This window comes from Bactrocera dorsalis, chromosome 3, assembly GCF_023373825.1.
Source record: "Bactrocera dorsalis isolate Fly_Bdor chromosome 3, ASM2337382v1, whole genome shotgun sequence".
NCBI lineage: Eukaryota > Metazoa > Arthropoda > Insecta > Diptera > Tephritidae > Bactrocera > Bactrocera dorsalis.
Genome location: NC_064305.1, coordinates 4531948 through 4597198, shown reverse-complemented (window position 1 = coordinate 4597198; position 65251 = coordinate 4531948). Strand labels below are relative to the sequence as shown.

Sequence of the window (65251 nt, the reverse complement as noted above, 5' to 3'; positions counted from 1 at the left end):
CCAACGAGGCAATTTAGAAAATGATATACATAGCTAAATGCTGAAAACATGAAAACCTCAAGATTAACTCTAATGAACACTATTTGTCCTTATTTCAGCCAGAAAAAATGAACAGAGTTGCCAACTACTTAAATTAAAAAAAAAAAATTTAATAAATCTGCGACATATGTATCTATTTTATGCAAATGATTTCAAGAAAATTTTACACTCCCGCCTCTCTGCTTACAGAAAGCTCCGCGTCAATTACAGTTAATGCTACAACACTACCAAAAACAAACAACAAATATTGTAAAGTCGAGTTAAAGGCTTGTAATTAAACGTTGCTGCTGTTAAAACTGCAACTGCAATGCGTGTTGTTAATATTGCTGCTGCACACTACATGGGCGCTTGCGTCCACATGGCGTATACATAACTTATGGTTAAGCATTAATTAGCAGTGCGGTTTGCTGCTGTACGCCCTCAAAGTTGTAAATTTCGTAGGCAAAGTTTGTCGGCGCAAACCGCCGCATATGCGCATATTTACTTAAAATATGTGAAAACATGCGTATTAATACAGTTATGCATGCAGCTGCGCCGGCATATTAAAGCGCTGCCTGTGGAAAGCGAGCATCAAGGGCGCATTTCATGCAGTAAGAACATCTTTATTTTGTCATTAAAAACCGCATGCAACATTTGCTGGTTGCGTGCGTACAACAAAAACAGCAAATGCCTCATAGCTATAGCTCTTGAAAATTTTCAACCAAGGGAGTTTGTGCGCCCATTTCAGTGGCAACCACAAAATATTGCAATTTAACGGTGTAGATGGTACTTAATGGATTGTGCATTTAGCCGCATACCCACTCATAGCCGCCACACATGTCTATACACACATGTATCTATCTGTGTGCATAGAGTTATGCGCGCAAATGTAATCTACTCGCCATTGCTGGTGGCATCTTTTGCGGTTTTGTTGCCACTTAACTTTGCTATGCCTCATGTGGCTGCGCAGCTATGTAGCGGCTGCTCGTTTCGCTGCCACAACTGACAGGTACTTGTAGCATGTATTAAATTATGCCGAGTGCAATGGTCAAACCATCCACCCTGAGTTGTGGCCAATTAAAGTTATTAAGATATTTGTGCACTTAGCCGCTGCTGAAGTGCTGCTAAGCACTTTGCAATTAGCGTTTGGTTTTGGGGAGGTGATTCTTAGGTTTGTTAAAAATATTTCGATCTATTTGTGAAAAAAATTCTGGAATACAAACATTATTATATGGTTTGTTAATCCGACAACACTCTATTGGAAACCACTTGCGTGCATGAAGAGCAGAAAGATGCTGATTAGTTGGTTGAAATAGACGGACCTTAGACGACCGCATTTACACCATCATTAGGCCCATTGAGCTCCCGTGTGGTAAATAATTTAATCCTTTCCTCATAACTTTAATGATTTTCTGAAATGCCTGGTATTCTTCCATCCAAACTGCCAAATTTCTGTTAAATTGAAGTATTGGAAGCCCAAAAATATGTCCCTTCTTATCCGGCTTAAGGCTGGGCATCGGCAAAGATAATATTCCAGCGACTTGTCATCCTCAGCTTTACTTTCCGCTTTACATTATGTCAAATCCACTTTTTTCACTTTCTGAGAGTGGGATCTTAAGAGTAGATGTTCTGTGATGACCACTCCAATGTTAGTAAGGATTTTCCATCAATGTTCCATCGTCCCAACATTTTCCGTGCATGTTCTGCATTTCGACGAATCCACTTTTCGTATTCTTTGAAGGTGAAATCTTTAATATGTCTTATGATGACCCCTACAATGTTACTAAATTCCCTTTTTTCTTACAGGTGGGAGTTTTTTGGTCTGTCCAACTTCAATACTATTCCAAAGCAACTTTGTGGTATGCCCTGTATTGCTTGTGTTCTAAGAGTGTCTTGAGTGGTTTCTTTGTCATTGCTTCAAAAATCCTATAAGGAACTGAGTGGCCTGAAGCAGCTTAGAATAATTGAGTCCCCAGCTGCCTAAGCAATTCAGCCCGCCTGTCTTTTCATTTTTTTCTGTTCTTATAAAACCGGGTACCCAGATGATGAACTCGGGTAGTTACCTACTAAAAACTCGCCTGATTGCATTATTTAATACAAGGAGCGTTATTATTGGCGCAACGGAAGGCTTTAATTGCCACATGGCTATCCAGTAGTATATTTATGGAGTTGCTGGTTAGAGCAGAAGCCATTTGGCACCACCTGTTATTTTTACATCGACCTGAAAGTCAGAATGGAATTGAATGACCATCGGCCATACCTATTTCGGACTGAAAGACTGAATTGTCATCATTTACTATCATTTACTATAAATCTGTCTAGGGATTACTACATATTTTGCACACATTGATCAAAATTTCCTACGACAAAGAGATTGCATCCAATAAACTTTTTTCTTACATCATTCTAATTACTCTTATTATAACAGCAAATTACTTTCATTGTCTGTTACACTTATTAATTCTTAATTAGTTTCATCTCAAATGCTCATTTGATGAAATATTATTTGACCTTTCACCTTACCGCAGTTACTTAATACTTCCCACATTTTTAGTATTCATAGCCAATAATTACATTTTCCATAGCCATTCAGTTTTTACATTGCCTCTTTTTCTGCATTCACTCTTTTGCTTCCGCTTTCGATTATTACTCGCCCACATCTCTCCAACTCGCTTAATGAGCAAATTCTAATTAATTTCGCAGGTATTGCTGGGGATAAGCTCAATTGAATTTCAAATGACTTTTTGGCCCAAAGGGTCTTATCGGCGGCGGATATTGCTAAAGGATATTTGCCAATAATACTTCTCTTTTGTTAATTTTTCTTGGTTTTCTCCCAATTTTACTACCAAATATTATTTTTTTTTGTAATAGTGGTGTTTTAGATATTAGAAGTGATTACTTATGGCCTACAAATAGAACCTTAATTAAACATAAAATTGTCATAATTATTTTAAGATAATCGGTAGGATTATTATGATGCATTTCTAATCAATTTTGTTGACCTCAATAGAGTAATGATAATCGGGAACTTTTTGCATTAAAGTTTAAGCACTAAAGGCAATTATTAATAATAAATACTATTTAGTAAGGGTCATTCAATCACGTCACATAAAGTATATATTTTATGGTTTGTGTCTTAGCCAAGTTCGGGTATTTATAATTTGGTTTTGATCTTCGCTTAAGGAGGAATCTGAGATGCTAAGAATTCTAAGGACAATATATATATATAGTGATTTAGCTCCAAAGTTTGAGATAGTGTAAGATAGACCTTAGGTCGCAGTGTAAATCTCATTTATTTATCTAAAGATAGCTGATTAACCCTTTCAGCCCCAAAGGACTTTTTAAACGATGTCAAACATATATAGAAGTTGCTTATAAGCAACTTCGGGGCTGAAAGGGTTAAATTGATTTCCTGGTTTCCATTGAGTTTTTAGTAAAGAAGTTGAAAAATTCTAAAAGTCTTATGCTAATATCAGACATGGTGAAAAACTTTAACATCAAGCATTGGCGAAAACAGTCCGATGGTTGCTTTTATTTCGCTACAAAAATATACTTAAAATTAAATATAAACTAGACTTTTTAGTTTCGAAATCAATTGAGTCACAGAACAAAAAACAACAACGTTCAACAACGCCTTCCTCGACAACAAAATGGGGTCACGTGTTAAGTGCTGCACTTTAATAAATGATATGTGTCTAGACCAATATACCATTATCGTGCTCAAAAATCTCGTTTTACATAAATTTCAACACATACACATAAATGCCTGTATAGCTATTGTATTATATAGCACAACATAGCGTTATAACTCAGCGTATAAATACATTTTTCCACAGCATTAGGTTTATTGAAAATATAACGCATATACTATGTCATCACACACATACAGACACATTCTAGATGCACATACACATATACGTACGTGCGAAATGCGTGCAGTGAAAATCAATCGCTTATGAGACAAACGCTTGCTGAACAATATATGAAACAATAAAATAACAAATAATAATAATCATAACATAAAATAAAACTTTCTGCACGCGAAACGCAGAGAAATCACATAAGCAATGCGAAAAGCGAAATAAAACTTCAGTAGCAGAGTCCGTAGGATAGTATAAACGAAGATAGTGGAGGCATTTTAGGCGCAGTATGGGTGGAAGACAGTGTATTTATGGCATAAAATGTAAACTGCTGAGTCAGCAAATCTGAAGTTGCTACTCTGGACTGAGTTGAGAAAAAGCAACAACATTCCACTGAGGGGGCAAAAAACAATAATTTGTTTTTCTGTGTTTTTAAAGAGGGAGAGGCTATTATGAAATGTCCAAAAAAGTGTGGTCATCTGTACGGAACTATTTTAGAGGCAAGAAAAAATAATGAAAATATGCTGAGTAATGTAAAGGCCAGAAAGCGAAAAAAATGGGGATCAAAGAAATATCTTACGGATTATTCTGAACAACTTTGATTAGACTGCCCAAGAGACTATGGGTCTAAAACCGGGTTTGAGTCGATTTTTTTAGAGATCATAAAAATTTGCTCGTCAGTTTTTGAGATTTTCAAATGGCATTTAATACATAGCTGCATATTGATATTCTATTGTTAATTTTTCGGAATCGTTCATATCGTTCATCGACTATATCACATATCTCCTATATAAGCGATTATTCAGATTTTTAAACTTATCCTTAAAAATCGCGGGCTGAACAGGCAAAGTGGCTTAGAATAATCCCTAGACAATTTTCAGCTCACGCGATTATATATAAAATAATCGACCCGCTCTAATGTAAAAAAATACATATAACTAGTTTAATCACTGACAGAAAGATATTATTCTGGATAAGACATATACCTCAAATAGGCACAAAATTTGTTTATCCAAGGTCCGGTTGAGGTTTTAAGACAACTCAAGGATAGTTTATAGAAAGTAATTTGGAACGAGAGGATGGAGTCTGGTTTAGAAGTTCACATACGAGTAAGTGAGGAAAATTCACTGAGTATCATTCACTTGAGAGAGTCCAGAAGCGATTATTTTACACATGACTCAAGTAGCTCACGATTTCCGGTCTTAGACCAAGCATCCTCTGGGCAGCCAAAAAACATCCATTTGAAGGCGAGTTAAAAGGAGAAAGCAAACCATATCTCCCACGGGTTGTGCGGTGAGTTTGGAAGCCGCCACTTAAAAACGCCCACAATGAAAAGCAAACTAACAGCCTCGGACTAGAGAAGAAGAAAAGGAATCTAAAAGGATCTAAATTAATGTTTCTTTTGGAATGCCCAAGAAACTTATCTCTATTAGAAATACACTTATGACTTTACTACCTATTAGCTTACGGTATAAACTTAGTTTTTCAATATTTTTTTTGTCGTTCCTAAAACTTCTCCAAAGCATTTTCGTGCGGTCACATGTCTGACATCATTATTATTATTATTTGTTTGCAATAATTTCTGTTCGTTATTATTTCTTCCTTCACTTGCGCGTGTGCATAATTTTATCTTTCAACACTTTTTGCTTTTTTTGTGACTGTATTATTTAATAATTTATTTTTTGTTTTTTTTTGGTTACGAAATATATTTTGACTCCATTTGCTCTTGTTGATATCGTGTTATGATTAGAGTAATCACACGTCAACGAATTGTCGTCGAAAATACTTTCTCGCGTGACATAATCATATGCATTTCCATATTACGTTTTACCGAAATACCATTATATAGGCGAGTATATGGCGGCACGAACAAAGTCCTGGCTGCAGTTCGGTCTTTGTACCATGCTTTCGCTTTCTCAGCGCTGTCTGTGCTGTGACATTAAGTAGCTTTCAACACCTGGCTTGCGAAAAAATCTGACATAAAAGTATTATTTATTACTCGATAAGCAGCAATATTATTATGTATCTTGCTAAATTAATATTATTGCTTCTTGTGCTCCTTTGTTGTGTGTTTAAAGCATGGGGAAATGGTAGTAGATTGAGCGTTCTTTCATGTTTTTATCTAAGAAAAGGAGTCGGTGGTACTCAAAAATATTAAGTTTCTTACAAAAATATTTTTTCCAATGAAATAGTTGTTGAGGCAACCTCATACCCGCTTTATTAAACTTTGACTCGCCTGCAACTTAGCGAAATTGCGCAAAATCTCAGAAAATATAAGGAAGTCGAAAAAGACTTTTCGTATTTCTAATCAAATTTTAACTTATTTTTTTATAGTTATTAAATAAATAAATAAACAAAAATGAACGTATTTTGGTGATTTTTGAAAAAAATATAATTATTTAGCTATGTTTATGTCAGAAGGACCCTTCCATTGCACACACACACACACATGCATTCCTTGTTGGCTATAATATTAAACAGTCGTAAAAAGCGCAGAAATCAACAGTAATAAACAAGTGAAATATGTGCAGGCACATACCGAAACACATTAGCAAATATACATACACACAGCAGTCCATATACATATCTGTTTGATAAATGTACATACATATACGCAAACGCTAACAAAAAACATGCGGCATTATGAAAAACAATGAAATAATTTTATGACTTGTAATAAACTCATCGAAACTTGAGTTAATTTCCAACTTTTTTATTTGGTTTTTCTGCTTTTCAGCTACTTTTATGCCATTTATCCTTATGGTCCTTAGGCGCTTATTCCCTTTCTTCGCTTTTTATTAGTCGTTTTTACTGCTTATTAACCTTGTAAATGTCGTGCCTATACAGTGAGCCACTTTGTGTTGTTGTTGTTATTATTATTGTTGCTACTATTTATTTACTATGTTCGCATGCATTGCTCCATTTGTCGGGCTCCTGTGCGATTTCGTTGTAGTTTAACTGTTGAGTCATAAATTTTGCACAAACTGTCATGTATGAGTGTGTGTGTGTTTGTGGTGTTTCCTGTTGACAGTTGACATTATGAATTTATTGCCTTTAATTTTATATTTATATGATGTCTTAATAGCAATAAAACAATACGTATTATCTATGCACGGTGATGTACCATGCAATAAGTGAGTCCTTTTATGGGTAAGGGAGTGGGCTTAGCATTGTTTTGGCGTGGAATTTAGTGCTCATTAGAATTTTTCTTTATCAAAAATACTTCTTGAAATAAAAGAGTTCCTGGGAGTCGTGGATAACATTTCTTTGAGTACTAGTTCCGGAAAGATCGTTCAAAATGGTTATTAATTATAGCACTTAGACTCAAAATACGGAATATAGGCTCCTCGCACCAAAAGTGATGCTGGAACCCACATAGGTAGCTTTGAAGTCTGCTCCAGCGTGATTTCCAAAACTCCTAGATATGGCTCACCACTCATTTATGAATAAAAGAAGCGTTGAGTCTACTAATGCGGCTAATATCAACCCCAGCAACTTCGCCAGGTTTGCTGAAAGCTGTCTACCGAGATGCAGATGATTCCTTTTTGTCTTCTTCTTTACTGTTTTGACAATTTTCGACCGAAAAATGTGTCACCTCACATCACGTGGGCCTATTGGACAGAAGGCCTATCATCCATTCACACGACAGTCTAAGTAATCGGAACGAACACGGATTATTACCCGTCAAAAGTTTGCCAACTCGGCATCATTCCTCGAAATTACTTTAGGAATGTTTTCTGACGCTACAACAACAACAATAACTCTTGTTCGTAATGACAAGGCTTTTCATGGCGTCGAAATGAACCTTCATAAGAGCAAATAGTTCTGAGAACCCCATGTATTCCACTTTGAAACTCTTAGCAACACAAGTTTTAGCTGTTAACAGCGCTTGCTTAGCTCGCCCATAGATCCAAAGCTAGAGCACAAAGGAGTGATGCTAATGATAAAATTGTCAAACGCTGGTCGACAAGTTTTCAGTGTACGTACTGTTTGCGAGCTCAAGGCCAGTATTGCAGTTCCGACATTAGCTGGAATGCGCACTACTCTCATGCTATGCGAATCGCCTACAAAAAAATTATGACTCATTTCAGTCGGTGACCCAAAAGTAAATAGATTTCTGCTGATCGAAAGCTTCCTGCTCTAATATAAGATAATGCTTATCAACGATTGCTGTTCTCACTTATCTTTCCTTCTTTCTTGTTCTCCCCTTGAATATTAGTTTTGATCGGAACCCATGCAGGCAGTTGGAAGGTATTTGTTTATTTCCTTATCTGAGTAAAAAGATGAATAATCTTCAGAATAAATATTGACCACGATTTTCAACAGAATCCTTTCCTCTAAGCAACCATAACAAGCAATCATAACAACCCATTAATTAGAACTCACAAGCATACTAAGAAAACGACTAATTATTGTATAAATTACCTTCACATACGGGTCTATTTTCCATTTATATACATAATTATAGTTTTTCTTTCAGCTTTGATGGTGACTGCGGTTTCATACACATTTATCATTGAAAAGGTTTACTTGTTAACCAATCTATCCTTTTAAAATCAATTAAATTAATTATATTTGATTAAAATCTTTGCAATTTTTCAACCACAACCAAGTTCAATTTCATTAATAGCGGAAAAATGCTGAAAATTCGGCTCGCTGCCTGACCAAACGTGCAACACCTCAAAGGGTATTTCTTTTAGCTATTCCCTTTCTATGCGCCTTTGTAACGCTGTGACAGAAAGTGTGAGTATATGTGCTTCGCAAATATTTGTTTGAAAGCTGTTATCTGTAGCATGAATTTTAAAGTAACGCGTAAACCAATCAAACAAACATTTTAATTATAAAAGTGAAGGCAAACACACTGAAAGTGAAGCGAAATGATTTCGAGAGAAAACTAACTAACTCCTCACTGATGTGTAGACGTTTTTATAAGACTAAAGAGTGTAACTCGCTTAAGTGTGCGTGTGTGTTGTTCCCTTGTTTATGATTTGATGGGATGAACACGTCGCATCTAAATAAACATTGTCGCAATTAACTCTTTCTACGTCTTCTGGCTACTGTTACTGCTATTTGTAAAAGAGTGTTGCCGTTTTTGGGGGCATTCCGTAAAGAGTGGAAACGTGAGTAACGAAAAATACAATTTCTGTTCCAAGCAGGATAATAACCAATATTGTAAAGAATTATCTTGAAAATTAAATTCTAATTTATTAGTACCAAATTCGATGATTTCTACGTAACTAAACGAAAACTTTCCGGTAGCGCTCTTTGTTTTAAAAGCTTAGGGGGGTACTCCAGTTTAGAGATATGAATTTCACTAAGTTTTTGAAGTTTTGATTAAATCAAAAAAGATCTGAAAATTAAAAAGACTCCTGACCATGTCGTGACCATGAAAAGTTTGAAAAACATTTGTTACGAAATGGCGCCTAATTGAAAAAAAAACTATTTTTGTACTTCTTTAATTGATTTTTTCGAACTTTTTAAAAATACAATAATATTGAAAATTGAGTTTTTTAATCTTTTCGAATTTTTTAAAATTGCAAAAAATATTGAATTTTGAATTTTTCTGACTGTTTCGAATTTTTTTCAAATATAAAAATATCAAAAATAGAATTTTTTTGACTTTTTCGAATTTTTTAAAAATTCAAAAGTATTAAAATTTGAGTTTTTCCGACTATTTCGATCTTTTTAAAAATACAAAAATATTGAAAATAGAATTTTTTTGACTTTTTCGAATTTTTTTTTTAATTTAAAAATATTAGAATTTGAGTTTTTCTGACTATTTCGATTTTTTAAAAATACAAAAATATTGAAATTAAATTTTTTAAAAATTCAAAAATATTGAAATTAGAGTTTTGCTGACTATTTAGAATTTTTTAAAAATACAAAAATATTGAAGATTGATATTTTTTGACTTTTTCGAATTTCTTAAAAATATAAAGATATTGAAATTTGAGTTTTTCTGACTATTTCGAATTTTTTAAATATATAAAAATACTAAAATTTCAGTTTTCTGACTGTTTCGAATTTTTTTTAAATATAAAAATATTGAAAATTGAGTTTTTTGACTTTTTCGAATTTTTTAAAAATACAAAAATTTTGAAACTTAAGTTTTTTTTAACTGTTTCGAATTTTATAAAAATACAAAAATTTTCAATATTTCGTATATATTTTCGAATTTTTTAAAAAGACAAAAATTTTTAAATTTAAGTTTTTCTAACTGATAACGAATTTTTCGAAATTCTGTTTAGTAAATATATCTGCAGCATATTTTACCTAAACTTACCCTGTATATTGGCTGCCTATTGAGACAAGTTTTCGCAACGGTTTTTTTCCAAGTACACGCATAGCTTTTCCAATTTGTTTTTGCAGGCGACGTTCTTCGGGTTTGTAGACACACGACTATGCATATACTGACAAATTAAAAACAAATAAAACGCATTGTTGACGGGGAACAGAAAGAATTGTAATCATAAGATTCATTAAGAGTGGAGTTTTTGTGGACGATGGACGCACGGTCTAAATATTGCATTTGAATGCCTTAAACTTTGATAGTAAAGTAATTAGAAAATAAAATATTTGCTTGTTGGTTAAAATAAAAAATTTTGGCTATTCTATTAGATTATAACACATATTCTCAAAGCTTAAAATATATATCAGTTATTGTCTTTAGAAGCTTCCCCTAAGTCTTCCAATATATTAATCTCTCAGATACTTTGAAGTACAAACCGCTTGGGAACTCGAGTTTGTGCTTCAATACAATAAAAAAGCTAACAAAGAAGTTCGACACAAAAACGAGGGAGCATATGCTGGTCAAGAAGGAAAGGTGGTGCTTAAATTGACATAAATTTTTCATAAACTTTTGCATGCTCATTAAAAATTCGATTAATCGCTTGTTTCCACTCAATAAACTCGAAAATAAACTCCAACAAACAATAAGCGTTACATGGCAAACCGCCCGCAAATCTTTCGTAAGCACTTGCACGACGGCAATGCAAAGGTATTGGCGGGAGGAGTAAAAAAAACAAAGAAATTGTAAACTTCCACTTTTGAAAAAGCGAGCAGAGAAGCAAAAGCATTGGCAGTGAAAGCAATGGCAAAAACTTGTTTGTGGTAAATACACACAGAGTCGCATTGCTGCAGAATGCGCGTGGTCGTTGAGACGGTGGTGGTGATGGTGGCAACGGTATGCTGATGGCGTGCCACGTAATGTCGTCGAAAATGAAAAGCAAACAATTAATGAAACGAAATGTCAACAAAACTCAATCAAAACGCACTTAAAAATGCACAAGGCTTTGCTTTATGCGCTTGCACGAGTGTTGGTGTATCTGTGCGTGTGTATGAAAGTGTATGTATGAAGGTGCATGAGTGTGTATGAGCATGGCTAAAGCCAAAGTATTAGCTTGGCACAACGATCGAGCTAACTGCTGGCGTATTGGCAGAGCCTGTTGCAGTTGCTGTTGTTGTTAGCAATTTAACTGCAAAAGTAAACAAATCCGCGTAAGTCAAAGCTAACAACAACAAATCAAGATTGGTTGCAAAAATGAAAACAAGTATTGACAAACAAATAAAATTAAAACTAAACAAAGTGCGCGTTGGTTTGGCCGTGAATTTCTATATAGTGTGACGAAAGCTTTCACAATTTCTTATAAGCTTATTGGGAATCTCTTAAGAAATTGTTGTGAAGTGTTTAAAGCATAACTCAGTTTTTTTATTATATTCGTTTCGACTTCCAAACGTTAAAGCTTGAGTACGTGGCTATAAAGCTTTTTCATGAAAGCTTACATAGTTTCTGTGAAAACTTATATACCTGAAAAGCTTTTACATGAAAGCTTACTCATTTTTTGGAGAAAGCTTTTATATACATAAAGCTTTTAAATGAAAGCTCACCTCTTTTTTGTGAAAGTATGTGTACTTATATAGTTTTTGCATAAAAGCTTACCGATTTTTGTGAAGCTTATACACCTTCGAAGCTTTTACATGAAATCTTACCTCTTTTTTGTGAAATCTTAAATACCTGTAAAGCTTTTTCATGAATATTAGTTTAAAACTATTTACATAAAATACCTAAATATTTCTGCGAACAAAAATATTCACATCTTGCATTCAGAAAGCTTACGAAGTTTTTGTGGAAGCTTATATACCTGTAAAGGATTTACATGAAAGTTTATATACCTATAAAGCTTTTATATGAAAGCTCACCTATATTTTGTGAAAGCTTATTTATTTAACGCAAAAGACCTAACTGCTGCGCCAACCAAAAATAGCCATAATTTATACAAAACATGAAAGCTTTTAAAGCTTTGAAAACTTTTCGCTAAAAATATATAATGTCTTGAGTTCGGAGAAAACCATATTTCTACAGTTAACTAGCAGTGTAGAGCATTTTCTTTTTGGTCCAAACTTGCGGCCACTATCATTAAGCTCAATGGGGATAAGCTTTTACTAATTTTCTTATATAAAACTTGGTTAGTATCAAAATTTTGTGCGGTAAATACGAGTGGGGATTTCAAATACCTACTGGATTCTTTCTGAAATTCACAATTTACACGTGGGTTAAAGTGTGATATTAAACGAATGTTAACAATAGGACTATAATGACAAAATAATAGACTTAAACCGTTCCATTGAAGCGTAAAGTTATCCAAATACATAACCATAAACCAAAGTATTTAGCTATAATTATAATTACTGTAATTATAAAGAAATCAATACGATTTTGATCGCTAAATTTTATACGTAATTCGGTGCGCCTATAAAAGCTACCGACAGCTCGCCATGGTGTATATTTTTATATAAATTTTTTATAAAAACTTCAAAAGGCATAAATGCGTTTGGGGAGACTTTCCGTGAGAAATAAAGCACCGAATTTTCTATGTATTATACACTAAGCCTACTCGCTGTCTTGCTCTGCGCCACAGTGCAAACTGCAAAGGTAAGGATTGTGAGATAACTTAACACTCTCTACACAGCCGAGTAACAATATTGAGTTCATCAACAGTCACGCACCATTACGATCTCCATGAACATGTCACTAGCAATGAACGTGGAACGACGTAAAGAGCTTTTGGAGACAAACCAACGACAACTGCAGCAAGAACAAGCGCGACCCGCACTCACCGCTGCTGTACTGCGCTCGTGTATGAAAGAAACCGAACTCTCCATGGCGGAGTTGCATCGTTTTCGACTGAGTTTGCTCACTCGCGATCCTGAACTAAACACCACCGATTATACGAGTACAGAACTACCAAATTTATATGACATGGAGGAGGACGATTTAGTCTCTGAAGAAACCGAATTAGATGGTATTATTTATGAACCTCAAGCGGATATAAATGAAGTCAATAATAATGCGTTAGATTACGAAGATCCGCTGACTATCAGAAGTGATGGAAAAACTGACGAATCATTGCAATGCTTCGCCTACTGTCTCTACGAACAATTAGGTTTAATCTCGAAAGGTGTTTATATGGATGAGGAACTTTTCGGGAAGCTGTATGCTATTGTCGGGCGTGAACGCCATTTGGTGAAGGAATGCATGAATCTAAATACAAATAATAAATGTGAATCTTTATACAAAATGCATTTATGCTACGTACGTTTGAAGACACTTGAAGAGGAGGCTCGTATACGCAAAGTGCTGGAGAGTGCATATCCTGGCGAAAGGGAAGAAGCGGGAGGGGAAGAAATACCGGAAGCAGAGACTACGCAGGAAACGTACGCTGTGGAGGAAACAGAGACAACGCAGTCAACATATACTGTTGAGGAGAACGCCAAAACTGACGACTTTGCAGTCAAAAAGTTGATGAAACAGCTGAAAAAGAAGTTGAAGCTGGTGGATGCAGATGTGCAGCTCAGAGAAATGTTGCAAAATTGGATTGCGGCTTAGTTGAGAATAGTTTGAAAGCAGTAATATGGATGTAAAAAACAGCACAATGATTAGTCAGAAGGCTGTTATATATATTTATATATATTATTATATATATTTGCAATAAAATTCAGCTAATGTGTATTAGAATAAAAGCTTCGTTGATTGCACGATTTCGATTTCAATGTTCAGAAACTCAAACAAATTGTTCTTCGTTTTTCGTGTGGCTTTAAGTCTTATAGCCGTTCAGCTACTAAGTAGTTGATTCCAAAATATGAACTCTTTCAAAATTGAAATATTTTTACTAAAGTAGATCTTAGTTAACTTGGTTTTCAATGAATCGATTGTGACATTCGCCATGTGGCTTGTGGCGCCGTCCTGTTGAAAACACATATTGTCTAAGTCTATACCGTCCAATTCAGACCAAAAATAATCGGTTATCATTGAGAGGTAGCGATTCCCGTTTACAGTAACGAGCCGGTCTTGATCTTCACCGCCCCAAACCGTAATTTTTTCGGGATGCAATGATGACTTATGGAGCACAAGTGGATTTTTGTCTGACCAATAACACATTTTTTTCTTATTGAAAAACCATTCAGCCACAATGACGTCACGGGGATGACCAAGGCTTGAGAACGACATATGAGAGACTGATTTTAGTCTTCCTCATGCGGTTACAATATTCTCGACACTAAGGGTACTTTTTTGTCTCATCAGCACGGGAATACGGGAACCTGTGGATTCAAATTTATCTACTAGACGCTCAATTGTTGATCTGAAAGTACGATTATGGCAACCAAAAATTGATCGCAGCCCTCTTAAATTTGAGGCCACTGACTCCGAATTTCGGTAGTAAATTTTAATAACTTCGACTCTTTGGTGCATCATATCTATATTTCTATGATATATGGCAATAGACTGTCCCTATCGGTCTACTTTTCATAATAAGTTGCTTTCCAATTTTTCTTGATCGTTATCAATCGAAAAGGAAAGATGAATTGAGGCGATATTTACTTTTTTGTATAGAAAAGTTTACCAGATGTTTGCTTTCACCTAAAAATCTAAATTTTTATAAACGGCGGATCTTTCATCGGGTAAAGTATTGTTGAGACGTGGTTCAAGGAAGTCGTTCAGTTCGAAACTACAATAATTTTAAGACTGAAACTTCCGCGTACAACCTTCGTTAATTGAATATTCCAATATATCAGCCAACTTTTAGAATTTTAGTACACTTTAGAAGTGAGCCTCAGATTGTGCCCGCTTTAACTCGCGAAATGCTTTGCACCATTGCCCCAAATTGTTGTGTGATTCAACTCACAGCGTGTTTTTGGGAGCTACAGCTTATAATTACTCAATCAAATTCAGTTAACTGTTTAACATAAAAAATTTACATGGTTTTCTCGGAATTTTCAGGCAATTAATTTTTTCGGCTTTAAATGATAATGCTTGGTTTTAATTAAATTACCATAATAATAATTGAATAAATTAATAGCAACATTTTTCCTATAAAAACAAGGAAGGTTAAATAATTGAAATAAAGTTTTTTGGCGCTAAATTTTCCACTATTTAAAGCGCATATTTCAGCGAGAAATTTATCACTTGTATTTGAAAAGCAACACAATGAAATCCTATGGTCTATATCAACTGCTCTTTGCTGTATTCATTTGCAGTGCTATAACACAGGTAAGTCTGAAAATTTGCAGGAAAATTTGTATTAAAATTATATTAAAATTCATATTACTTCTCAAATCTCAAATCATAGCTCCACGCAGCCGATGATAAAGCTGCTCGTGAAGCATGTATCGCGGAGGCCAAGCTAACGGCCACCGATGCCAATCAAGTTAGAGTCGCTGCTGTCATTAGTAAACTTATTCAAAACGATTCCGAGGCGCTGAAATGTTTCCAGCTTTGCTACTACAAACAACTTGGTCTCATCGACGCTGCTGGCAAAACGAATGCGGCTAAAACACTCGAATACATGTCGCAGGTTAGCGGCATTACGGATACATCTAAGTTAGCTGCTGCACTGGGTACATGCGAGTCGGTCAAAGGCAGTAGCGGATGTGACAGGCTATATCAATTTGAAAAGTGCGCTTTGGCCAAATTGGGTGTTTGAAGTTATTATTGATAAAGCAGCAAGCATTGTTTCAAAAATGTATTATGAAGTGAAATGATTTCGTGAAAACTGTTTCAGTAGCTAAATAAATCCTAGAATTATGACCAACAATTGAGAGTTTGAAATTTGTGTTGTATTGAATGCATTTATTTTAAATATTCTTAAGCTTCGTTTACAATATTGTATTGAGAATAAAGATTCAAATCAAGCCAACGTGCTCTTGCCGATAGCACTTATATATCTGAAAGGCGGTATCACACTCGTTGGCACCCTTCAAGCCATTACATTTGGCTAGCGTATTTTTTGGTGGACTATTACCAACCGCCGGCGTCATTACCTTATGGATAGCTGCTTCATTTGGCACGCCATTTTCTAGAATTCCTTTCTTGTTCTGTAGACATTTTAGAAAACATTTCGCTTTATCATCGACCGCGTTGAAATCACCCTTCTTCAAAGCATCCAACTGCGCGGCGCTTGCTCCAGACTCTTTCAAGCAATCCTCGTAGAACTGGTGGGCTTGGGTTGACTTATTGGACTTTAACTGAGAAATTAGTAATGAAAGGAAAGGAGTTTTGTTTACATAATAATATTTTGTTCTGTTGATGTATACGTCTGTGCTTCCTCTTACCTGATGAGCCGCGACAGCGCTGAGTGAAATTAAAGCGACTAGCAAAATATACGATTTCATTTCCTCTAGGTTCTAGTGGACTATGGTGATTATTTTAGGGTTTTCAGCAGACAAGAAAAGCTTGCTCTAGTTTTCAGCTTACAACTGTTGCACTTTATATAGACTGTTTGGAAATGTTTCTATAGTGCACCGGCATTATGTATAGAATTTACGTGAATAAAGTTGTATTTTCTCAAGAAAATTTTCGTTTTATTTTGATTGCTGACAAGTGTCATTTGAGCACTTAAATTAAGCTAATTGTCCCATATAAATTAAAATAATGAGTTCGAGAATATTTGCCTATATACTTATTTGTATTACGTTCTGTACTCACCGGGACTATTGTGAATGCAATTGATTAATCTGATTTAATGACAAAGTTAACGTTTTTGTTAAAAATACATTAAATTCAATTCCAAATATATTAACGTTTAATGATAGGAAAATAATCAGTATTCGTATGTCTACGAAAAGGTGAATATAACATTGTTTACTAACTAATTATACTGTCGAGACTTAAAATTACCTTAGCAAGGTTGAAAAACCTTTCGAACTTGGATAAAATGATACCGATACATACATATATATTCTGTAAAAACAGATCAATTGAAAAGTCCTCGGCCTCACACACAGCTCGCGCTATCAAAATTAAATCAGTATGATATTTAGTTAGCACTAACCTTTAAAAATCATAAAATTTCACAGCTGTCGGATTATTAGTTTGTGAATTTTATCATTTTGAGTAAAGCTACTTTCGTTATTGTGAAATAATGGGTAAAAGAGATTTTCGTGTTGAAAAATATTGGGTTTTGAAGGGAAAAAATAGGTTGAAGTAAAAACTTAACTTCATGGCGAGTTTCCACATACAAGTCTACCAAATATTTTGGCTGACCGTTAAGTGAAGTTGTTACAGATAGCAGGCACTCTAGAGACATCAACTGAACGTTTGTCATTCACGAATATTTGTCGCGCGAGCTCACTTTTGACCAAAACAACGACGGGTTGATGATTCGGAGCCGTGTTTAGAGATGTTTAAATGTCCATTATTTCACTCCGAAGACCATCGACAGCCAGCCGAGTGGACTGCACACGATAAACCCGCTCCAAACCGGGGAAAAACGCAATAATCTAACGCCAACAACACACGGTGTGTCGTCTTATGTTTCACGTCTATATATGTCTATATTTAGCGACTCGTTAAATTCGAGAAATGGAACAGTCAAATGGCCGCCAGATCATCAGATCATGCGATTTAACTTCTCTGGATTATTTTCTCAGAGAGGATTGTTATATCAAAGATTTGATCCAATGAACCAGCAACGCTCGAGGAGATCGAAGACAAGCGCACTATACACAAAATTTCAGCGCTTAATTTTAAAAATTTTAGTGGTCTGATGGGTAATATATTAGCTATTATGTGTCTAATGTCCTATGCATACCTTATCGATAATATTACTGCCAAGTCAACCTGATTAACTGACATTTGTTAAGCGCTAACAAGCTGAGGTTTAGGGAATGATTTGGAACGATATCACTCAATACTGGGACATATCGTTTCATAAATGATATATAAAGATATAGTAGATGGCGTGATTGTATCCAAGTTTGCCGCATTATTCTTGAAAAAATATGGTTATGTGGAACAAAGTCATCTGAAGACACGAAAATCGTAAAATTTTGTATATCATGCACACTAAGCCCAATCCCATATTATATTCAGCATTATATGACAATATTTATATACAAGTAGCTATTTCGCGCATTTTGGACCAGCAAACTTCAGACACATCGGGAGTACTATTTGTGCTAAGTTTTATATTAACAATCTGTTCATGGCTGAGCTATCTTTTGTAAAGGCGCATTATTTTTTTAATTGAAAACCTCATTTAACCCTTAGTCATCTATTGAATATTTCCACAGTTCCATTAGAATACTTTTTCAATAACTAACTGTTTACGAATTCAAATATGAATATGCATGATATGTACATATGTATATATTGTACTATTTATACAGCTGCTTGTTATTAAAATGGTACAAAATTCAATGAAATGACACAAATCAGACATATTTGGGTGAACGAGTATATTCTGGTTGTGAGCTATATGCAAATGTTTAGCACTGACGCAGACTTAATTTCGAATTAATCTTACTTCATATTGTATCAATCATTTAGTTAGCCAAGCAAAATGAGGCATGTTTGTTGCTTTTCAGTCACCACTCATCTACATACTTAATTAGCAATCGATATGCAAATTGAATAGGTTTTTATGGGCATTTATTTCTGCTGTCCACTTCAAATTGATAAACATACATACACATATGCATATGTATGTAGCTGTAGAGTAGAGGGATAGTGAATTTATTTTTACGATCATTTCTCTAAGTAGCTGCGATGCCATCAATTTTTATGCGTTCGTCGTTGTTTAATAATGATTTAATTGCGCGATTAATGTGCGATAAGCAAGAACAATGTATAAATGACAATAAATAAAACTGCTTAGTCATAGCGTATAATATAGGGAAGCAGAACAGATTAGTACTGCATATATGTACATATCTTGCTTCAGTGAATAGAATATTGGTCAATTGAAAAACTAGTTTATAAACATATAACCAGATCTTGCGCAATCAACAACAGAACGTCTACAGATGTTCAACCGCACTTAGTATCTTACAAACGTCACGTCTCCGTAAAACTTGAATAATGCGCTTCGTAAAAAATATGGAAATCCCGCATTGTCTTGGACTCAATTAATTGGTTAATTAAATAATTATTAGAACTTTACTAATTACTTTATTCATATTACAATAAAGTGCAACAATGATGTGCAGATTTTAGTCTCGTCAACTTACAGAAAAAAAAAACTGTTAGTACTTTAAGCTGTTATTGTCTCATCAAAATAGTTGTGAAGCGTTATTAGCTGAATATTACATTCAAATCACTTCTAAAAACTTCCACACTCCGTTCCGAATATTATCTCTCTTCAAACTGTAAACAAATTGAATTTAAATTTTAGAGAAAGTCTGTCTTATTCTTGGGAGCTTGACAAAACTCTCTTAAAACTAGATTTTAACATGATGATCGCAGCTATGACGAAGGTAACACAAGGTTAGGTTAGCTGATCAAAGATCTCACTCGGAGTACTACATGTAGTCCTTCGTGAAGCCGTAGAAAGGAAGAACTTCTGTATTCGAACTTATAAATTAGCGAAACGCTTAGCAGCCGATAAAAATGTGCACAAGCGTTTAATTTTCACTCCCGCCAGTGAGCTGTCTGAAGTTATACGCTCACAAGTCCTGACCTCCCAAACGCGTGATAGTCAAAAAGGAAAAACCGAGTTGTTTCCACCTCATCTTCTTCCATACAGCTGCTGCAGATGGTGCCTGGTGGGATTCTCTACCCTACAGCATGGGCAATGGCCCATGCCCCACAACTAGAAAAAGGTTAGCCTTACTGAGGGCAAAGAGATCACTAGATCTTTTACAATCTATCTTGGGCCAAAAGGTTTTAGCGACGGCGCATGTACCGATGGTGGCTCAGCGTTGGCCAAGCTTCCGCGAAACCCAGTAATCTAGTAGTAGAACACAAGAGGATACGGGGGCGCCGACCCTCTCCTATGCTATCGACAGCGGTTCTAGGGTGCCTTTCCTAGCTAGCTCATTAGCCTTCTAATTTCCTGCGTTTCCGTTGTGGCCCGAAACCCATACCAGTTTTATCCTAAAAACACTCGATCCTATTGATAGCGTGGTTAAGTACTCTTCGACCAACACTGAACGCACTGTTAATGGGTTCAAGGTTAGTATCGCCGCTCAGTTGTCTGAGTGAATGGTTACTTCTCTGAAGAAGGCTGCTCTCAGGAGTAATTTGTCTACCGCTACCTTAATGGCTGCAATCCTCTGCTGGGAAGACACTGCAATAGTCAGAAAGTCTGAAGCTAGATTTGATGATAGAGAGCTCCTGACAGTAAAATCATCCGCCATCCTTCGCCCCTGACCATACTGCTATAATGGATTAAAGGATCTGTGTTATTAAAGTTCATGATCTAATGGTCCGCAGCTTGGTACATATGTAGATGGCGCTGCTAGAATTAAAGCCATATGATTTTTAGTCAACCCCAATTTTAAAAAGACGCGTATAGAAGTTCGACAGCTTTCGAATTATTAGTTTGTGAATTATATCATCTAGAGTGAAGTAACATTCGTTACTGTGAAAAAAAATAATAAAAAGGAATTTCGCCCGTTAAAATATTGCTTTTTGGGGGAAAAATACTTTTAAGGCCAAGATTTAATTAATCAATATTAACTGGATCTTTTTTCTGAGAAATCAACAGTTGAAAAGGTATTTGTTAAATTTGTACGAGGACCGAAGGCGATAATCGTACCAAAAGAGGTTGTTACCGGCCAAAACATCAAAAAAATTCCACAAAATAATTTTAGCTGACCGTAAAGGGAAGTTGTTCGACGTAGGTGGCAGTCTAAAGATATCAAATGAACCTGTAAATCATAGCATTTACTAATATTTGGGTATGAGAAAGCTCTGTGCTAAGTTTGTGTCTCGCGACCTCACTTTTGACCAAAACCAATGATGAGTTAATGATTTGAAGTAGTGTTTGGAGGTGTTCAAGCAGAACGAACTTCAATTTTTACGTCGATATATGACAATTGATGAAACATAACTCTATCATTTCAGTCCGAAGTCTAATCGATGGTCAGCCGAGTGAACTGAATACAAGGAACCCGCTCCAATGCGGCGAAAAATGCAACAGTCGGCTGGCCAGGTTATGGTGTCTGTATTTTGGGAATCGCATGGCCTAGTTCTTATTGGCTACCTTGCAGAAGAAAAGACTATCAGCAGTGACCATTATATATTTCTTGGACTTTTTGAAGGACAAAATCGCCGAGAAAGAAAGTAGTGTTTCACAAAGGCAATGTACAGTGTCACAAATCAGTGACCACGATGGCAAAAATCCATGAATTCGGTTTCGAATTGCTCTAGATGATCTTATGCCTTTACTTTTTTGTAGATAAACATAAGCTAGTTTGAATACTAACCTAAACTACGAATATATATGAATAAGCGTATATACAATGTCATATGTGATGACAACGCTTTTATGGGGTACCCTTCGATTTCCCCTGCAAGCAAAAGCGGAAGCTGACTCAGAGACGTTGTTGCAATTTCATGCAAAACTTAACGAGTATTTAATGATACCGCAGGGAATTAAGTAGAGTAAAATGCATAAAATGCATACAAAATCAGAAAAAGAGAAATAGAGCTGCAGCAAAAACTCATACTCGCATGCATTTTAAGACAATTAACTTTTTGTGAGGTTTTTTCTTATATGCATAATATATTTCTTAAACCGCTTTAAAGTGAATAAATTTGTTGCTTTTTATTTAAAAATGTTAATTTTTCAGCGGAATCGTCAAAAAAACAAGCAAAGCGAATTAATAATCGTTATTTTGATTTTTATTTCAAATAGACTTTGAACCTTTTCTCACCTCTGTTTTCTAGCGCGTTTCGGCTTCAATGCTTGGCACACGGTTTAAGTCGTTTTATTGCCAATTACGTTGACCGCTTTAGAGCAGCGGGCACAGGTAGACACGGGTAAACAATGGCAATAGATAAAAGTTTGCTTAAAGAAAAAAGGGGGATTGTCATGTTCTGCTATAAGCTGATATGTTTTTTTCTTTTCACCAACTCAAAGACATATATCATACACAGACACATATTCGACAATTGTACTGGCTAGAAAAACTTCTTAGAAAAAAAGCGCGGAAGGCAACAAATAAAACATTTGAATTAAGTGAAGTCGAGAAGATTGATTTCAATTGTGCTCAGGCCTGCTATAAAAAATGATAAAAGGCAATAATTAATAAAAAAATTGACAGTGATGCTTTACGCCGAGTTGGCACTTTTTCTTGGACGATTATTTGCCGGTTTTAGCGCAATGCCTAGATGGTGATAGAAATGTGCGGAATAGATAAAGTAAAAACTCAAGTTATACAAATGTAAAACAAAATAAAATGTATATAGAAAGCATAAACACGTGTCAAAACTATCTCGTACAATTATCTGCCTTCAACTGCATGTATGTATGTAGATTACGTATGTAAATGAAAAGAAAACAACGATTTAATGGATCACTTAACCTTAATGGAAAAGTACTGATACTTTTGAATCTGAAATATTGTATATTGATTTTGCAGACTAAAACGAAATATAAAATTAAAATAAAATGTCACTATTATTTTCTCTCGGGCCTAAGTTTATTGAAAATAATTAAAATTTTGAAAATAGGAAAAATTAAATATTATTCGAACTATTTTTGTTGAATCATTCAGTTGCGAGAAAAAATGTATCCAACTGTTTTTAAAGAAGGCCTTTTTAGCCTGTATGTATATATTTTCTACTAAAACCTAATACATTTCTTTGTAATAAATCAGTATGGGTATTCACAATGTGAACCAAAAGTACTTAAGTATTCTAGTTTGAGTGAGTTAAGGGTGCCCGTCAATAGATTTTAATAACGAAACTCATATAACGGGTGATTTTTTTGAGGTTAGGATTTTCATGCATTAGTATTTGACAGATCACGTGGGATTTCAGACATGGTGTCAAAGAGAAAGATGCTCAGTATGCTTTGACATTTCATCATGAATAGACTTACTAACGAGCAACGCTTGCAAATCATTGAATTTTATTACCAAAATCAGTGTTCGGTTCGAAATGTGTTTCGCGCGCGTGTTTTGTTCAGCGATGAGGCTCATTTCTGGTTGAATGGCTACGTAAATAAGCAAAATTGCCGCATTTGGGGTGAAGAGCAACCAGAAGCCGTTCAAGAACTGCCCATGCATCCCGAAAAATGCACTGTTTGGTGTGGTTTGTACGCTGGTGGAATCATTGGACCGTATTTTTTCAAAGATGCTGTTGGACGCAACGTTACGGTGAATGGCGATCGCTATCGTTCGATGCTAACAAACTTTTTGTTGCCAAAAATGGAAGAACTGAACTTGGTTGACATGTGGTTTCAACAAGATGGCGCTACATGCCACACAGCTCGCGATTCTATGGCCATTTTGAGGGAAAACTTCGGACAACAATTCATCTCAAGAAATGGACCCGTAAGTTGGCCACCAAGATCATGCGATTTAACGCCTTTAGACTATTTTTTGTGGGGCTACGTCAAGTCTAAAGTCTACAGAAATAAGCCAGCAACTATTCCAGCTTTGGAAGACAACATTTCCGAAGAAATTCGGGCTATTCCGGCCGAAATGCTCGAAAAAGTTGCCCAAAATTGGACTTTCCGAATGGACCACCTAAGACGCAGCCGCGGTCAACATTTAAATGAAATTATCTTCAAAAAGTAAATGTCATGAACCAATCTAACGTTTCAAATAAAGAACCGATGAGATTTTGCAAATTTTATGCGTTTTTTTTTAAAAAAAAGTTATCAAGCTCTTAAAAAATCACCCTATAGATATGGGTATTATGGCAGTTAGAAGTTTAGCTTTCACTGGGATATCTTACCAACACGTGCCGGACATAAAAATTCCTAACTTGAATTTCATAGATTGTCTACATAAGTTCAAAGTATATACATAGTTTCGGTTTGAGAAAAACTAGTTCAATCTTAAACCACACACATGCATATATATAGTTACACTCTCTACGCTAAATAAATAAGGTTAGACATATAGTATTTATGTTTTTTTTTTTTAGAATTTGCCGGCTGTTTAATTGCGAAAACCTTGCAATTTCGCACAAAAACTTTTAAACAATATATTTAAAAAAGTACTTAGAATTCAACGTCTCGTTAAATACTCGCTTAATGTGTTTATAACAAATGAAAATAATATAAAAGAAATTTTAGAAAATAGTAAAGAAAATCACACATCCTCAGACGATATTGGTGAGCTCCCGACTAGGGAGTGAATATAAAAAGACAATAGGCCCAGCAATCGACAATCAGTTCACAGCTAAAACTCAAATTGAGAACTAGAACACGTTTCTCACGCCAACAACCACAAACTATACAAAACCAACAAACATGAACTTCCTTGCTGTTGCTGTTTTAATTGTCTTCGTCACCGTCGCTGTTGCGCAAGAGGTAAGCGATTAGTGATACAGTTTTAAATATAATATTTTGCATCCTTTCTAACGCCGTATCACACATACTCCACTCTTTTAGGGCATGTTGACCCCGGAGCAGATACAAAAGGTACATACATTGAGCAATGAGTGCTTAAAGGAAACCGGTGCTTCCGAAGATGCGATTCGTGCTCTCATCAAAGGCGATGACAGTCAAGTCGATGGCAAAGTAAAATGCTATGCCCAGTGCATGCTAGTTAAATTGGGCTATGTAGAGAATGGTAAGGTCAATGAAGAAAAGGTACAGAACATTTTGGGCAAATTGATCGGCGAGGAGAAAGCTAAGGCTACTCAAGCTAAGTGCAATGGCTTGAAGGGCACCGACGAATGTGACACCGCCTACCAAATTCGCCAATGTTATTCAGCTGGATACAACGGCTTCGCTTTTTAATGTATTATTATTAAAAAAATAAACTAATATTAATACGCTTAAGACACTTTTAAAGGTTGCAAATAAAGTTCACGTACTTTTCTTGTTTGTTTAAAGTTACATAAATTTGATTTTTTTGTACGAAATCAAAATATGGTTTATAAGTATGCTCTTTAAAGTATCTGAGGAATACACTAAAAATGGAAATTCGATAATTTTTCTATTAGGAATATGGGGCTGAAAAAATTATTGATTTGATTGAACGAATTTTTGGTGTACACCAACTTTATTAATAGAAAAGGCTGAAATACCAATTTAGATAATATATTTCGCGGATTGAACGATATTTTCGATGAAAAGTTTGCATTACAACTTTGATTCCCATATTCGTATCTCGGGACTTGAATAGTTTTGGTTCAGTTTGGACCACTGTGGATAATAATGTGGTCTATTTTTAAACGACCTATTCGAACAAAGCCTTTTTCGACTACCCAATATATAGTATATACTCTCTTCACCACATACCACTTGGCATATTTATAGGTATACTCCAACCAAGGTACTATATAACCCTTTCAGCCCCAAAGGACTTTTTAAACGATGTCAATCATATATAGAAGTTGCTTATAAGCAACTTTGGGGCTAAAAGGGTTAATCATGATCATGAAGTTGATCTATAGGATGTGTATTTTAAAGAAGTTTTTGTGTATTTAACTTTTTAAACGATGTCAAACATACATAGAAGTTGCTTATAAGCAACTTCGGGGCTGAAAGGGATAAAGTTAGCCCCGAAGTTTGTAACACCCTTCGGACCTCTATGAAATAGTTACATATCTATATGACATACGTGACGCGCTGATTCGATTTAGCCATGCACCTCTGTGTGACTGCTGCCGTCTGTATTAAGTCGAACGAGACCTTCAACGGTAGTATCGGACCACTAGAGCATATAGCTATGAACAAACTAAACGATCGGAATCAAGTGTTTGTATGAAAATATTTTCATTTGATAAGATACCTTCCTGAAATTTGACAAGACTTATTGTTAAAGCAATAATGAAACCAAAATCTTCAAAGAAATTGTTCAAATTTTTCGATCGAACCACTAAAGAGTACAACTGACATACAAACTATACGATCGCTATCAAGTTCTTGTAAGTAGTTTTATATATAAAACTTCAAACAATAACAAATAAATCAAAACGAAGTGAATAAAGTAAAAACAAAAAATACATCCAATTAAAGCCATGCTTAATGTGTTTATAACAAAACGAAGATAACTAACAAACCATAAAAAATATAGAAAATAGTAAACAAAATCACTCATCCCCGGGCGATATTGGCGAGTTGCCGGCTTAGAAGCACATATAAAAAGACAATTGGCCCAGCAACCAGGAAGCAGTTCACAGCCAACGCTCTAAGTGAGAACTAGAACCCGTTTTTTACACCAACTACCTAAAACAATACAAAATCAACAAACATGAAATTCTTCGCTGTTGCTGTTTTGCTAGCCTTTGTCGCCGTCGCTGCTGCGCAAGAAGTAAGCTATTACTGACAAATTTATAAATATTGTTTAGCATCCTTTCTAACGCCGAATCATAAATACTCCACTCCTTCAGGGCGTCGGCAAGTTGACCGAAGAACAGAAACAAAAGGCTCGCGCTTTGGGCACTGAATGCTTGAAAGAAACCGGTGCTTCCGAAGAGGCGATTCGTGCTCTCATCAAAGGTGATGACAGTCAAGTTGATGGCAAAGTCAAATGCTTCTCCAAGTGCATGCAAGAGAAATTGGGTTTTGTAGAGAATGGTAAGGTCAATGAGGAAAAGGTACAGAACTTTTTGGGCAAATTGATCGGCGAGGAGAATGCTAAAGCTACTCAAGCTAAGTGCAATGATTTGAAGGGTACCGACGAATGTGACACCGCCTTCCAAATTCGCCAATGTTATGCAGCTGGGCACGAGGGCTTGGATTTTTAAACACCATCAAGTATTAGTAGTCATGTGAAGAATGTATTAAAATTAATACTCTTAAGGCACCTCTTTGCTAATAAAATTCACTTGCCTCTCATGTGTTTTAAAAGTTAAATTTGTGTTTGTTTTCGAAATCAAAATATGCTTATGAGTTTTCTTAATTAGGTATGCGCTTTTTGAATCGGCTTGAAACTTTAAAGCTCTTTAATGAAATCGTTTATATCTGATATCTGAGGAAAAGACTTAAAATTTCGGCTTAACAGTAAAATTTGAAGAAAAAAGAATTGATAAATTACTTTACCCATTTGCTTCCTCTATTGCGTATACGCAACGCTGCTTTTCAAAAAAATAATATGTGCCGTGTATGCGGGTGTCGCAATACATTTTTTTGTGTTCGCTAATATCTGAACCAACTACAGAACGATTTTATAAATCACTTATTCTTATTGGCAAAAACCTGATACTTTAAGTTCGAAACATATCGAAATTGCAAACTAAAAAGAAATATAATAAATAGCGAAACGCCAAGTTCAGGTGTAACCGAATATTTCATACTCTTGCAACTTAACAGCTACATGATATGTAGTTGGAAATGGAAAATCTTTCCTTAGGGAATAATATCTCACAGATTGACCGATATTTTTTTTTAAAGTTCACAGTTCCAACTTAAATCCATATATTCCGTATCGGGGGACTTGATTAATTTTGGTCCGATTTGGGCAATTTTGGGTAATAAAGATGCTTATTTTAAGGGCGCTATTCGGGCAAATAAAGGTGGTTTGCGCTGAGCGAATTTAGGTATTGTAACTTAAGTTGTTTAAGAGACGGTCACGGATGGACTAAGTCCTTTGTTTACTTTTTAGCTTATAAGTGACCATTATCTAACCAATATATCTATCACCATTAGTTTAAGGTGACATATACAATCGTTAGTTGAATAAAGCTATAATACTCTGTAGCAAACGTTTGCAAGAGTATAAAGAAATATTTCTTTTGAAAGGTTTCTTTGGTTTCTTTTAGTTTAATTGGGATAATCAAAATAAGCCATCTTAGGTTACATTAAATGGTCGAACCTAGCAGCGATTTCCTTGAACAGCTTAGGACACCAATCCGTTGTAAAACCCAAAACTCTTATTAAATTGATCAAATTTATTGAGGCAGCTAATGTGAGATTCAGGAATGTCTGCTAGTGCTGGATGCTTTAATCTCAGTCTTGCAAAAGTAGAGCAATGGAGAAAAACCAACCTCGATATATCCACTGATCCTTCTTTCACACAATTTTCGTCCAGGAGGTTAGGTTTATTTATGCCTATTGAACAATGTCCAGTAAGAACTCGTACGAATGCTAAGGGAAAATACTTCATCAGATCACCTGCAAAAATGTTCATTTGATAAGATATCTTCTTAAAATTTGGCAAGACTTATTGCTAAAGCAATAATGCAATGTTCAAAGAAATTTTTCAGATCGGATTACTAAAGCATATATCCGCCATACAAACTATACGATCGGAATCAAGTTCTTGTCTGGAGTTTGTTTTTATATTTGTAACGGGTATGTTAAAACTTCGATGCAACCGAAGTTAAGGCTTTTTCTTGTTTTGTTTTGCAGTCGCCGGCTGTTTAATTGCGAAAAGTTTCAAACAAAAACAAATAAATCAAAACCAAGTGAATAAAGTAAAAATAAAAAATACTTACAATTAAAACCTCGCTTAATACTTGCTTAATGTGTTTATAACAAAACGAGATAACAACAAAACAAAAAAATTTACAAAATAGTAAATAAAATCACACAGTCTTAGGCGATATTGGTGAGCTGCCGGCTTAGAAGCGGATATAAACAGACAGTTCGCCCAGCAACCGGCATTCAGTTCACAGCTAACGCTCAAAGTGAGAACTAGAACCCGTTTTTCACACCAACTACCTAAAACAATACAAAATCAACAAACATGAAATTTTTCGCTGTTGCTGTTTTGCTAGCCTTCGTCGCCGTCGCTGTTGCGCAAGAGGTAAGCGATTACTGTTAAATTTATAAATATTTTTAGCACCCTTTCTAACGCCGTTTCCCACACCCCCACTCCACTCTTTCAGGGCGTCGGCAAGTTGACCGAGGAGCAGAAACAAAAGGTACACGCTGCAGCTGCTGAATGCTTTAAGGAAACCGGTGCTTCCGAAGACGCGGTTCGTGCTCTCCTCAAAGGCGATGACAGCCAAGTCGATGGCAAAGTCAAATGCTTCGCCAAGTGCACACTAGGTAAATTGGATTTACTGCAGAATGGTAAGGTCAATGAGGAAAAGGTACAGAACATTTTGGGCAAATTGATCGGCGACGAGAAAGCTAAGGCTGCTCAAGCTAAGTGCAATGGTTTGAAGGGTACCGACGAATGTGACACCGCCTACCAAATTCGCCAATGTTATGCAGCTGGGCATGAGAGCTTTGTTTTTTAAACACGATCACTTAGTAGTCATGTGAAGAAAATATTAAAATTATTACTCTTAAGGCACTTCTTTATGTTGCAAATAAAATTTACGTTCCGTTAATTTGTTTTAAAAGTTAAATTTGATTTTTTTTTTCGAAATAAAAATAGGTTTATGAGTGTGCTTATTCAAGTTTGCGCATTAGGAGTCGGCCAAAATCTTTAAATATGTTGAGTGTTCTAAATAAGTTTCGAATCTTCAAATGATTTCGACTTTCCGTTTTTTTAGTGAATTTTTATATATCTTTTGTTTTTGTTTCGTGTTTAGGGATAAGTTTTTGTTTTTTGGATAATTCTACATATTTTTCAATCTTTATTCGTATCACAATACCTAGTTTTGCTTTATTGGCGTCCATGCAGTAAGGCTGGGAATCCTACCATACGCCATCTACAGAAGCTGTATGGAAGACGATGAGGTGAAAACAACTCCGCTCTTGACTGTCCCGCGTTTGCACTTAAACACGTGGGAGCGCATACCTTCAACCGTCCTTCTTTGATCAGCCATTTGGCATAGCCTAGCCTAGGTACCATTTCATAGCCATTCAGCTTTTTTAACCTCAATTGAGTCAAAACCGTGTCCTCAGAGTAGTCATGTGAATATGCTGAATGGCCAAAAGTTACACGAAGGTAAATCAGTCGAATGCGGTGGTTGCGGCGCGATATTAGTTGAAAATGTGGCGAAATGAGCACGAATAACCAATGCAGTAGGAGATGGTGCATTATCGCACTTCTTTGTTCAATAAATTCAGACATACTTAGTAAAAATCGATGAATTCACTTTTAGAGCCTCACAAAACGACGCGTATCACAAATATTAATGAATATTTTGACGTGAACTTGAGTATAGATGTCACTAACTGTACTATCAACTTACGGAAAAAAATTTACCGATTCGAAAAACTAGCGTAGTATAAATAAAAAATTCACCATTCAATTTGATTACAGTAGTAAGTATATATATACTATATGTATCAGAATTTTCGAAGATTCGACTGACTTTACTCCACATACAAGATTGTAGATTGGTGATGGTATGTGAGGTACCTTAGTAAAACACAAAGAGCATTTTATATCTGTATGCGGCTTGTTAATTGTATATAAAATTGATAATATCGGGTTGACACTATCCTCAAATTCCATGTTTTAATATTTTATAGCCAGCAACTGAAGAAATTTCACGAACTTTGATTCTAGCAAGTTGCAATAGTATAAAATGTTTGAAATATAAAAAAATATCGAAATTTTCCAACCAATCAGTGAATTTTATATATAGAACATTTCTTTGTAAATATATGAATACCCACATTACCGCACATCTGTCACTTTTCAAGTCAAAGAACATTACTTTTAGGCCACAGCACGGGAGAGCTGCAAGTGTATTCAATTTCTTTCAATTCCATTTCTGTGAACTAACACACATTTTGAAAAATATATCATTAAACATCTTAAAGGAAATAAATTGCGCTTGAAATGCCGCATTTTGTTAGAATTGCCACCTTTTAGGTGCATATTTTTCAGTTTGATTAATGATGTTGACAATTTTCGCCACTGATTTACATATGATATAGATGTATGTATGCATATATTTAACAACTTATAGTGCATATACTTAGCTACAATAAGAGAAATGCCAGACATAAATTGAGCATGAAATTATGCAGTTAAAGTTTCAGTCAACACTCTGCCGGGGAGTATGGATTAAGTGATGTAACAGTTTTGCTCAAACAATTTGTATTACAATAAAATTTCTAAAACTATAAAAAAAATTATTACATACTTAAATCTTCTATTACTTTTTTTTGGTTGAATTGACAAGCCACCGTTTTATCTAATTCGCAATGCTGATTGTCTGTTGAGTAATGACTTGCTATTTGTTCATTAATTTGACATTATGGCATCATTAAACATTTTAAATACAGAAAAATTAGAAAATTTGTTTACGTTTTTGCTTTCCAGTTCAGTTAATTGTTAATTCAAGCATGAGAGTGCGCAATTGGGCTTCAACACTGATTGTAATAGTTTGCTATTGTTGTAATTGAATTTTTCAACAGAATAGATAAAAGTGAAAATAATTATTTTTATATGTGTTGTTTATTGTAAATTGTTTGTTTATTGTAAATATCATAATTGTTGTAATTTATGCGGTCGATTTGATCATAACTTCTTAAGCGTTTCCAAAATTTCATCTCAGCGCCATCTTGTGGACTTACTGCGCTTGGAAATCGCTCTTATGTATGTAAAGGGTGATCCATTTCCTTACACAGAAAAAACACAGAAACTTGAAATTTAATGGGGAATGTTTGTTGTTGCTTGAAAGAACATTCTTTGGCATTTATTTTTCCATAAATAAATCTCTTTCGTTGGCCGAGGCTGCGTCTCAGATCGTTCAATTTTCGATGACTCGTTCGAGCATTTCGACCGGTAACCGAATCGAAGCAGGATTGTCCGCATAGACTTCGGACTTTACATAGGCCCATAGGAAAAAGGCTAATGATGTGATATCACACGATCTTGGTGGCCAGCCGACCGGTCGAAAACGTGAAATTATTTTCTCACCGCAGTGTTTTCTCAAAAACTACTGACAAAACGTAACCACCTACAAAACACAAAATTTTGATTAGTGAACTTTAGAATATCCAGCTCTACCTGAACTGCTCAAAGCTATGAGAAACTGCGCCAAAGTTCCTACAACAAACAAAACTTTCGTCTGACGCGTTGACAAGCAAAAGCAAGAGAGGTGAACAAGTTGAAAAAAAAATAAAAACCAGCAAAATAAACTTATGTAGTTTTCATAGCCACCCCCTAAATCAAAAACTTTTAAATTCAATTTCGTTGGCAGAGCTTGCGGGCACACGTTGCGCACTTGCACGCTGCGACTGCATGCATGTGGTCAAGGTGTTGGCGACCATGCGGGCTGAACTCCTTAAGGAACTTACCATACTTACGTATATTCTACGAAAACTTTGTATGAAAGCAGAAAGCAGTAACTGCATGACAAATACAGGCAAGTTAGCGGTACGAACAAAGCGAACTTCCTGCAAGACGCGGCAGAGACTTTCTCGAAGGCATTCAAACGAGTTTTCAATTGCAGAAATTCTAATCAGCAGACAGCGAAGGGTGTGCACAATTGAATAAAGAAAACGACTGACGCCAAGCGGAAATGTTGCTGATTGTGTGTGGTGTGTAGGAGTCAGCATAGAGCATAACGACTCTAGGGCAGTCAGTCGTATTGACGCCGTTGACACATGACCACAATGCCTTTTAAAAAGGCGCTGCTGGAGGCGTATTTTTATAAACTGAAGTGCATAGATATAAATTTAGAAATGTCGCTTAATTTGCTGGGTCTAACATGTAGGTAGACATATGTGGCAACGAAAGATATATGGTATATATTACTATGTCTGGTTAGTCATTGCCAATAATTTGATTACAAATTACTTGCAAGAGCGCGATGGTAGTTCCAGTTGAAGCCTATTTTTACGTATATAAAAGATAGATATACTTGTATATATGAAAATAAATTCATTGGCGCCGTCCAACAGTCGCAGAATTTTACTTTTCACTAATGAAATTGTTTCTTTACAAAGGTGACAGCCTTTTAAGGATTACAGCGCCAAGCACTTGTTCTGTAGTGAGCTTAATATTTTGGAAAGAGTACCTTACATACCTTGAAGGCCACATAGACCCCAAGTGGCCAGGTCTGTAGTGTATATATTGGAACATATTGATATAATATTTGAATTTTTAATACTTGTGATATCCTAGGTTTTGAACCTTTAATTCGAAACTGCGGAGCATTTAAGAAGAGCAAGCTTCTAACAACTAGCATCCAGTAATATTAGGTTGTCAAAAAAGTCTTGCGGTATTCTCGCTAGTTCGAGCTGAAAGCGCGTAGTTCTAGTTTTATTCGTCGCATCGGGTCATGCTATACCTTTTTGGAAAGATTATTTCACGCGCTAACACGTGTTTGATTGATTGTCGTTTCTTTTAAGTCATTCGTGAGTTATAGCGTCGCAAACATGGAGCAAAATAAAGAGAAAATACGGCATATTTTAAAGTACTACTACGATAAAGGCAAAAATGCATCTCAAGCCGCTAATAAAATTTGTGGAGTTTATGGACCCGATACAGTTTCCATTTCCACCGCACAACGATGGTTTCAACGTTTTCGTTCTGATGTAGAGGTTGTCGAAGATGCGCAACGCTCCGGAAGGCCTGTCGTCGAAAATTGCGATAAAATCGCTGAATTGGTCGAAAGAGACCGGCATAGTAGTCATCAAACCGTTATAAACCATTTGAAGAAGCTTGGAGTCACTAAGAAGCTCGATGTGTGGGTGCCACACAAATTGATTCAATAAAAATACCGCAAGACTTTTTTTACAACCCAATATATTTTATTCTAACACATGGACAGCATATATGTTTTGAGTTGTTGCAGTCACTACAACTAGGTAAACCAAAATTTCTTAAGAATTAGTATTATTTAACTAACAGAAAATAAGCCTATTATTTTGAAGGAAATATCAACGATTTAAAGATATTTCGAAACATGAATAAATTTTTTCTGTAACAATTTCTGTATAATGAAAAATCATGGTCTTATGAAGTGGCTGGGTTTAGTATATGGTGTGTGTCTTAGTTAAGTCCATTCAATTGAAAACCTAATTGGAGGCAAGAAAAGCGATAACGACGTCAAGATGTTTAGAAACATATAAAAAAGGGTTTCCTAAGAGTATTGGCTTAACCCTTAAATGCATGGTTTTTCCTTTCTAAATACCAAGTGTGTATTTGTAAGTGGCGCGCCAAGCTGTCAAATTATTAAAATTAAAAAGTGAAATGTCATATCATGAAAGTTTGCGTTCAAAAACCAACACAGATATTTTTAGCACCTAATAAAAGTAAAAAGTACTGTGTTTGAGTTACCGTTTAGAAATTATGTAAGGAAGAAAACACTGATGTATATATACATCATCATGCATTTAAGGGTTAATTAGAAGACATGACAACTAGACCTGTGCGGAGTATAAGGTGTGTGTCTTAGATAAGTTCACCCAATTCAAATCCTAATTTTAGGTATACATATATGCAATGTTTTCCATTTTTAAGATAACCTTTATTACCAGAAAATACTGGTATTTACACTAAAAATTTTCTTTTATTATTTTAAATTCCGCACCCTGCTGAGTTATGAGTCATAGTCTAGAAAATCCGTTTTTTTATAATATTTTTTTTAATACATATTTCTATTTCACATATGTACATATATATTTCATATGTAGTTTCATATACACATACCTATTTACATTCAGACACCCCGACTTATCCCGACACTTTTCCTCGAGCTGTCTTCCTATTGTCTTATTCACTTACATTACCAAGCTATTTTGGGTATTTCTAAATTCACAAATACACCAACAACATAAAATATGCAAATCGGCAGACTCTCACCGCAAGCAATGTAAGAAAGCGATCTTCGCTTGAAAAAATATTATAATATTGTACAACAATAACAACAACATGTTCGACTCACACGCTTCCGCTTTGCATTTCAGGGCAGCAGCTATAAAATTATGTTTTTGCCTCTAGCGTACAAACAGATTTGCACCTGCAAATCTCCTGAAAGCGAAGTAAACACACACAAAAGCGGAATAAGAATAAATAAAAAGGATATTAAAGGATTGTTATTTTCATATTTGCCAGCAAAGCGAATCTCAGCGTTGTAAGGAGGCAAGCATGCACACACAAACACATGCGTTGGAGTGTGTGTGTGTGTAGGTTGTCTAGAAAATGCAAATAATAAAAAATCAATTCAATTGCATTTATTTGTGATAAATAGCGGATAGCCGTGAAAGCAGCGCCGCCTAGTCGCAAGACTGCCCAGCCGCCCAGCATCCTTCCGTTCCTCATTGTTTTTGCTTTGGTATAGAACACACACTGTTGTCGGTACACTTTATCTTTTGCGCAGAGTTTGCCAAAATATTTATACGCATATTCGTATGAATATTTTGCGTATGTATATTTTATATATACACATATATATGGCTATATATTCGACTAGCTCTGTGCATTTGCAGTATTGATGGTTAAGAAGGTCCATATTTACACACACACACTCAGCGCTGGCAAATAATATTTTTCTTTCATATGAAATTTGCGTTTATTTTACATAAATTTATGTTTATTGAATTTTCAAATTTACTATAACGCCAAATCCATATCCCAAAGTAAATACGGAGCCAAGTCAAAACCAAAAGCTCCAACACACAAGGTTTAACGCTTCATATCGCAAAAAAAAGTATGTGTAACCATACACGGAGTATATGCTCCGTGATACAAGATTTTTCCACCTGTATGTAAATCTCTTTGCTCATTGCGTTTTGGGCTCGCAACTATACATTTGGCGATTTTATCACCGTATATTTCTCTGGCGCCAAAATTTACTTCAGTAGCATCTTATAAGTTTTGAAAATATTAAGACTAAAACGAAGAAATAGCAACTAATTTTGTATAAATATATGGACATCTTTCCTAAAATCGGTGGTACATTGACGGCTCGAAAACGTCGGAGGGAATTGGCACAGGGATCTCAGGACCACACACAAAACTGTCAATACTTTTGCGTAGTCTTCCGAGTATTTTCCAAACAGAGGTATTTGCTGTATAGAATTAAACCTCCAACGCGACTATCGGAATGAACGTATAGCTAAACTAAACGATAGTCAAACGACACTCAAAGCGATTTCTGAGTACGATACCAAATCGCTATTATTGCAGGAGTGTATAGAACGACTGAAAAGCCTATCAGATCGTAACCAAGGGCACCTTAGTTGGGTGGCAGGTCATAATGGTATAGTCGGGAATGAACTGGTTGATGAGCTTGCCCGCTCCGCAGCATCCACCAAGATGGTAGGACCGGACCCTTTCATTGCGGTTGGTCCCCACACCATAAAGGAGTTGCTCCGCTAACATGAAGCAGTGGGTAGAAAGAAGCATCGGCAACAAAATCGAGGCATGCGCCATGCCAAGTTTTTGGTAGGTGGTTACAACCTTAAAAGATTTCAAAATCAACCTCTCAAGGGAAAAATGAAGCTACTTGTCGCCTTCTACACTGGCCATTGTAAGCTTCAGAAGCACTTGTATAACATGGGCCTAGCTTCTTGTGCGAATTGCCGGTTCTGCGACTTGGAGTCTGAAACACTAGAACACTGCACAGCAGTCTGTAGAAGAGGGGACGATAGACTCTAAGTCAAGGTGCAATCCTCATTTACTTATCTATTCAACGTGGGTTTTGAATTTTACATTTTTTTTATATACTGCGATATGTCTAGAATATTCAATTTTGTGGAAGCGGCTCATCAGACTAGACTGATCGACTAAAAATTGGACTTAAACAGTGAAATGTTTGTATGCTTTCATCTTTGGAAAAATAACATTTTTTTTAATCCTTCGATTAACCACGACCTACACTCTTCCACTAACCGATGAAATATAATTTAATTTTGGGTGAATCCTTCGTCTGTTATGCTGATCACCACAAACATACGTTTTTTGGTAGTGCCTCCGGGAACCAGCTGCCAATGGCTGAATTCCTAAAACAAACAATTTTTTAAAATTCACAAAGTATTATTCAAATGTTGATCTTTGAATAGCTCAGAAGTTCTATTAAATTAATTCAATAATTATATGGAAAGAAAATTGCGTAAAATAGGCTGTCAAACCATACATAACTCCTTAAGAAATATTTGCTAAAACTGAGGCTATATAATATACATACATAAGTATAGGAGCTAAACTTATATTGTATTAACACAGGGTTGGTTGGTGGTCATATTTATTTTTACTTGAAACTTCGCGTTTGTTTCTAAAGTACAATATTTCTAAATCTCAATACCTCTGGCATGAAATCTATAATTTTCCCTCATTACATTCCCTCTACTTCGGTCAATATTACTGAAAGTCAACCAAAAGTTTAAAACTTGCTTACGCTAACAACTTCTTGGATGTAAATGAAAGTAGCTTCAAAATTAACACTCAAAACCGTGTAGACTCTTAACTGTTTATAGCTACACTCTCTCTTTTACTCGCTCAACACAACAGTAAATGAGCATACTCTGCGCTCTCTCTCTATAATTGCTAGTTGCAAGCTTTTGCCGTTTGTGTCAGAAATGGCGCTGCTGAACACCGTTTGCTGCCCAGTTAACGGTTTGCCTGCGCTCAGCTGTTTGTAGAGTTCGGTTTCACTCAAAATGCGTGGGATATATGTTTGTGGTATTGGTGGAAAATACTCTACTCGTACTCTGGTTAATATTTTTGTTGACAATATCATTTGGCATTTTAATTCGATTAAAGTGATATCGATGATAGCTAAAAATGATAGCTGATAATTGTTATTTAGTTGATTATTTAAATTTTATGATTTAATTTAAAATTTAAGAGTGAAAATGAAGAAAATTGTTTAAATAAAATAAATTCGAATAATTTTTGGAGTGAAAATAAATACAGATTTCTGAAAAAACTGTGTACCATAAAATAATACATATAGCTAAACCAGAAAAAAATTTAATTTTTGCTATAATAAAAATATTTATATTTCTTTTACATTTCCTTAAGATAAATATTTGTTCAGTTTCACGAGAGATTTTTGTAAGAAAAAGTCTCACTGAATTTATAATCTCATCAGTTCTTTCACTGTATACTTTTTTTCATTGTTTCAAATTTAAGAAATATTTTAAAAAACATTTTCACTTTAATATCAAATTCTCCTCTAGATTTGGGTGAAATCCACTTCTTTCAATGTGTTTATAACATTTTTTAATTTTTTATGTATATTTTTTCCAAGTTCAGATAAACTTTATTTTCGCCATTCGCGTTGATTTGTTCGCTCTTTTATGCAAAAAAAATACTGTTCGTAAAGTTTTTGCTTTAAAATAAGCACTGGTCTAGACGAGTGGTAGACACATGGAACTAAAATGCCTTCAATAATTGTTAGCCACTGAAATCTGAGTTTTTTGATAATTATAGAACTTATTTTTTGTACTTTCAATATTTTTTTTATTTTCTGAAAAAAATTCGCTTAATTTGTAATTTTTGGTTTTTCCATTTTTCAACACAATTTATACCACTTAATTTAAATAAAAAATGTTTAATTAATTTTTTTTTATAAGAATATTATCCGTATTAATAGTGATGCGGCGGTCCGTGATGTGGTGGCCCATGATGTGGAGGTCCATGATGTGGGGGTCCGTGATGTGGAGGTCCATGGTGTGGAGGTCCGAAGTGTGGTGGACCATGGTGTGGCGGACCATGATGTGGTGGACCGTGGTGTGGTGGTCCGTGGTGTGGTGGGCCGTGGTGTGGTGGCCCATGGTGATGATGTGGTGGTGGAGGTGGCATTTTAAAGTTATTTATCGAACTTTACACAACCGTTTGAATATGTACTAATAATTGAATGTATTATTGCGAAAACAATTGTCTTCTCTAAGCGGCACAAGTAAACTGTAGCTAAAATTCCATATACGTAGACTTATATGAATTTCTTATCAACACATATATTTTTATGACTCTGGCGTTCGGGTTTTTCCCAATATTTGTTTCTGATATTGCAATATTTGAAGTGATAGATAATAATGTGTTGCAAACTGATTAATACACTTAAATATGTATAGGCAAATAGTAGAAACTGTTATCTTAAAAGCGAGTAAGTAAATATAATAAAAGTCAACCGTTATCTTGAAAGGAAATAAATAAAAGAAAAGTCAGTTTAGTTTAGTTATGAGTGGCCCTCGCCACTGATAAGCAACTTTTGTTTGACATATAGAATCAGCAATGTATTTTTGGAAACAATAAATGATTCATGTCAAAATTCCCAAAATTCTTTCAAAATAGTTTGGCCGAAAGACTTTCAATTCCGCGAATTATCTGAGTAATTTTTTATAAATTTTTCTATTAGCAAATAAAATTATGTATTTTTTTTACTAAAATAAGCAAGAGTCGTCGCAAAAGCTTCCCCTTCACTTTTTAAGCAAGTACAATTTTTGTATTATTATTTCTTAGATTTATGGCCGCGTTGAGTCGTCGAGGACCAGTTGACATGTTTGCGTGCCAAGTCAAATATCTGTAATATATGTGCACTCGCACACACACAAACAATTATTTTGAAAAAAAATAAAAACTCAAAACAATGAAATCCAAGACCAAAAGACCTCACTTAAACTCACACATTGACAAACCAAAGTGAGTACAAGCCACCAATCCACTACCAACACACACACAAGTGCACAAAATGGAATTTATTTGCTTTCAGCATTTACCTGCGATGCCGTGACTACTTTTTAGAGGTGTGCTTACATTATTTACATTCGTATGTCGGCGCATACTTATATAATTTTGCGCCCAAAATTTATGCGAATTTTTCACTGTCGTGTGGAACTTTACTTTTGTTGGATTATCCGCATTTAATAGTCAAGTGATTTTCATGTGATTTGCTAGAGTGCCTCAAGTGTTTGGCATTTGCTTTTTTACTGCGCATTACATACAAACAAAGCATATATTTCAGTTAACGGTGTATATTGCTTTTGTTGGCACAATTAAGCTGTTACGATTGTTGCAAGAAATAATGCCAACCTGCCAACACTTAACACGCTGTTCGTGTGCTGTCACATATTTCAGGGCGCCATTGCAATGGGTGTGCGCTGTTAATTCAGAGAAATACCGCTTGATTTGTGGCATAACAGAAATTTTGAAAAATAAGAAGTATAAATTTAAAGAAAAAGAGAAAAGCTGAATTTGAATGTTTAACTTTTACTGTACGATATTATTGAATTTCAATTTAAAATTCGATAATATTGCAAATATCGATAACTATAGGTAATTGTAGCTGCAGTTATAACGGGTGATTTTTTTGAGGTTAGGATTTTCATGCATTAGTATTTGACAGATCACGTGGGATTTCAGACATGGTGTCAAAGAGAAAGATGCTCAGTATGCTTTGACATTTCATCATGAATAGACTTACTAACGAGCAACGCTTGCAAATCATTGAATTTTATTACCAAAATCAGTGTTCGGTTCGAAAATTTTTTATCGACAAATTTTGTTCAGCGATGAGGCTCATTTCTGGTTGAATGGCTACGTAAATAAGCAAAATTGCCGCATTTGGGGTGAAGAGCAGCCAGAAGCCGTTCAAGAACTGCCCATGCATCCCGAAAAATGCACTGTTTGGTGTGGTTTGTACGCTGGTGGAATCACTGGACCGTATTTTTTCAAAAATGCTGTTGGACGCAACGTTACGGTGAATGGCGATCGCTATCGTTCGATGCTAACAAACTTTTTGTTGCCAAAAATGGAAGAACTGAACTTGGTTGACATGTGGTTTCAACAAGATGGCGCTACATGCCACACAGCTCGCGATTCTATGGCCATTTTGAGGGAAAACTTCGGACAACAATTCATCTCAAGAAATGGACCCGTAAGTTGGCCACCAAGATCATGCGATTTAACGCCTTTAGACTATTTTTTGTGGGGCTACGTCAAGTCTAAAGTCTACAGAAATAAGCCAGCAACTATTCCAGCTTTGGAAGACAACATTTCCGAAGAAATTCTGGCTATTCCGGCCGAAATGCTCGAAAAAGTTGCCCAAAATTGGACTTTCCGAATGGACCACCTAAGACGCAGCCGCGGTCAACATTTAAATGAAATTATCTTCAAAAAGTAAATGTCATGAACCAATCTAACGTTTCAAATAAAGAACCGATGAGATTTTGCAAATTTTATGCGTTTTTTTTTTAAAAAAAAGTTATCAAGCTCTTAAAAAATCACCCTTTAAAAAAACGATAACTGTCAATAATTATAGTTGCAAATTTTTTGCACTCATTAACAAATAAAAAAATTATTGAGAGCATCGAATTATATGTTGTCGATTAACTAAATTTATCGATAAATATGTATTGATAAATAACGATTTTTATGATAAAACATCGAATTATATATAGTCGATTAATTAAACTTATCGATAAATATCGATTTTTATGATAAAATATCTATAAAATACATCGAAAATATTGGTTTGTATGATAAAATATCGATAAAATTTATCGCCTAATATCGAATTAAAAAAAAAAATTTATAAAAATCAAAACATAAATTGTGTATCAGCTTGTATTAAATAATTTTGCGAAATGCATTTTATTCCAAACTGCGCCAAAATGTATGCTTTTCACCTCCATTATTGAAACACACTTTTTTTAATTTTTTTTTTTATTTTATTTTCCATTAACTAATAATAATGAGAAAACAAATTTCATTAAACTATATTTTTGCTTGTTAAGCTGGTACAAAATATTTGGAAAACCATTTTTCTTTAGAAAAGGAAATCTGTTTTGTTTAAATTCATTAGGTTTTATACACTTCTGCACACTTTAGTAATAGTAAAAAATATTTTATTCATGTCTCCTGTATTTCACATTACAAAAAGTAGTTTGTATGTATTTTAACTTAATCAAATAAGTTTCCAATAAATCCTATGTCAACTACAGTATATTACAGCAAACGACTCGGGGGCAGCAGCAAGGTGGCGGTGGTGGTCCACCGTGATGCGGCGGTCCATGGTGGTGTGGTGGTCCACCGTGGTGAGGTGGTCCGCCGTGATGAGGTGGTCCACCGTGATGTGGCGGTCCATGATGATCGTGTGGTGGCATTTTTATGAAAAATTAAATAATAAAGCTTTCTTCACTCGTTAAAACTAGAAACAGATGCTTAGTTCTTCACGTCAGCTATTGAACTAATACGTAATATCGCGCTCCCGTCAAATTTTACTGCTTATAAGAGTCTGCTTCAAACAAATGTTATCAATGTTATGTTTATGAGGGCTTAAACACATTTTTCGCACATTTTGTACAAATTTTGTGTTAATATTGTTGTTGTTTATTATCAATAATTTATTGTTTATTTAGTTTTATCAACATTATCTAATCTAGTTAAAGTGAGTAACGTGCTTTAGTATGGGTGGAATACAACTTCATTAGTTCACTTTGGAAAGGTTATTTACATATTTGACGTTGACTGACATACCTTAAAGTATGAATAACCCAATAAATGTTATCGGTAGACAACCGTGGTTCACCATATGTTCTGTGAATAATCTCGTTGTGGAAGTGTGTAATAATCGTCTATTAAAGTGCGAAATTGCCGTAATTTTTATGAACTAGCACGAAACTGTTGAACCGGAAATTCTTTGTACGCACTACAAAATATCAAGACACTGCTTGAATATTATAAATGTTGGGTCTACGTGAGCTTTAAGTACCTGGCAGTCAAGGTAATTTTAGTTTTCAGAGGTTAGTGTACTTTAATAATTGGTAGCAGTATATTGTCTAGATTTCTTTAAACAAATGAAACAAAATTGTCGTTATTTCATTAAATCGATATGACGAACTGAAATTCTAAACAGGTTTATTATAAAGAATGAGTATGATATAAATATTTCGATAATATTTTAAATAGTAGTAATAAATGGATTAAGATTTTGAGTAGTAGTAAACCACATCTCACATCTGAAAATACCGTCTGCAGGACTCAGTTTCTTTTAAAACAAGAAATAGCGTATAATTTGGCTACACAGTTGCTATATTATTCCTCACATGAACTTTCCATATCGTATAACTGTAAAGAAAATTTGTTAGCGTGATTTTCGTAGATCAGTAGAATGCCAACTTTATGCTGTAGTGGTCCGATCTAAAAAATTTGTTCGGAGATTATATTGCTGCAATGGAGAATAATCTATGCTAAGTCTCGCAGGGAATCGATATCTCAAAACAGGAAAACAATTATCACACAGACAGATAGACGGACATGGCTAAAACGACTCAGCTCGTCGCGCTGTTAATTTATTTACTCATATTTATATTTTATGGGATCTACATGTTTCCCTTTGGTTTTTGCAAACTTCGCGGTAGACTTAATATACGCTATTCAAAACATAAAAACATAATAACTAAAGTCGATTGTTAGTTCCAGTAAAATCGAATGGAATCTGATACATATATAATACATATTTTTACTTCAATTTTATACAGTTTTTTTTAATTTCGTTAATTATCGATAATTTTTATAAACGATTTATTATCGATAAATACATATAATACATGTTTTTACTTCAGTTTTATAAATTTTCAAATTTCGATATTTATCGATATTTTTGAAAACGATATTAATCGATAAATTTTAGTAATCGAAAATTGTTTATTCGATTTCTAGAATTTTTTGTCTGGTTATTAATGAGTACAAAATAACTCCAACTATAATTACTGATAGTTATCGAATTTCTTATATTCTATTTTCTTATTATTTTCAGATAATAGTTACATATTTTTTACTTCAGTTTTATCAAAGTTTTTTTTGAATAAAATTCTATAGTTATCGATAAATTTAACTTAAAATTTCTAAAATTTTTCGTCATGTATCGAATGGTCAAATTGACAACTAATGAGGAGTTCGAAGTATTCGTCCTTGAGATCTCCTTTAACCAAAACCGGCATTTTTAAAAATTATTTTAGATATTCCTTCAAAAGTAATAAGTCCTTTAAATGTTTAGCCATAGCACCCAGTTAAAGTGCCTCACACAACTTCTTTGGCGACATAAAATTAAAGAACTTTGCTACGTGCCTTCGCCTCCACTTAGCGACTTTGCCGCAAACCAGCCAAGCGGTGACCTGCACGCCTAACGCAATTGTCGTCTTGCTTGTCGGTGGCCTAGAAATTTAGATAGGCCAATGGCGCTAACTGTCGCACCTGTAACACTAACACGCATACACCAAAATTTTGCGCAAGTGGAGCAAATCTAAAAGTTATATTTTACACTTTCGTGAATGAAGCAATTTCCAAGCGTTCGCCATCGTACGAAAAACTCATAAAAACTAATGAAATATGGTCGTGCGAATGAGCGGTTGGCCCGGCGACTGCTCTGGTCAAGTTACGTGTGCTTATACTTGAGTGTGCGTGCGTGTGTGTGTGTGTGTGTGCATAGTTGTGGCAGTGGCAAAACATGAAAATCCACTTGTCCTAATGTCCAATCATTTTAATATAGTAGAAGAGTATGCAAGGAATCATGCAATGAATAGTCCGACCAACTAAGGTGATAATAATTTTGCGACGCCAACAACAAGCGCCAACGCACGCACACATACACACATGCTTTTTTCTGTCAATGTGTTTTCGTGTATGTGTGTGTTGCTTGGCTTGGCGTTGCGGCGACAAAGTGGGAAATGAAATGAAAATTGATTTTCGTGCCCGTTTCTTCCTCTGTATTAGTGAATTTTTCTAAGTTTTTATGATGCCTCGGAACAAAAAAGCATTTAAGTGAAATGGCAAATGGTTTTAGTGCACTTTTCACAAGTTTTTATGACCACAATTACTTTAGATAAAATTCGAAATGTGTTGAGGGTGGCAGCACTACTCCTAAATGGCGAAATTGAAGTCACTATGTCAGTTTTAAAGCGCGCAAAGTTTTGCCTTGGCAAAGTAACTAATGTGCATTATTCGGTATAGTTGGACATTTATTTGATGGACGGTGATTCTATTAATGCAAACTTTTAGTAAAACAAAGAAAAAAGTATATGATTTGTGCCTCACGTTATTTGAGCAAATATCTGCACTGTAGAAGTGAAGAAGATTTCAGTAGCGTCCATGGGGATAGTAAGGAAAAGAGTAATATGTTTAAGCTAGGCTTCAAGTAAAATGTTTAGAAGACATATTTTTCTGTGAAAACTCATAAAAACTCTTAAACAGGCATAGGATCCACATACCATTTTCGCTATGGTTGTTTGAATACTTCGAGAATTAATATTTTTTCTCAAGATTGCAAAAAAATAATAATAAATATTTTTTTAGCCGCTCCAAGTCTATATAGAGATATATTAAGATACAAAATATAAATGCACATGTATACATTTATAAATGTATGTGTTGTTGCCTTAGTGACTGCTATTATTCTGCTGCATTGCTCCCCGAAATGAATTGGGCTACTGTGTCGTCGCTGTTGCAGTCTTTGCACTTGTCAACACAGCGGTTGTTGCTGTTTTTGTTTTTATTTTCTATACTAGCACAATGCTACGCACTTTTTGCAGCAAGTGTTTGCACAATAATGCATGGTAAGCTGAAGTGCATATACATACGTGCCACATGTGATGTTGCGCACGGTTTACTTTTCACGAGGAGTCTGCAAACACTGGAGAATATATGTATATATGTTTACATATGTACTTGCAGAAGTGTATACATTTATATTATTATAAAGCAGTGAAACTGCATGCAGCGCTCAATGAAAAAATATATTTTTTTATAATATTTTTTATGGATGCAAGCCAACTGCAGCGCTGTGACATTTGCACCCCAAACTGTGTTGAAACAAAAGGGTTCATATTTTTTAAGAAGACGCAGGTATATCTGAAGTGCAACGTATATGTGTTCCCCACACACTGCTGTGCTCGCAAGCGTACACTTGTGTTGCCGCCTGTGGGTATGCAATGAAATCATGAAATATTTTAGTATGTGTGTCCTTATAGGGGGTTGGCTAGGGGTGTTGTCAGCGTCACTTGAACTGCTGCTGCCAATCAAATACGTTGTGTTCTATGCGTTTTCCATGGAGTATGCCTGACATTTTTAAAATATACGCACATCTGCGTTAATTAGGAAATGCGTATGAGTTACCGATACCCCGAAAATTAGCGAGACGCTCATACGCAACCCTGTTTTGTTTAAGAAGGGATTTTTGCGTAATTAAAAATTATTTGTATGCTTTATATTGAAATTTATACGAGCTCAGGGAATTTTTTTAGGGTATTTCCAAGGAAATTTCATGATGAGACTGAAAAATGAATAGTTAAAAAAACACTAATATATATATGTATATATGTATGTATATATTTACCCTGAACCCTATATTAAATTTGCCACGATGTTTGTGACAACTAAAAGAAAACGTTAAAGACTCTAGAAAATATACATATATATGTATATAATGATTTATGTCTGTCCATCGGTGGTCCGTCCGTCTTTTATACGCGAACTAGTCTTTGAGTTTTTGAGATTTTGGTTTAAATTTGACAGACGTCCTGTGCTCATCAAAAAGCAGCTCATCGGTCGGAATCGGCGGCATCGGACAAATATAGCATATAGCTGCCATAAAAACTGAAGGTTTGACTTCAAGTGCATGTATGGAAAACCTTTTCGGGGAATTTGACAGACATTAATATCCAAGGCATTGGTTCGTGAAACAAAAAATATTGCTGTGAAGGGTATAATAGCTTCGGTGCAGCCGAAGTTAACGATTTTTCTTCTTTTGGATTCAATTTAGCATGTCTTTATAATATTCATCTAGGCAAGTGGATCGAACGCCATTTTTAGCATGATTTCTGATCGGAAACTCTTATAAGTTGATTTGAGTCCTTTTTCTAAGGAGTTCAAAATGCCCAAGGTAGTTGGAATATATCACATTTATCATTATTTATTAGATTTATAATGACTTACTTAAGCCTACACATAAGTACATGCACGTTAATGGCTGTCGATGTAAAGGTAGCACAAAAAAATCGTCTGGTCTCTACCAGAATAAAGTTTTTCTGTGAAGAAGAAGATGGAAGCACTTAAGGAAGTAAATTTCCATGATGATGAGGTCAAATAATGTAATCTTTTAATTTAATGCCGTTTAATTATTGTATATAAGCTTCACTACACTGCTTTATAATGCGGCTGCCCTTAGCTATACATATTTTATATTAAATCATAACCATACATTTACGCAGATATTTATAAACCACTATACGCCTCATCCTACTCTGCATTGCAAAAAAGATCGCTCGTTTATGCGATTATCTTGAAATTTATGACAAATATTTGTAATAATAGCTTTGATAATATGTGATAACAATCAAAAGGAACGGAAAGAAAATATAATAAAAGCACAACTAAATTGACAGGCCGAAGCGTAGAGGGATATGCCAAACACATGCGAGTAAATGGTTTACCCTCAAATGCGGCGGCAAAAGATTTGGCTCAACACTAATCCATAAAAATAACTTCGTTCCCTTATTAGAAGCAAGCTTTGCAGCTTTTGCCAAAAAGATAATTTGCATTTTTATGATACAATTTCTTTAGATTCTCCTACACGGTATTTACACTTCGCCACGCGTTGACCGGAATGCGCAAACACACACACAGAAAATGTTGAGTGTGCAGAGGTTGAGTGTCCGGATTTGGCTCCTATTTAAATAAGTTTATTCACATATTCTCATATGCATAGAAAATCATATAAAAATAATAGCTTTTTAGCGGTATTTGAGTGTTTGAGCGGTTGCCAGCATTAGGGTGTGGTGTCATAATAATTTTAGGCATATTATTTGCGGCATATTTGAGATGCCAGTATGTAAAGTTTTTTCTTGCCTCTTTTGCTGCGGTGACAAATCGTAATTGGTTATGGTGGCTTGGCAATAGGGGCAGTTCATGTTATTTTTTGAGTTGCCACAATGTTTCGTGCGTTTATTAGGGTAGCAGCGTAAGTGTTGCGGAGTGCCTTCTCCAAATTTACATATAATTTATGTCTTTGTTGTTGTTGTTTTTTTTGGCATAACATATTATTATATTAAATAGATACTTGCGCAAAAATCTGTGCTGAAAATTGGCTTGCGTGGCAGTTTGGAATGTTAGGCGCAGGCTGGCAATAAATTCAAGCACCTTTTTGCACAGACCGCTTTTATTAAAATTTGCAATTCATAAGCCATATGTTTGGGTATTTTATGACTAAATTATAATTTTTTAGGCGCATTAATGACAGCAAAAGGAATTTAGATAGAAAAATTATTGAAAAATATTTTATCGTTATTTCCAAAAAAACATAAATAGCTGCATATTAATACTTGATATATCATAACATAGTTTTAAGAAAATAAAATAATATTCAATATGTAAAAATATATATATATGTATAAAAATATTGGGTAGTCGAAAAAGTCGTATTTTGCCAATAGATGTCGTTGCAGTCGTATATCTCCAGTGCTAGCAATCACATTGTGTCATAGCAAATAATGTTGGGAAAGTGAGATTTTAAATACTGGAACTTTGAAAAATGAGCGAAAATAATTAAGAAATTCGCAATATTTTGAAACTTTTGTATAAAAAAGAGAGAAATGTCAAAGAAATTTGGAAATATCGAAATTTCGACTTAAATTCACGGAATAATGTCCCTAGCGGAAAAATAGCAAGAAGTGGTCGAACAAAATTGCACATATTTGTTTATTTATTTACAATTATAAATAAAAAAAAAAATTAGTTGAAGTTAGATTTGAAATACGAGAAGAGTTTTTCGACTACCCAATATTGTCATATCTGCAGATAAGCTAACAACAGTTAGTGCTCAGATCTCTTCTCAGCGTAACAGTACGTAAAAGCGAAAGTTTCCCCAATTACCAAAAATCAATTTCAGAATGTCCTTGTGAGCCATACAGCCGTATTTCAAGAAGAGAATAAGTTTCGAAGAGTGAAAATATTACGGTTTTGGAATTTTTTAAGTACTGCCTCACATCTTCGAGGATAAAACTCAAAAATCAGTTATAAAAGTCGTAAAATTAAGCTAAGTATTTAGATTAAAATCTGAAAGTTGAGATTATTCAGAAACAAAATATCCTTCTCTTCAGCAATTTTCATTATATCTAAGCATCACTGAGAAAATCAGACAATCGTACTATATACTGAAGAACTTCACTAACCATGCACTGATTTTAGTATAACCCTCCACATCATTCAATCGCATGCCACTTAAAGCGCTTTCCAAAACCCTTTACGTAATAACCTTAAGCCCACCACACGATTTCACACTTTATACCAATTAAGTAAATTGTGAAGGGGAAAAAAATCGCAGCCATGAAAAATGCGCCGAACGGAAGAGCCTTCTAAGCGTCCGCTAGTGCTCAACTCACTGTCGTCGCGTATCAGCAATGGCGTCAATCAAGCTAACGGCAACCAAGCCGCCGAAGAACAATAACTAGGCAAGAGTAAGAGTATGCGGTTATGACGATGAGCGCTTTCGGTGCTTCCTTGCCATAACGGGAAATGAGAGTTCCGCTCCGACAACAGTAGCACAAGCACAAGCAGCTGTGTGGCAATGGCAGCGACGGCGGCGGTAGCGCCAACGGAAAGTGGCAATATGCCGCTGGCAAATTGAAATGATGGCAACACTCACAGTGCATTTGACGTACTGATGCGTTGACAGGCTAAGCGCAATTTCTTTTTGTTTCATTTTGCGGTTTTATTGCTACGTTGCAGCGTTTCGCGCTTTCAATTTAGCGCCAGAGTGCGATCAGCAAGCGCAAGAAGGTAAGCGCCGCGCAATGGGCTCTATTGTGTTGCACTTCCTTTCGATGGAATGCAATTATGGCTGATGGTCGGTTGTGTATTGGTGCGTATACTTTTGCATATGTGTGCATGTTTGGGCTAAAAGTGGCCACCAACTGCTTGAAATTGATTTTGCATTGCCTTCGTAGTGTCAGTGTCTTATGAGTATACTCAGCTTGGCTTAAATAAATTAAATTTGGTGGAGCAGAGCATTGGGGATTTGATACACTAAAATTGGTTTTGTAAATTCAGTCACTTACATATTTATACTCATACTCTTATTCTTATTCATATTCATACTTAAATTTACACTAATATTTTTATTTTTTATACCCATATCTATATTTATATCCAAACTCATACTCAAATTCATATTTATAATCGTATTTATATTCATACTTTTATTCGTACACATACTCATATTCATATTTCTACTCTTACTCAAATCCTCATTTACCAATATATATAGAGTCTTCTGCGTATACCTACTCAATTTCGCTTCTGTTTTTCATTTAAAAATTCATTTTCAATTATCTTGCGCCTAGTGAAAATTTACATGCTCACCAGGACGTATACGTAACATTTGAAAAATAACCAATAACGAAGTTCTTCTCACTTTTCTCGACTAAATAAGCATTGAAAATATTACAACATCAGGAACAACATAACATTTCTACAAAAATCTGTTATTTTTACGCCTCATCAACAGCCATTGCATATAAATTATCATTTGTAATTACTCGCTTTACAAATGCACATTAATTACAACCATTTCTATCAACTTTAGCAGTTGTCTAACTCTCTGTATATTTACAGCCTACACACACAGAAGCGCGGCTTACATGCCACAAATCAATAAACGATTTGCTGGCATATTTTCTACATTTCATTCGTCGGCATTCCACTTGGTCCATAAACATAAATCAACTTGATAAGTCTATAAAATAAAGTTTATTTATTTTTCGTTACGTAGAATCTTGCACCACGTACACACACATAAGTCTTCATTAAGGCATGCTGGTAGGAATGAGGCCGAGGTGGAAAGCTATAAAAATTATTACAATGATAGGACAGGCAGGCAGCACGCCATTACAGCTTTATTGGTTTCAACTCCGTAAGGGAGTAGAAGGCAGGTGGCATAATTGTGGTAGAAAGAGGCGCAGAAAAAGGAAAATCCATTACAATAATAACAAATTTTGTATATTAGTGTATGGAAATAATAGATTTTCGGTTTCATAAATAATTGGAGGGAGGTTCGGCTGTTCCTTTCATTTAATAAACTATTTAATTTATTTTAATAATTTTTGTAGTTCAAGCTATAATATTTAATATTATGTTATGTGTTTCTAAATATTTTCTTAAAACATTTTTTCGTCTAAAAATATAATCAGCTCGTCATTTCATTTCTCTCGTTGTCCAAGTGCAAGTCCAACATCTACTCTTGTCCTAGCTCTACCTTGACATTTTACACGCACAGTAACTTACTTATTCCTTTATATATACCATACATACATATATAACACAACATTTCTATCTTCGTTTGTAATTTTATTTGCCACAAAGTGTTCCATTACACAATTGCTTTATTAATGTAATAAAATTAACGGTTGTTAAGTTTTATTTGGGGCATTTAGGGCCATATACCTGTTGGTCCTTTAATGGTGTGCTAATATTTATGAGCCTACACTTTCGGTACTTCTGTAATATCGTATATTCTTACCAATATTATCGTTATGCTCCTATTGCATTGCATTTTGTTTCGAAAACTTTGTTATTTATGACCTAACCGGTGAACTCTGTGGATAATGTGGGTACACACGATATACTTGGGAGCTTCTTGTAGATGATATGTTTAAAAAATACAGTGTTTTTAGATTTAGGCAACATTTCTAAAATATGCTTACGAAGGTATTTTAAGAATCCTTGAAGTTTTGAACCAAAGATTTTAATATTTTTTTGACTCAACTTTCTAGCTTTTTAGGAAATCTACCACTTTTAATTGTTCATTTAGCCTAACCACATTGAGGCTACGTCTAGGCAATAACTGTTTACTACAAATTTCTAAGCAAACCCCAAGAATAGGCTGAGCTAATTGAGCCCATATGGGCGGCAGTCCTACCTACGTACCTTAGAACAGAACTCACTTCGGATTTTCCAGAACCCTAACTAATCGAATTCATCCTAAAAGGCAGTTCAAAAATCGTTAAGATATTCAAAATGATCAAATGACAGGGCTTCGTCTTCCAACAAAGCTAGACCACACACATCTTTGATGACTCGGGAGAAACTGGCAGAGCTTGTCTGGGAAGTTTTGATGCACCGAACATATATCCGTGATCTTGCACCATCAGACTACCATTTGTTTCGGTCAATTCAGAATTTTCTTAATGAATTAAAGTTGGCTTCAAGAGAAGTCTGTGCAAGTCGCAATTTTTCGACGAGAAACCAGAAAATTTTCACACTAATGGAGTAATATCTCTAGCGAAAAAATGGCAAAAAGTGGTCGACCAGAATGGTGCATATTTGGTTTATTAAAGTTCATTATAATTATATAAAATATATATATTTGAATACATATCGGTTATCTTCAAAACTAAAAAAAGCTTCGTGAATTATAGATAGGGAACTTTGCTCAGCCAGCGCAAAACACAACGAGGGCATCTAATACAATTTTAAAATTTAAACCGAAACCCGCAAATAATCGCCAAAACCCATGCTTCAATATTTCTTATTATTGTTGCACTTTTCAACCATTCACTGCAAATACAACAACTCGGCAAGCGCAATTGTCACGTCGTCAAGGACTTATAACGAAGATCAAGCGACACGAACGGGCAATGGACTGCAACCAAAGCAACGCATCAAAACGAAATACCGAGGACAAGCAGTGGATTGACATGCGAGCCAAACATATATACACTCATACTTACACACACACGCTTATGCAAACAAAATTTGTGTGTGCGCGGTGTAAATGCAAAAGCTAGTCGCTGGTAGGATAATGCAGCACGAAAGCAGCAAAAAACAGTAAAGCTGCTCGCCATGACACGCGGCGGTGGATGGATGGCTGAAAAGCTGGAAAAGCTGCAGCTATAATTGGAAAATCAGCTGTAAATAAACATGACAATGGAAAAGGGGGGCATAGTGCGCCGATTTCTTCCCACACATATTTACATATGTGTGTTGTTGGCGGTTTTCGTCGTCAACTGCTGGTGGGAGTCACATAAAACAGAGGTTGGCATATTCGATTTATTTTGGGGCATGTTGCCGCAGCATATACGCCAGTTGTCACGTGAAAGATGCGCATATATAGCCGAAAAGTGTACTCCATATATGCATTGACTTTCGACACTGTGGCCGTCGTCGCCGTCGTGGCTGCTGATTGAAGCACGTGTCAGACGGATTAAGTTGTTTCGTGCTAATATTCGTGCTGCCAAGCCAAACATGATATGCAATATTCCAGCAAAATTATGCTCGTAGGGTAAACACGCTTTCATCATGTGCAATATACTTCGATATAGATATAGGTATAGATATAGATAGATATAATTTTGTGTCTGGCACTCGATAGGCCGCCAAAATGTTTCCTCTTTCACGCAAAGGCGCAGCGCCAGCTCGTCTTTGATATACCTCACGCACACAAACATAATCAGTTATATATGATTTGATTTACTGGGAAGAGGAAGAAACATGTGTGGCCACTCACAGATGGAGTCACTTATGGCATCGTGTTGTATGCTGCGTTATGATTGAAGCAGGATTTACATAAGAAATTTTCATTCTCACTTTCGTGGATTTGTTGGATGGCATTGGGTGGCCTTACAGTAAAATCAGACTGATATTAATAATTTGAAAGAAATTCTAAAGATGACCCACCTCACTCTCTGGTTCAACCCCATCGAACAATATTTTTGACTAAAAATTAAAAGGTATAAACAATTTTTTTACTTCTTCATTTGCTTTTATATTCCTAACTATTTATATACTGTTCAACAAAAAACCAATAAACAACCAAAAAACTGCTGTCACTTACCTTGAATGGCATTTGCTAATAAGTCATATTTCTCTTAAGTAAATATAAATTTATGAGGTACTAAATACTCATTAAATGCGCCACAAAAATTAACGGAACATGTCAAGGCAGCCAGACGAGGAGAGTGCTTGTCCACAAAAAGTTGCACAAAAAAGGCTCAACTACTCCTACACACACATACAAACAAGCAAAATAAAGCACAAAAAGTGGCATCAACAGGCAGCGCAAACGACGACTACGCGGTTACGGTGGCGCTACAGAGACTCCCCTTTAAAAGTTTAACATTTGTATTTCTTTGTAATGCAATTTCTGCCATTTGATTTCACATCCCCCAAAAATCAGCGTGCCATACATTAGAAGGCCGAGCGCTCAAGTTATTTATAGCGCACATTTTACATGCCTACCCACTTAGTACCTATCGGCGACCTTTGTGCGACGCCCAACAATGCTGAAAAACGGACATTTCTCGCCCACTAAAAGTTTGCCGACACACATACATACGCACACAAAAAGGCACAAATGACTAATATGCCAACGCGCTTCCTGTTTTGGTAAACAAGCGTGTAATACAAGCATTGCTGAATAAGAAATATTTGTTAAGTAACAAATGAAGTATACTTTCAGGCATACAGCCATTTTGTACCACGCCAGGAGTGCTGTCAACTTAAACTTCAATTTTAATGGCGCAAACTTTTCACTTAAATTGCTTGGTTGTTTGAACGCGGAGAAGTGCATATTTCTTTCTTTCATGCGGATGTCGGCGGGAGTTGTTGAAGATGTGGTTATTGGGAAAAAGTTAATACCATTGATGAAGTGTTTTTTATTTAGTTAGTAATCGACAGGAAGCTGTTTCCATACTTTTTTGATATAAATAATAGTCAGCTGAAGTAACTTATCAGTATACCTATATAATCGCTTAGGTATCTAATATATTGGGTAGTCGAAAAAGTATTTTCGTATTTCTTATCAAACTTATTTATTTCTTAATTTATTTTTTTTATATTTATAATGCACTTTAATGAACCAATCAATATTCAGAAATCTTTCGATTTCATTTGGTTTGAAAAAAGGATCGCTGTTAATTCGATCCATTAAATTTTTCACAGAAAATTCATGTGGTACCCAAACATCGAGCTTCTTTTAGTAGCCAGCCTTTTTTAAATGGTTCAAAACCGTTTGATGACGAATGTTCAGTTTATTTGAGATGCCGTGGCGGCTTATGTGACGGTCCTCGTCAACCTTTTCCATAATTTCTTCGACTTTTTCAACGAAAGGTCCACCAGAGGGAAATGCATCTTTATACAAAAATTTCAAAATATGGAGAATTTCTTCATTATTTTCATACATTTTTAAACAGCTGTAACAATTTTTTAACTTCTTCAAATCTGGTCTTACTTGAGACCATTAGTCACTATCGAAATATACTATATATTCCAAAGACTACCTTTCTATACATTCGACAACGCGAAGGGCTCACCACGACACACTAGGTCTCCTCCTAGAAAATAATGTCAGCCTTAAAGTATATTATGTCAGTAATGAATAACACCCCCTTCCCCTTTATTGAAGTGCCAGCAAAGACTCACTTAAAAAACGTAATTAAAAAAGCCAATTAGCCCACAGCCTTTCTGAGCGCCAAATTACGCAAAGCGTAAGCAGAGTTAACCAAAATAGTCATCTATGAAGCTAAAACATTTTATGGCGCCTGAAAAAGGTGCTGATAAGCGCTGAGCACGTCCATTTATTATTAAATGAGCAGCTATGCTTAGCGCTACTGCAATCCTACATACCCTCGAGCACAGCAAACACTCAGGTAAAACAATGTTCGGCAAGCAAACGAATGTGGTCACAATCAGGCAACCCAAAAAAAAGGAAACACAAAGCTCGCACACATACAAGCAGTTAAGTGCATGAGTACGCATACATTTGCGGTTTACCAGTTGAAGAACACGGCGCTTCTAAATATAAAATCAAGCTGAGTGGCGCATATTCTGTGCAAACGCAGGTTTCATAAGCCAAGGCGCACAATTGTGTTGGTGTTTGGGTGTGCGTGTGCGTGCAAATTTGATGTGAAGTGACGTGTTGTGATGGGTGATGGGTTGAGCTGCGCTTTCGAGTGAAATGAAGCGCAAGTGCTAATGTGCAGATAAGCTTTATGACGCCTGCGGTTCGCGCTCGCCTGCTTGCGATCGCCAGCAACAACCTGAGCAGTCGGTGACTAGCAATTGCTAACATACACCGCGAACTCTAACACACTTTACTTCGCTATCAAATTTAGCTAGTACTCGGGTTTTCACTTAGTTTATCGCGCTTATGCATTTTTTAATTTACCTTGTTGCTTTTTATTTGCGCTCTGTCGCGCTACTTTACCATCAGTTGGCACGCACGTTGGCACTCGGCGTAAGTGGCGACCGCAGAGTGCCATTTTACCGTCAACGCGACCGCTTTAGGCGCCGTTTTCCATTTGCGGTCGCCGCGCTCCGCTGACTGTTTGTTGCCATTTCCGTTTCCGTCTGATAATGAACCTCCTTCTAGGTGCTGCTGCATTTCACGTGCCGTTATCTAACGCCTTGTATACATGCTGTTATATATTTACGTGTCCCTGGCTTTTATGTTTATTACTTTACTAAATTTAAATTAATAAAATTATTTTTATGCGCCTTAGTCGAGTTTTTTTGATGTTCGTCGCCCACTTTATTGCGCTTACCGCGTGCAATCAGCGCTGCTCTGGTTTATTTAAATAAACTCGCATAAATACTTGGATTTGCCGCGCCGCTGGCTTTCAACTAATTCTCCGCTTAGGTTTGCATTGACTGTTTCTTAGCTTATGGCGGTTTGTGGTCTCGAAAGCCATTTATGCCTACGTAATATACGCGCAGTACGTGCGAGTTTATTCCTATTTACGTCGCCTACGTGTGCCTATTAAGCGTAAAGTGTTTTGTAAATAAAATTTGTAATTTTATTTTTAGGCATCTCACTCAAATACAACTCAGCACTTACATACTAACCGAGATACTTAGAAATACAGTGCTTTGCTCTATGAAATGCAATTATGTGGCAATAGCCTCATCATCCATATTCGTTGAAAATTATGAATAGTGGGGAATAAGTATTCATTATTACCAATAATATATTCAACAGTAAAATTACACTATACGCCAAAATGTAGGCAACAGTTAGTATATTTATAGGTAATGTGGGGGTTTATCATTCTCAAAAGCACACAACAGTCCAGATTCTGAATTGCTTAAATATTTTAATAATTATTTAGAATATGTCTTCCAAAGCTATAGATGGGAATTCGAAATATTTTCGAATCTAGATGGGGAAAAAGCGGCCGAGCGTCTAGCAGGTATATAAGTGCTTGGGCAGAAAGCAAAAACTTTGACGCGCGATTTCTCGGTTTTTCATTCTTACGATTTTTCTTAATCTGCGGAGAAAAGCTAAACGTGTATGGAATTGGGGAAAAAAATTTGCGTGTGATATTTAAATATATAACTATAAACCCCAGAAATTTCGCTTTAATCAATTATTTCTTTCCCTACCAAAAAAATCACCAAAAAAATCCTCAAAGAAAAATAAATTTTTTGAAGCCTCTAAAACAGGCTCCCCTCTTAAATGGCTGTAAGTCAAAAACTATTATAGACATCAATTTAAAATTGTAGTATGATATTTTCAAAAATATAGATATGAAAATATGATAAAAAAAGGCTGATTTTTTTTTAATTTCACACTAGATGTGACACTTAATTCACTTGACAATGTTTGATGGCATCACAAGCAGTACTCACGTGCTCACCACATTCGACTTTTATGCTAAAAAGTTTTGTGTCGATTTGGAATGTGAACTTATGAGCTTCATATCGGCTTTTGTGAACACATGAATCGAATGTAATAACTAAAACCATATATTTGAACCCTTCCGTACAATCCTTTCTGTTGGAAGTAGATTAAAGGTTGGGTGCTCTGGTGTACCACATTTCCAGCATACAGACGCACTTTACTTAAACGCTCACTTCCTTTTCTTTTCTACTATCTTCTGCTATCCTCTCACTTTTTTACCCTTTCTTCGCGCACGCAGCAAACAACGTAATTGGACACGCTTCCTACGCATAACTTCAAATAATTTCATAGTCACTAAGCTTACCTTTGAACCTCATTAAAATTTTATGTCGTAAATGAATAGCTTGTGTCGAGGGAGTGTCAAAAAGTTTGAAGGAAATTTTTCCGAAATTTCAATATAGAAATTAAACATAGCGCCAACTTCAATTTGCACTACAAAAACATGCACACTCAAAAGCACACATAACTTTTGAAGGTTTTGTTAGCGCATTCAGGCCACAGCATAAGCTAGTTGAAGCAAAAAATTGAGATAATAAATTTGGATATCCAATTGCAGTGGCGTTATAATTAGTGTACGTGATTCCATTTACATGACGGTAAACTTGGCTGAGAGGCTGCCTTGAAAATTAATGAACACGTATGAAGAGGTGTTGGAGCGAGATGATTTTTCGCAAAAGAAACGGATGTAATAGGTTGGCTGTGAGCTGAGATGTGAAATCACCCAACAAGCAGCATGCCAAACCGGATGTATGAGGCTGATCTCCGGCAGCTGTTCGCCCATAGATGAAAGCGATGCAAAATAGACCCCTTCTAACTGTCGCACTACGAGTGTGGTAATGTGATGCGCCCATGATTTTAACACCCGGCGGATTACGAATGAGTTTCTTCAACAAACGAGCGCTTGTGGCACACTGTATGCCCCACTTGCGCCCTGTTGTTTCACATTTAAAATGAGTTGTGAACAGCACAAAAGCTCCGGTTTAAAACAGACAAATTGCTTGGGCACACAACCGACACTCCTGTACACGCTCAAAGACACAGGCGAAAACGCTTGTCAAAGCAAAAACTTTAAACTCAAATATTGCGTTTGTTGCCAGCAAAATAACGAAGGATTAAGGGTAACAGACGACACACAAAGTGTGTACAGGCCACCCACTTTGCCACGCAAATTTTTCAAAAGCTGCTAATGTTTATAAATTAAGCATAAGATGCCAAGGTGGAATTTTTCAAAGCAACAATAAAAACAAATGCACACAATACATTATGTGACAACTATCAAAGCTGTGTAAACTTCATGCTGCTCCATGGCAGGCACACTGAAGCAGCCCCAGCAGGGTGGCTCGTCAAAATATTTAGTTATGTCAATGGCGTACACTCTTACTGCCGTTACATACACACACATATTCGCAATCTACATAGCCAAACACCTTATATGCTGCCCGCTTTCCTAGGTGTCAAAAATTTGCTGCAGATTCAACACTTTTTGCAGCAGCTTCTCGATCTGCCTCACCAACCCTGCACAGGCTGCGTTGACATGTTACTCCCTTTTGGGTTGCTTTTTCTTTTTTGTCGCGGCGTATATGCTTTTAATTTTCATTAGCAATTTATATGTTGGTCTTGCGTTGAAGTGCACATCGCTTGTACGCCTAAAATTATGCTAATTAATTTTTTAGTTTGCAAAATTAATGAGGCCATGTTATAATGCAACGTTTTATGACAGACGATACTTAGCAGAAAATGAATTTAGTGACATATTCAGACATTTTAAATCGAAGCTTTCATTACTTAAATTTCATTATGAAGTAATATAGAACTTGAGTCAGGTTCTTGATTCAACCTCTCTATTGCGTAGCTTAGAGACCTAGTCCAGCAAGTCAAACAAGCAACTCACCACAGTTATCAACAAAGAAGATACGAATAAATTTCAATAGTCTTGTTGACGCCTTTTATCCGAAAACTACCATGGTTCCAACCATTGATAAATAAATAAAATTTAAATAAAGAGTTACCCATTTAGTGGTTACCTACATTTTTTAAGGAAAAAAACGACAAAACTTCAAACTTAATGGGGAATGTTTATTACGATTCGAATGAACATTCTTTGGCATTTATTTTTTCATGAACATCTCTTCCAAAGTTTGCCCGCTGCTACGTCTTAGATAGTCCATCCGTTGTGTCCTATTTTCGAGGACCCGTTTTGAGTATTTTGACTGGCAACTGGCGAATGACACACGTGATGTTTTGCTCCAAGGTCTGAATCGAGGCGGGATTGTCCGCATAGACTTATGACTTTACATACTCGCAGAAGTAAAAGTCTAACGATGCTCACGATCTTGGTGAGCAATCGACCGGCTCTAAGCGTGAAATTATCGGATCTTCTTGAAACAATGTCCCTTGGGAAGGTCGAGCGGTTTTAGTTCTTGCATAAGCTGTATGTACAAATATATAGTATATATAGATACCATAATTTACAAATGAAAATGTTTATTGTGTCTTTCCTATAAATATCTCCCGATAGTCATAAACATATTTTTGCATGAATAGTTTTCGAAGTCAAACGCATTAATATCTCCCAGCAGTTGTTGTGTGACAATAACACGGCCATAAATTTTATAACTAGCTTTTTATAAACAAAATTCGTATGTGGTGGCAGCAATAAAAAGCGTTAATAAATTTGTGCAACACATGGCAATCAAAGCATGAAAAATGCACGCTTTAATTCACGAGCGCGCCAAATCGCTGGCCGCAGCTAAAAAAGAAAAATAATAATAAACTCCATGGAAATGAATGCAAAAAAGCTAGACGCCAACGCGCAGCTGTAAATTTTTTGTTAGTCAAAGGCAGCGACTGTCGCACAGCTTACGACCGTCGCACCGTCTGCCGCAGCATGTTTTCATCATTGTTGCCAATTTAAGTGCAAATGTGGCTGGTGACCTTTTTTCCTGCTTTACTCTACACATTTGATACGCTTTTTCACGCTTTCCGCCCACACTATTTAGCAGACGGTCAGCGCAACTAATGCAAATGAGTGTGTGTGTATGCAAGTGCGGCTGTGTTAGTAGCAAATATGAGGGTACTCTGTCTGTGTGTGCGCAACATATTTCCATTCAGTTTAATTTGCCGCTTTCAATTTTCAACGCCCAAGTGCCCAGTGTCAGCGTCTGCGTTCGTGTTTGGGGTCTGCACCACACAACGCAGTCACTTTCACATGCATTGCATACCAGAAGGCGTAGTTGCATGGCATCTCCGCAGCAGCAGTTTATGCTGCCTTGTTGTGTAGCAGGAATATTTTTTCTCTCGTCGCTGTATTGGTGTTGTTGCACTTGTTGTGCCGTGTAGCAGGTTTTCTTTTATTTTCGTTACGCATCATAAATCTTAATTGGCAATTGTGTGTTTTAGTCTAACCAGCTCTGCTCCAACTCGATTGCTGTAACTTTTGCTTATTTTTCTACTTTTTCTGTGCTTTCACGCCAAATGGTGTGATTTCGACTTTGCTGTGTAGCTTAAAGTACACATATGTATGAGGGTTAGGAGAGAGTAAATATATATGTATATGTATATATGCGTGTGTGTATTAGTTAAGCCCGTCGCTGGCAAGCTTTTTAATAGTTTCTCCCCTTACGTCCTTTTAATTTAGTCAGTCAGATGTTTATGTGCATATTTGATGGCGTGGTTTAAATAAAAGCTTTGCTTTTTACAATTTTTTTCGCCGTCTCTTTTCATTTTGTTCATCTTCTTGCGAAGCAGAAAATTGTTGCATGGTAAATTAGATTTACATAGTAATTTGAATTTGAATTATCATTAAATTTAGCAGACTTATAAACAGTGGCAACGCTGCTCATGTTTTTTCGAGGATACACTATGATTGGAAGAGGTTGAGGGAAGCATTGACGAAATTTTCGCAATGGAAAGCTATTATTATAGAAATATCCATCTCGAATTTCAATGCTAAACCAAATTTTCCGATACTTTCGGCATAAAGTCAGCCACAGTTTCAGGGGTCCACCAATTCGGTATCAGAGTCCTTGAAAAGTTATAGTCCTATTTCAACAATTTTTGGGTATAATTTGAAATACTTTGAAGACACTTCATTCAATTTTGATTTGCATATAATGTAAACAAATCAGGTGGTATATGAAAGTTTGATATATGGAAAGTATTCGTGGTTGTCAGTCGATTTCTTCTAATAGAAAGTATTGGGTAATCTCACTCTCGACAACTAGTTGAAAGTGATAAACGGAGATTATGAGTGACTTATAGAGTTTGGTCTTTGTTTGTCGATGGAGGACTCTACTTCTCAAATGCCTACTTAGCCCGAATAACACCTGTTGGCAACAGTTATTTTGCGTTTTATTTCGAGGCTGACCTTTTGCTGGAATCTAGTACCACAGATAACCATATTTCGGGCCCCGACAGAGGCGATTAGTCTCATCCCATTAAGGGTTGTCTCAGTCTCATCCGACTGTTGTGCCAAAGATACCTTCGTTGCCCACTTTAGCGTTGAAGTCATCGTGATGGAGGAAGCTCTTACATCTGTGCTCCAAGACCCATAGTAGACATCTTTGGCCAAATAGTCCTTCTCTTCCGTCGGGGAGTGGGCGCAAGTCAGCGATATGTTGAAGAAGTTCGCTTTAATGCGGATTGCGGGGAGAAGTTCTTCCACTGGGGTAAAATGCTAGGTCTCTGCGATGGAGTCTCTCTCCCACCACGAATCCCATACGGAATTTGCGCTTTCTTATATGGTCTTAGTATTAAATGCCACAAGGACCTACTCTTCCCTTTCCATCTCATGTCCGCCGGACATTACAGGTGCATGCCCTTAAATCGTAATCCTTAATATATTTGAGGTAATTTTCATCAAAAGGAGGACCTCTTCTTGCCACAGAGGGTGTTTTTTCCGTGGTGGGTCCCAAACCCAGCGCAATCCCTCTTTATTTTGCTTCAAAACTTTCTTGTAGCAAAACTTTAAGCTCAAAATATAATTAAGGATTTTATGTTGAAATAAAATAAATTGCGTTCAATACACAAATAAACGAAAAAAAAAACATTATGTTCAATGCCATGCCACAACCATCTACGCATAAGCAACAAAAGTGCGCAATGACAAATAAAATTCAATTCAATTGAGAGCAATTCGTGCATTAACATTTTAATGATAGACCAAGCGACTCAACTGTTAGCGACCCAACAACAAATTTACCGCCATGTTCGATTCACCACAAAGTTGTTGCATTTAAAAATTAATTATCGATAATAGGCACGTGTGTTGTACGTGTGAGCGGTGGCACAAATACAAAGGCAACAACAAAAACGCACGTACAATGTAACCAAAGGTCTAGGCGCTTTGTTGTAGTTGTGTATGTGTAGAAATGAGCAATTAAATGAGTGTACCGCACGACCACGTGCCTGTCCAAGCCCGCCGTCGTATCCCGCAGCCACAAAATGGCACAGAATCGATCACTTGCAGTTGACACTTTTTCAAGCGGTTGTGCCGATTTTCAATTTTCACTACAATAATCCCTTCAAATGTACACAGTGAGGTTTGAATGTGACCTTTTGTACTTGCTGCTCTAACATACACAAACACACATACGCATTTGCCAATCGATCAACTAATGCAGTCGGCATATGAAAAGCTTCCGCCGAACTCTGTGATTCGATGCATATTTTCCGTACACTAGTTCATTGTAGAGTGCCATTGTCAGCAGCAGACGTTTCAATTATTGTTGTTGCTATTGTCATTATTGTCACCAGCTGCTAAATACATACACAGGTATACAGTTGTGCGTGTAAACGCACAAAAGCCTGCCTACATCCGGTTCTATGAACTTTTGACCACTTTGTTACTTTCTATGTTCGGTAGCTTTTGTATTGAACTGGATAGCGTGTGTTGTTGTCGTCTCTTACTTTTGTTGTCATCGAACCCATGTTAAAAATATCACAGCACGTACCATGCGCACGGATGTGTGTACTTCCTTGCTATGGCCATTATCCTTGCCAATGCACGTGAGCTTTGTGTTTAGCTTACGAAATTTCTGTCATGTCACAGCATAATTTTGGTGAAGAAAGGAACGGTGCACGGGACCAGTAGTGTGTTAGTATGCTGGGATGTACGAGAGATGTCCTTTCGTCGAAATCTTTGTAAGACTTAAAGAGACAGCACTTTTGAAAACATGTTTCTTTCACTCAGCACGAAAACAAAAAGGTGATGTCTGCAAGTTTCATAGAAAACATATATCATTCGTACCCAGAATTGAAATAATATGGTAATGTATAGACTTATGCAAAACAGTTTCGGCAATAAGGCTGTCTTATTTTCATTAAGACTCCACACAACATATATGTACATATGAATGGTATTTAAAAATCTCTATCGGAACGACTCACAACTATCTCTGAGATTACACTAAAAAACGTGTTTTAAGACACTTAGAAAACAAGTAATACCTGGACCTGGACCTGGCCTAAGATCTATGTTACAACATCGTTTAAGCTTTTCGAAATTAAGGACATATCATCGACATATTGCTCTTTCAGATAACACATTCTTCCATCACTTTAAACGAGTAAGTGATGAAAGCTAACACATAAAATACAGATTCCGGCATTGAATGAAAGTATGGAAAATATTCAACTCAATCCATAACTGATTAATCCGCACTCCAGAAATTTTCATGTAGTAATTGGGTATTCTTCGCAAAAAAATGAAATCACGAAGATTAAGGCAACCAAAGCATACATAATCCCGTCGTAGTGGTCAGCAATAAAGACACTCATAGGGAAAATAAAAAGTTTACTCCAAAAAATATCATATGTGACTTCAAAGCTGCAAATTATAACGTTTTCTGTCTACCATTGTTGCATGACCCCTACCATCTCTTCGTTACTTTATCCTTGCTATTGTTTTAGCTTTCTTTACTATATGGCAACCCCAACTGCCGTTTCAACGTAACTTTGGCGACCTAATCCGCTTAGCTTTTCATTACAATGCTATGAGAAACAAAGAAAAAATATGATAGACAGTCAACGACATGATTTGATTGCCGCAAAATCATTTACTGCAGTGATTTTAACTGTGTTCACATATTTGTATACGCTGAAAAAGCGCAATAACTGGGCAAAAAAAACAGAAAAGCTTGCAATTTGGCTAGTGTAATTTCATAAATTCCATATTTAATAATAAGGGCAGCTGCGCTTGACTTTTTGGTCAGAAAATCTTTTTCCCTTTGACTCTTATTTTGGTGGAAAAACAATTTTTTCATACCCACCTTCAATTTTTGTGGCTACGTGGGTCAATTCTGAGTTGAATTGAAATTTTAATGAAAATGTGGACTTCCTATTTAATTGTTTATTTTATTCTCTTCAATATGCACATCTGAGAAGCTTTCTCCATAATTTTTTTATATGATCTAAATCCATCAACAGTCTACGTAGAATAGTATTTCATCAGTCTTGACATTTCTTAGTTAGAAAAAATGTCTTTCTGATCCAAACTGAA

The 65251-nt window shown here is 35.8% G+C and overlaps 6 protein-coding genes across 8 annotated transcripts; 4 read left to right on the top strand and 2 right to left on the bottom strand.

Moving 5' to 3' along the window:
- Nucleotides 1–12655: 12655 nt before the first annotated feature.
- Nucleotides 12656–13922, top strand: LOC105221870 (uncharacterized). The gene is made up of 2 exons (XM_011199004.4): nucleotides 12656–12810; nucleotides 12877–13922. Exons 1-2 carry the CDS (start codon nucleotides 12751–12753, stop codon nucleotides 13762–13764), a joined length of 948 nt encoding a protein of 315 aa, XP_011197306.3. The 5' UTR covers nucleotides 12656–12750; the 3' UTR covers nucleotides 13765–13922.
- Nucleotides 13923–15305: 1383 nt separating this feature from the next.
- On the top strand, nucleotides 15306–15981 carry LOC105221863 (general odorant-binding protein 69a). The gene is made up of 2 exons (XM_011198996.4): nucleotides 15306–15426; nucleotides 15506–15981. Exons 1-2 carry the CDS (start codon nucleotides 15364–15366, stop codon nucleotides 15857–15859), a joined length of 417 nt encoding a protein of 138 aa, XP_011197298.2. The 5' UTR covers nucleotides 15306–15363; the 3' UTR covers nucleotides 15860–15981.
- A 23-nt stretch (nucleotides 15982–16004) lies between these two features.
- On the bottom strand, nucleotides 16005–16728 carry LOC105221861 (general odorant-binding protein 56d). Its single transcript, XM_011198995.4, has 2 exons — nucleotides 16488–16728; nucleotides 16005–16400 (listed from the first exon to the last, which is right to left on the bottom strand). Exons 1-2 carry the CDS (start codon nucleotides 16545–16547, stop codon nucleotides 16059–16061), a joined length of 402 nt encoding a protein of 133 aa, XP_011197297.2. The 5' UTR covers nucleotides 16548–16728; the 3' UTR covers nucleotides 16005–16058.
- A 7752-nt stretch (nucleotides 16729–24480) lies between these two features.
- LOC105221864 (general odorant-binding protein 56d) lies at nucleotides 24481–29577 on the top strand. 3 transcript variants are annotated; one of them, XM_011199000.3, is made up of 2 exons: nucleotides 24481–24640; nucleotides 24722–25177. In XM_011199000.3, exons 1-2 carry the CDS (start codon nucleotides 24581–24583, stop codon nucleotides 25070–25072), a joined length of 411 nt encoding a protein of 136 aa, XP_011197302.2. In that variant the 5' UTR covers nucleotides 24481–24580; the 3' UTR covers nucleotides 25073–25177. The 3 variants fall into 3 exon arrangements, with proteins under 3 accessions (XP_011197302.2, XP_049309707.1, XP_011197299.2); XM_049453750.1 differs by lacking the exon at nucleotides 24722–25177 and adding an exon at nucleotides 29110–29577 and having other exon boundaries at nucleotides 24503–24640; XM_011198997.4 differs by lacking the exons at nucleotides 24481–24640; nucleotides 24722–25177 and adding exons at nucleotides 28831–29027; nucleotides 29110–29577.
- On the top strand, nucleotides 26433–27136 carry LOC105221865 (general odorant-binding protein 56d). Its single transcript, XM_011198998.3, has 2 exons — nucleotides 26433–26591; nucleotides 26671–27136. Exons 1-2 carry the CDS (start codon nucleotides 26532–26534, stop codon nucleotides 27025–27027), a joined length of 417 nt encoding a protein of 138 aa, XP_011197300.2. The 5' UTR covers nucleotides 26433–26531; the 3' UTR covers nucleotides 27028–27136.
- Nucleotides 29578–38539: 8962 nt separating the features above from the next.
- On the bottom strand, nucleotides 38540–42342 carry LOC115065815 (histidine-rich glycoprotein). Its single transcript, XM_029548578.2, has 2 exons — nucleotides 42088–42342; nucleotides 38540–38881 (listed from the first exon to the last, which is right to left on the bottom strand). The coding sequence occupies exons 1-2, from the start codon at nucleotides 42188–42190 to the stop codon at nucleotides 38673–38675; spliced, it is 312 nt and encodes a 103-aa protein (XP_029404438.2). The 5' UTR covers nucleotides 42191–42342; the 3' UTR covers nucleotides 38540–38672.
- Nucleotides 42343–65251: the final 22909 nt, after the last annotated feature.

What these genes read in the sequence shown, in the direction of transcription:
- LOC105221861 (XM_011198995.4), bottom strand. Translation starts at nt 16,547, where the DNA reads ATGAAATCGTATATTTTGCTAGTCGCTTTAATTTCACTCAGCGCTGTC. An exon ending in GCGCTGTCGCGGCTCATCAG is followed by an intron (nt 16,401 to 16,487) that starts GTAAGAGGAAGC and finishes CTAATTTCTCAG; the next exon opens with TTAAAGTCCAATAAGTCAAC.
- LOC105221865 (XM_011198998.3), top strand. Translation starts at nt 26,532, where the DNA reads ATGAAATTCTTCGCTGTTGCTGTTTTGCTAGCCTTTGTCGCCGTCGCT. An exon ending in CCGTCGCTGCTGCGCAAGAA is followed by an intron (nt 26,592 to 26,670) that starts GTAAGCTATTAC and finishes CCACTCCTTCAG; the next exon opens with GGCGTCGGCAAGTTGACCGA.
- LOC105221863 (XM_011198996.4), top strand. Translation starts at nt 15,364, where the DNA reads ATGAAATCCTATGGTCTATATCAACTGCTCTTTGCTGTATTCATTTGC. An exon ending in TTTGCAGTGCTATAACACAG is followed by an intron (nt 15,427 to 15,505) that starts GTAAGTCTGAAA and finishes CTCAAATCATAG; the next exon opens with CTCCACGCAGCCGATGATAA.
- LOC115065815 (XM_029548578.2), bottom strand. Translation starts at nt 42,190, where the DNA reads ATGCCACCACACGATCATCATGGACCGCCACATCACGGTGGACCACCT. An exon ending in ACACCACCATGGACCGCCGC is followed by an intron (nt 38,882 to 42,087) that starts ATCACGGTGGAC and finishes TTAAAATGCCAC; the next exon opens with CTCCACCACCACATCATCAC.
- LOC105221870 (XM_011199004.4), top strand. Translation starts at nt 12,751, where the DNA reads ATGTATTATACACTAAGCCTACTCGCTGTCTTGCTCTGCGCCACAGTG. An exon ending in CCACAGTGCAAACTGCAAAG is followed by an intron (nt 12,811 to 12,876) that starts GTAAGGATTGTG and finishes GTTCATCAACAG; the next exon opens with TCACGCACCATTACGATCTC.
- LOC105221864 (XM_049453750.1), top strand. Translation starts at nt 24,581, where the DNA reads ATGAACTTCCTTGCTGTTGCTGTTTTAATTGTCTTCGTCACCGTCGCT. An exon ending in CCGTCGCTGTTGCGCAAGAG is followed by an intron (nt 24,641 to 29,109) that starts GTAAGCGATTAG and finishes CCACTCTTTCAG; the next exon opens with GGCGTCGGCAAGTTGACCGA.